Raw genomic sequence first — 72,089 nt, 5'->3', positions numbered from 1 at the left:
TAAAGACCCGATTTGCAACTTGGGTATGGTCATTTATTTGATCTACAAATTTATTGTTCAGATCTAAATTTTTATCATTCTCTACATTATTTTTGAATTGTGTATTTTTCATAATTTTTCTGCCCTATAGGCCCCTGTAGAGAATTTTTTTTTGCAAGATCCCATAGAGAATATTCCCTATGAATTTAGAATATTCAATTTATTATCAGGCGAACAAATCCAGCCAAGCTGTACCAAATTTGACAGATAGAGTGGTAACCGACATTTAAATCTTGGACTGACATATACATTCTGGGCAAATCCAAATCTGGCATACACTCCCATAATTCAACAGACTTTTTCTAAGACCTAGTGGCCTTTGTTGTCTAAGCGTTGTGGCTTGACATCTTTAAAAAATACACGGTGTTGATTACCTGTGAATGTGGGACTATTTTCACAATTTTCTGGCATGGAAAATCTAAGCACCCACAAAACTTATCTCTAGTAGTGTTTGAAATCTAGTGCAAACATTCAACATCTAGCACAAAAATATTTTTTAGCCACTATGATAGTTCCCATTGAGAACCTAGCTCTGTGACATGCATCATCCTATAGCCCCACCACACAATGATGATAGATAGACCCACACCATGTGACTCTGCCATAGTGAACACACGTCATTAGCCACCAACCTGTTAGATAGACTGCCAAATCGATGTCCATGTTAACATGGTCCCATCTGCATAGTCAGTGATCTATGCAGTAGCCACATAGGAAAACACGTAGGCTAAAGACACATCAGATTCTTTGTACCATCCATACAAGACACGTCAGTGCTGTCACCATCTAGGGGCTAAAAATTTCTTATGTCATCAAATTTATGAGCCTAAATTTGACAACCATCTAACCGTCATCTAGGGGTAAAATAGAACTACTGTGATAGCCATATGACCATCAAATTTAATCCTATCTTTTTCTGATCCAACCCCTCTTTAGATTGATTTTTGATTTTGTAGTTCAAATTTGGGAGGTCTTATCTCAATCATCTAGACTCCAAATCAAGTGTGATTTTTCTTATTTTGGGTAAAATTTCCTAAAATTTTTAGTGGTACAACTTTTTTTGGTTTTGGTGCATGGGTTTTTCAGAAATTGCATCTTTTGGCAACTGTACCTATCTAATCCTGCATTTTGCAACTTCAAATGCTCCGTATAAGCTCATCTAGACGCAAAAATAGGTTCTATTTTTTTGAAAGTGAATTATTTTTTATCTACTTTCTAGATCTATAATTCGATTATAGGGTGTGTGGACAAAAGTGTCACTTTCAGAATTAGGTCCTTTTTTGCATTGTAATACTTTGATATATCTTCAGAATTGTTGTATATTTGAGATACATTGTAATGTTCTAGTTTTGAACTCCATAAGGAGGTTGTAAAAAGCCAAAATTAGAAGTCCACTAATGCCAACACTGACAAGTAGCCATTTTAAATGTACTACATATAAAGTGCCAAAAGCATCTTTTTTGGGGTTTTTTTTTTGATTGAGTGAAATTATTTCTGCATCATGGGAAATTTTAAGTTTTCAAAATTAACTCCACATAACTATGCTACATGGTCCGTTAAAATGTGGTGTCATTTAATGCATAAAGCAGTTTGTCAATATATAGATGGTACCCTTCCTAAACCAACAGGTGATCAAGTATCTTCTAGTGAAATCACTGATTGAAAAGCATAGGATAGGAAAGCTATAGGTGATATTTGTTTGGGGGTTGAAGACAAGATCATATATTAAATTTAGAACTCTCATACATCCAAAGAAGCTTGGGATACCCGCCAAAACCTATATGGTAAAGTGTCTGAGGAAGATGTTTTCAAAATTGAAGATGAGCTTGTCTCCTTAGATCCTAAGGCATTTAATTCCATACAGGATCTTATCATAAGAATGAATTAAGAATGAAGCTTGATTATTGTGGAAGTCTTATTAAAGATGATAGGTTAATGTATCTCATTCATAATAAGTTTCCATATAAGTACTCCACATTTATTTCTACTTATAACACCTCAAAGACTACATTAGGGTCTGCCTATCAGAAAGTATCTTTTGATCATTATGCTGGACTATTGGATAAAGAAGAAGAGAATTTGAAATGAATGGGGATTCTCAATTTTCCAAAGTCTAAGGGATTGGTAGTGAATAATGAGGGTTCTCAAATTTCAGCTGGTCAATCTTCAAATAAAGGAAAGGGAAAGAATAAGAAGTGGAAGAATAAATCAGAGGATGCAGAAAAGATAACACCATAATCAAATCAACAAGGCAAGTCTTCCTTGAATTCAAACATGAAGGGGGGCAATAATAAGGAAAAGAAAAAGTTTTCTTATTGCAAGAAAATGGGTCATGAAGAACATGAGAATTATCATAAGAAGATTGATGAGTTAATGAACATCATGAAGAAGCACAATGTTTCACTACCTAATGCTTACAAGGAGAAATGATCCTCTTCATTAGATTCAAAGGGAAAAGGAGAAGCACCCACAAAAAATTCAAGTTCTTCAACAAAATGGATTCTTGACTTAGGTGCCTCATATCATATGGGTTCTTCAAAAGGAGATTTTTCTTCATTGAAGTAGTCTAAGGTACCACACATGTTTGTGGGTGATGATACAAAAATCGAAGTTGAAGGGAAAGAAAATGTGGAGATGGAAAATGAAGATTTAAGTGATGTTCTCTATGTTCCTCACCTAAGTTCTAATCTCCTATCAATTTACCAAATCACTCACCTTGGAGATGGCCATAAAGTTGACTTCCTTCCTAACTCAGTAATGGTGCACACTCTAAAAGATGATTCTTTGGTTGCAGTGGGGAAAGATAATCGTGAAAAAAGGTTGTATTATTTCTCCCACTTTGTGACCAAGTTTCCTTCACAAGCCTTGTTGACTCAATCTCATCCACAAACCAAATTATGGCATGAGTAGTATGGTCATCTTGCCTTCTGCTATCTTCAACAACTTTTCTCAAAAAAAAAAAGGGTCAAAGGTCTACCTCCAATCAAATTTTTTAAGGGTGGATTTTCATCATATTCAGTGGATATCCATCTAGAGGAGAAGTTATATAAAGCGAAGCTTTTAAGAGCACCAGTTGTTCTTTAGTTGGTTCACATGGTACTAGCAGGTCCTTTTGTAGTGACATTAGTCAAACATGATTGCTACATACTTACTTTCATTGATGACTTTTCACGCTGCACTTGGGTCTACTTTTATCATCACAAGAATGAAGTGTTGGATAAGTTTTTAGCCTTGAAGACTCATGTTGAAAACAAATTGAGGGTAACCATAAAAGTTCTTTGAATGGAAAATGAAACTAGATATGTGAACAAAATACTTAAAGACTTTTGCAAACTTGATGTATTGATCTTCAAAATCCACCAACATTTAGTCCACACATGATAGATGTTGCAGCACTAAGGATTCAAACTCTTAAGTCTATGGAAAGTTGCATGATACAAGCCAAGTCTCTCGATCCATCACTTGAAGTTGAAGTAATCAGTAGTTCCAATCACCTACTGCATAGGTCTCCTCATAATGCCTTAGATGGAAATACTCCTTTTGAGGCATGGTGATGCAGAAAACTAGTTGTGACACACTTTAGAGTCTTCGGTTGTCTAGCATGAGCAAACATATCTTCTAGGGGATGCAATGCACCACCATTAAGGCCTTTTACCTTCATTGGATATGAAGATAGTGTTAAGGCATATAGACTTATGGATCCTAAGACACATGAGATTTTTATGGAGAAGGATGTACAATTTGAGAAAAGTTCACCAAGCTTATCCTCTAATCCTCTTTGCACATCATACATTGTGAAAACTAATAGTGACACTAGCGATAGTGCTTCAAAACAATTAGATATGTGGGGTTCTATCGACAGTTATAGTGAGAGGTCATGACATCAACACATTCCACATGCATAAATTTCCATAGTGATAGGTCCAACACAATAGGGTACACCTAGTCTTCTAGCTCCAACATTAGAGGATGACTACATAGCGTATATTTTAGGTTTGTTTGTGGAGTCATAAATAGTGGATTTGGGGGACATCATTGATGATATATATCTTCTCTTTGATGGAGAAGATCCTTCTTCAGTTGTTGTGAGGGTTCACTCTAACCCTCATGTCCATTCTCTACATGATCAATCTTCTCAAGTTGGTGTGATTGTGGATTCTTATGTACATTAGGTGCACAAGGTCTCTTTATCATTTGAGGAGACAATACATTCTTTGGGATAGGTGTTGGATACAATCGATTAATTGTGTGTTGTCTTTGATGTTACAAAAATGTCATATCAGTCGACAGATAATGCTTACCAAGCTCACTTGGTTAGTGAAGATAGTTTTCCTTATCTACCGAGCATTCACAAGTTTACTCTGAACAAATGACAATGTCTACCGAGCTCACTTGGGCGTCGAAGGAATTCAGACAAAAAAGAGTGTTAACTAAGCTCACTCAATTAATGAAGGGAAAGTTGGACAAAGTTAGTATTCACTGAGTTCACTCAGTTGCCAAAGGATTTTTGCAAGTTCACAATGTTAACCGATCTTTTTTTGGTTAACATAGAGAATTGTTCCAAAGTTAGTTTCTATCGAGTAGGGTCAGCTTTCAAAGGATCTTTTTTGTTTTGGCATATGAAGCTGAATTACTTTACGTATTGATTCTAGATGACTACGGTGATGAATATTGGTTATTTTAATTTGAATTTGGGCTGACTTGACAATCTAGAAGGTATAAATAAAAGGTCAAGTTCAAATTTCTAGTGTGTGTGCAAGTGTGTTGATTAAATTGAAAAGGAAAGAGGGAGCAATCTTGAAGGATAAGTAGGTATCCTTATGGGGTAGAAAAGTAATATTTGATCAAGAAGGATCAAGTTTTAGCAGAAAAGAGATCTGGATTCAGCAATTCAGTTGCATCACAATTAGGTCATTTCATTGTTACTCTCTAACCATTATAGCAGTGATCTAAAATCTCTTAACAAAGTTGGTTTAACAACCAATTGTAAATCCTCTAACAAGGTGGCAATTGCATTGAATAATTTTAAGACATCTTGCAAGGCCACTCCTAGTAGGGTGATTAAATCCTCTTATAGGGTCACACCTAACAATGTGTTTTGTAACCTTCAACAGGGTTGGCTCCTAACAAGGTTCACTTTAGAAGAGTGAAAAACAATAACTAGTTACATTGGTGGTTTTTCCTAAATTGGGTTTCCACATTAAATCTTAGTGTCTCATGTGTTCATGTTATTTCTCTTACACTTGCAAGTAACTAAGGATAACATCTTAAGATTCACAAAAGTAATTCACACTCTACATTTGCCTAGTTAAAGAATTTTTTGTGTGTTTACCAAGTAATAGCAGTAATCAATTTTCTCAATCTAAAATTTATTGTTAACATCCAAGGGATCTAGGATTTATTTTAGTGGTAACTGATTCACACCCCCACCCCTGCCCCCCACCACCCCACTCCCTCCACTCTCAGTTACTCCTTCTATATTTCCAACAATTGGTATCAGAGCTTTTGGTGCTTGTAGGAAAGGTTTCAAGGACCTAAGCTAAAGATCAAGATGTCTTACAAGAGAGAAATTCCAAAGCTAAATAGAGACAACTTTTCAGCATGGTAGGGATTCATGAGACTTCATTTGGCTACCATTAGTGATTCAGGCTACAAATACCTAGATGAAGAATACGAAACTCTTACTAGTACATTATCTATTGAAGATCTTCATCTGCTTTCAATTATGATGATTTTGATGAGATCAAATATCGTAAAATTTCTTTTGATATGTGGAACAAGCTAAAGGACATCTATGGTGGTGATGACAATGTAAGGAGTTCCAAAGCAAAAAGCCTTAGAGGACAGTTTGATCAGATGAGAATGAGAGAATATGAAAATGTTGTCAAATATGTGGAAAGAATCAAAGCTAGTGTCAGTGCAATTAGAGCTTTTGGAGGAGAAATCAAGGAAGAAACTATTGTAAGTAAAGTTCTTAGAACATTTCTTCATACCTATGCAATTAGAGTATTTGCTATTCAAGAAAAGAGGTGTGATCCAAATCATAAATTAAGTTTGGATGCCTTAGTAGGAAGATTGATAGCTTTTGAGCTAGACAACTTTGAAAATTATGTTCTAGCTTCCAAAATTGTTGAGTCTACATTTGAAGCTAAACTTTCACTCAAAGAGAAAGATAAGAAAATAAAAGACATTTACATAGAAAGTGAAGAGGGAACAAAGGAAAGTTCTGATAGTGATCTTCAAGTTGTTGAAGCTTTACTTGCAAAGAAATATTCTAGAGGTAGAGGAAAATACAAAGGTAAAGTTCCTTTAATCTACTTTTCATGTGAAGAAATTGGTCATATTGTTGCCAGGTGCCTAATCAGAGAAAGAAAGGATTAGAAGAAGAGCCATAAGTACAAAGGAAAGGAGGAGTCAAAAAGTCACAAATCCTTCAAAGAAAAAGGTAAGAAGACTTGTTTTACGGCTAAAGATTCTAATAATAGTGAAGATGAAATATTGTACATTGCTATAAAAGATGAATCTAATGAAGAAGAAGATAAGATGGCACTTATCTCCCATGTTAGTAAAAATGACACATGGATCATAGATAGTGGATGTTCACATCATATGACTAGAGATAAAACAAAATTTGAACACTTTGAACACTATGATGTAGGTAGCATAAGGTTTAGAAACAATGAACCTTGTTGCATAAAAGGGAAAGGCCAAGTCTCATTAACCAATGAACTTGTATGTGACAATGCCTATTTGGTTGAAGGACTGAAACAAAACCTACTAAGTGTGGCATAACTAATCAACATTGGATTCAAGGTAGAATTCATGCATGGCAAGGCAAGACTACTGGATGACAAAGGGAATTTGATTGGATTAGGCAAACAAACAAGAAGTAACCTATTTTATCTTGATCTTGGTGATTGCTCATGTTTTATTGCTCAAATAGAAGAAAGTTGGTTATGGTATAGAAGACTATGTCATGTAAATTTTGATAATATGGTCAAGATAAGAAAATCTATAAAAGTAAGAGGTATCCCTAGTTTGAACAAACCAGATGTTGGATTATGCAAAAATTGTCAGATTGGCAAAATGAGAAAGACTAGTTTTAAGAGCAAAAACTATCAATCTGAAGATATCTTGGAAATTGTGCATACTAATTTGGGTGGACCCATTGGAATAGAAATTTATAAGTGGAGAACATTTCTTTATTCTTTTTGTTGATGACTTCTCTAGAATGATGACTATGATGTATCTTAGAGAAAATTTAGAAGCATTTGAGAAATTCAAATGATATTTAGCAAGAGTAGAAAAAGAAACAAGGAATATATTAAAATTCTTAAGATCAGACAGAGGTGGTGAATTCATCTGAAATGAATTCAATAATTTCTACATTGAAAGAGGAATCAAAAGGCATGTATCAGCCCCTAGTACACCTAAGTAGAATAGAATAGTTGAAAGAAGAAATAGATCCATCATGGATTGTGCAAGGACTCTAATGATTGAAAATAATGTTGCTATCAAATACTGGAAGGAAGCCATCAAAATTGCAATTCATACTTTGAACAGAGTACAGTTGAAGAAGGACTAACATAAAACTCCCTATGAATTATGATATGGCCATAAACCTAATGTAAGTTACCTAAAAGTATCTAGTAGTAAATGTTATATCTTGAAAGAGTCTAGAAAAGGCAAGTTTGATGTCAAAGGTGATGAAGGTATATTCTTAGGATATTCTTGTAGAAGTAAGGCATACAAATGTTTGAATTTGTCTACTCATAAATTAATAGAAAATTCACATGTGAGAATTAATGAGTTTGCAGAAAAGACAGAAGAAGAAAGAAAAGGGAACCAGAAGATTACAAAAGATTGTTTTACTTCGAATTTGATACATTGCTAGGCACATCTAACAATAAGGAAACTTCACCTCCTAAGTCTTCCTCAACTACCAAGTTGCAAGAAGTAAAAACTAAGTTATAGTGACCCAAGTCATATTTTGAAGCTATCGAGATAATGCCTACAAAGTTTGAATAACCCAAGCTTGAAGTTGAAATTCAAAATGAAGACAGTGCAATTCATTCAAAAGATAGAGAATGTGTATTAGCCAAGTACGTCAGAAGGCATCACGCACCTGATCAGATTATTGGAGTTAAATCAAAAGGTACTTTGACAAGAAGTAAATTAAAAGGTACATGTTTACATGATGTTTTTGAGCCTATAAGTGTTAAGGATGCTATAGAAAATGAAAGTTGGATTAAGAAAATGAATGAAGAAATAAAACAAATAGAAAAGAACAAAACTTGCACTCTTTTTCCTAGGCCTAAAGATAAAAATGTCATTGGAAAAAAATGGGTATTTAGAAATAAGTCGAATGAAGATGGACAAGTATCAAGAAATAAAGCTAGATTAGTGTGTAAAGGCTATTCTCAAGAAGAATCAATTGATTATGTTGAGAATTTTCTCCTATTAAAATATTAGAAGGTGTTAGAACCCTACTTGCATATGCTACTCATAGAGGATTCAAAGTATATCAAATGGATGTTAAATCTACATTTCTAAATGGAATTCTTGACAAAGTCTACATTGAATAGCCAAAAGGTTTTGTTGATCCTAACAAAAGGGACATGGTCTATAAATTACACATAGCTTTGTATGGTCTAAAACAAGCTCCTAGAGCCTGGTATGAAAGACTACATAACTACTTGATATAGATTGGTTTTTAAAGAAAAAATGATAACAATAATCTATACATCAAGGAGGGACAAGATAACAAAATTGTGTTGGCAGAGATATTTGTGGATGACACTCTATTTACAAGAAATGATTATTTGTGCTAAAATTCTTTGTTGGATTGTAGATACAATAGAACAAAAATGATATCTATATCACCTAATCCAGAACCTTTAGATTCTGAAGATATTTTGCTTACAGAAAGCTCCAGTGAAGATGAAGCTCCAAATGACAAGCAAGTCTGCTAAATTAGTTAGAATCCAAAGCCCAAAGAATATTTTTCTCTAACTTCTTCTTCTTCTGATTCTGATATCTCTTTTGCTTGTTTTATGTTTCACAAATCACCTTATTTTCTAGGACGAGGTCAATCCCTCACTCAACATAATCCACATTGGTTAGATCTCACACCTGAATAGCAATTGGAGCACCTGACAATAAAAGCTTCATAGTTGGAATCAAGAAAAGCTCAATTTTTGACTCCTCATCAGCATCAAAAAGTGTTAGCCGACTTGGTAAAATTAGAAGAAGACCATTAGAAACTCTTAGAAGAATATCTAGAACTTTATGCCATGGCATGTTTTGCCGATGATCAGACTGAAGAACAAGAAGTTATTCATCCAACACATGAGTATGTGCCACATCCTTTAGCTGAAAAGGTTTTTGCTAAAAATTCTAGAAAAGAGTGGTTATCAAATCATCTTTCTTTTTTGTATACGGTAAAAATTGATGTGTTAAGAGAAATTTCTTCTATCCAAAAAGAATTGCAAGAGTATACTACTAGCACTAGTTCTCTCAGTGCTTTGGATAAACTTTTAGTAGAAATTGAATAAGTTCTAGAAGCATCGTCCACACCCGAACCTGAACTAGAAATGCAACCATCTGAGAATCAAGCCTTTGCTTACTTAAAAGGAATTTCCAATCCTTGCCTAGCATTCTTGCTTACTATTAAATTACCTGGTATCAAGCCCTACACTCTATGTGCTTTGCTTGATTCTGGTGCAGATTGTAACCTTGCTCGCGTTCAATGTTTTCCATCAGATTGCTGGTTACCAACCACTACCACTATCCACTCTATTTCACATTCCAACAATCCTATTCATTTCCAAGCCACCGTACCTATCCAATTCAAGTCTCACCAGTATATGGCTACGTTTCTCCAATTTCCAGTTGACCAATACGATTGTATCATTGGGAGCCATACTTTGAAACAATGGAGTCCCTATACTATTGGTTTTCCTAGCACTATGCTTACCTTTCAATTTGGTACTATTCCCCAAATCAATGAAAGTCTTGCATATTCACCTAAACTGGCCTTTCCTACTCCTCCTAAGCCTCTTTTTGTTGGTTCCTGTGTCTAGTTTGCCAACCAGTCTCTTTCCACCCGAGGAGAGTTAGAATAGATTCAATAGGATTTTGCTACCACTGTCCTCACCAAAGATCTGCATAAATATTAGTGCAATTTTAAATGCTCTTTGCCTCTGAAAAGAGATGAGAATGGAAAAGAACTTTTCCCTAAAAGTTGAGCCAATTATATTGTCTTGTCCCATAGTGAACAAGAATTATGTGAGAAAGAAATTGCTGATTTATTGCAAAAATCTATTATCAGACCTAGCACTAGTCCATTATCCTACCATGTTATGTATATCCTGAATAAAGATGAAAATGGAAATGAGATAGCTAAAAAACGTCTGGTAGTTGACTATAGACCCTTGAATGCATGTCTTGAGAGTAATCAACATCCTTTGCCTAACAAGGATTATATTTGGCAAAGAATTCAAGGATGCAATGTGTTCAGCAAATTTGATTTGACTAAGGGATTCTGGCAAATTAAGCTCAATGAAAAGGATAAGTATAAATCTGCGTTCTCTGTGCCATAAGGACTATTTGAATGGAACATTCTTCCATTTGGAATCAAAACAACACCTTCTATTCTCTAAGGATTCATGGATCAAATCTATGCACCATATGCAAAATTTATCCAGCCATATATAGATGATATCCTCATTTTTAGCCAAGATCATAAATCACATATGGAGCATTTAAAGAAATTCCTTTCCATTTGTCAAACTCATGGTCTATGTTTGAATCCTACAAAGCTTAGTTGGTGCATTGAAAGCTTGATATTTATTGGTACACGAATAGAGCCTATTGGTAAGCTTTATCCTCAAAATCATTTGTTGAAAGCAATTCAAAATTTTGAGGTTAAAGATAAGAAGAGTTTATAGAGATTTTTAGGCATGGTTAATTATATTGCTGGCTATTTTCAGAATATTGCAGCAGCCAGAAAAAAATTAAATAAATTGCTTTGAAAGAATGCACCACCCTGGACAGCCAAGCATGATGAAGAAATTCAAAAAATTAAGCAACAATGTCAATAGCTACCACCTCTTCGTATCCCAGAAAAAGGTAAGAAAATTGTGCAGATAAATGCTAGTGAAAATGCTTGGGGAGCTGTACTCCTCGAACTTGTCTTAGTCAATGGTAAGATGAAAGAAGAAATTGTCAAATTTGAATCCAGCACTTTTAAAGGCTTTGAGTTAAATTATCATTCTACTCATAAAGAGATTTTAGCTGTTGTTAATGCTTTGAAGAAGTTTCAGTTATTCATTGGTGATCAAAAGTTTGTCTTAAGAAGTGATCTTCAAAATTTGGCTGGATTCTATAAAAAAGAATCCAAAAACAAAATTGTTTGAGCTGGTTTGCTCAGATGGGCTCAATTTCTTGATACTTTTGAATTTGAAATAGAACATGTAGAGGGTACTAATAATGTCTTGGTAGATTTTCTCAGTCAAGAAGGATGTCAAGAAAATCATGTTCATACTTTGAATCAACTTGTTGTTACAGTTGATGGTGTTCGAGTTTTGCAACCCAATCTGTGAGATACACTCACAGATAGTGAACAAGATATCTTGTCAAATTTGCATATCAAAGTCTATGCTAAACCAGGCCCATGGGAAAGATATGCTCAAGATCGTCAAGTCATACTTGAAGAAAATGCTCGAGGGAGACAGGCAGAAGCATATCAACAACAACAGTTGCAAAATGTGTGCAGTGTTTGAAAAGGACATCCAGATCAACAAATAGTTCAATAGCCTAACTTGGTGACTAAAGTTGAATGAGATCAAACACAAGTGATAGATCATATGCATCAAATGTTTCAACATCTAGCTCAAATCAATCCTGAAGATGATCGGCTACATAATGATAAGTATCGTGTTCTCCTCCATGAATTTAACCAAGTACCAGCTCAAGCACACCATGTTTATATGATTTGTGAAAGAAAAGAAGTTTATACATTCATCAGTAATGTGCCCTAGGAAAACAATCGATTCTCTATGACACAAAAGATCTATCAAGAACAGAGAGATCTTCATTTTGCTGCATCCAAGAAATTACTTACAGAATCTATCATTCAAAAAGAGCCATGTCACCCTTCTGATGATGGAATTCAAATATATTTGGCTCATATGGCTACCAGTGCCACACTATTTGAATGCCTGGTTCATATCCTAAGTAGTACTCATATTCCCAATCAACAAAGATGGCTAACCTCAGTAGATCCTTTTGAAATGTATTTTCAAGGTTTGTATCCTCACTCTCATGCCTTGATGCCCACTGAGGTAAATTGTGGTTATTTGCATAAATTGGATTTTTATTCATATATCTCTTACCCAATAAACTAGTTTATTCTTGATCACTTTGGTCCAAGCCCTATGCAGCGTGACACTATTGAACTATGCAATCTTCATCATTTTGGCACTCAACACAAACCCCTCTAGATGTTTACCAAATTTACTACTCTTCCTCACATAGCAGGCATTGGTACTAGTCAACCTATAGTTTATGTTCGCCTTGATTGTAGCATCTTGTGGAAGGAGGAATCTATTGAAGACCATTTAGAATGTCTATGGCGAGAAAATCATCCATCTCCTTCCAGCTCAAAAGAAGGATATGATTTTGAAGTTAAGATATTAACCTAATCAGTGGGGATGCCACTAATCTGAGTCACTTAATCCTCAGAGAATAAAGATTAAGCATGGACCCTACCATGGTATAAAGGAGGTCAAGTTACACCTCTAAAGTAACTACGAGTTATCCTTCTCTTGTCAAAAAGATGTAATCTCTTTTGTAAAGTTACTTTGAAAGATTCCTTTGTGATAAGGGTTCGAGAAGTCTAGACATGTGTCCATTTTCTATGGAAGGATTCCAATTATTGTAAACTCCCTTGTATTGTAAAAGTCAGTGCTCATCCTATACAAGAGCATCCATTTTTCCATTAGGGAGGAGGAGGTTCTGAGTTCAAGTCAAGTCTAGTCAAAGTCTAGAAAGCTTTGCGTGTTTAGAAAAACATTTTAGAAGGACATAGAGAGTATGGTCTCTTTCGAAAGGAAGATATGAAATCAGACCGTCTTCACTAAAATATGTGTTTGTAATGTGTGTAGTACATAATAAAAGATCCTGTATATTTGGTACTCAAGAAGTTTGGTATCAAAGATTCTAAACTAGTTGGTACCCCTATGTGTACTGGAGTCAAGCTTACTAAAGATGATGACTCTAAAGAAGTAGATTAGGCCTTATACAGATCAATGATTAGAAAATTATAGTATGTAGTTTACACAAGACCTAATATTGCCTTAGTAATTGGGATAGTGGCAAGATTCTTAGCTAAACCCAAAGAAAATCACATGATGGCAATCAAAAGAATCTTGAGATATCTGAAAGGTACTGAAGACTATGGCTTATGGTACAAAATTAGAAGAAATCTATAGTGATGCTGATTGGGAAAAATCTTGATGGAAAAAAAAGCACAAGTGGTGGAGGTTTCTTTCTTGGTAAAAGATTGGTATCTTGGACAACCAAGAAGAAAAACTGCACATCCCAATCTATAGTAGAAGCAAAGTATGTAGTAGCACTAGTGAATTGTTCTAACATTGTTTAGTTCAAACAATTGCTGGAAGGAATGAAAGTTCAAATCAAAGAGCCAGTAGTCATGTATTGTGATAATACTACTGCAATTAACATATCAAAGAATCTAGTGATGCATTCCAAAACAAAGCACATTGCTATAAAATATCACTGTGCAAGACAAAGAAATTAGATTGGAATATGTCCATAGATTAGAACAAATTATAGACATATTCACCAAGCCATTACCTAAGGATGCATTCTTGTATCTAAGAGGTAAGCTAGGGGTTATTCCCCTATCTGAAGCTCATTAAATAAATTTTAGTGATGCATCAACAAGAACCAAGTCAAAGATCAATCAGTTGATGTAGCATAATCAAGAGAATATTGCATATGAATCAGTACTCAAGGTACAATTATACAAATTTTTTATGTGTTGTCAAAGAGGGAGAAGTTAACTGTCATATCTTTATCTTTCTAAAATTTTGTAGAGGGAGAAATTTGAAAAGAAGTTATGCAAAGGAAGAATTTAGCCTAAAGAAGAAGTTCTCGTGTAAAATCAAAGAGGGAGAAACAGTTTGTCATAGGAAGTCTTGTTCTCAAAAATAAAAATAAACAAAAATCATTTTGATTTGACATGTTGTGTTTTCATCAATGCCATAGAGGAAGATTGTTGGATACAATTGATTAATTGTTTGTTTTCTTTGATGTTACAAAAATGTCATATCAATTGATGGATAGTGCTTACCAAGCTCATTCGGTTAGTGAAGATAGTTTTCCTTGTCTACCGAGCATTCATAGGTTTACTCTGAACAGATGATAGTGTCTACCAAGCTCACTTGATAATCAAAGGAATTTAGGTAGAAAAGAGTGTTAATCGAGCTCACTCAGTTAATGAAGGGAAAGTTGGATAGAGTTAGTATTCACTAAGTTCACTTGGTTGCCAAAGGATTTCTGCAAGTTTGCAGTGTTAACCGAGCTTTTTTTGGTTAACACAGAGAATCATTCCAAAGTTAGTTTCTACCAAGTAGGGTCAGCTTTCTAAGGATTTTTCTTATTTTGGCATATGAAGTTGAATTACTTTATTTATTGATTCTAATTGACTATGGTGATGAATATTGGTTATTTTAATTTGAATTTTGGCTAACTTGACAATCTGGAAGGTATAAATAAAAGGTCAAGTTGAGATTTCTAGTGTGTGTGCAAGTGTGTTGATTGAATTAAAAGGAAAGAGAGGGAGCAATCTTGAAGGATAAGTAGGTATCCTTATGAAATTATAGGGTAGGGCATGAAGGTGAGCCTAGAGTTTTTAAGGCACTCATTTGAATGCGCTACTATTTTAGGCAAGGTTACGGGAGTAGAAAACTAATATTTGATTAGGAAGGATCAAGTTTGAGCAGAAAAGAGATCTGGATTTAGCAATTTAGTTGCATCACAATCAAGTCATTTCATTGTTACTCTCTAACCATTGTAGTAGTGATCTAAAATCTCTTAAAAGAGTTGGTTTAATAGCCAGTTATAAATCCTCAACAAGCTAGCAATTCAATTGAATTGTGTTAAGACCTCTTGCAACGCCACTCCTAGTAGGGTGTTTAAATCCCCTAATAGGGTCACACCTAATAGTGTGTTTTTAAACCTTTAATAGCGTTGGCTCCTAACAGAGCTCACTTTAGAAGAATGAAAATTAGTAACTAGTTACATTGGTGGTCTTTCCATAATTGTCTTTTCATGTTAAATCCTAGTGTCTCACGTGTTCATGTTATTTATCTTATGCTTGCAAGTAACTAAGGATAACATCTTAAGATTCACAAAAGTAATTCACACTCTACATTTACCAAGTTATAGCATTTTCTGTGTGTTTACTAAGTAACAACAATAATTAGTTTTCTTAGTCTAAAATTTATTGTTAACATCTAAGGGATCTAGGATTTATTTTAGTGGTAACTAATTCACCCCCTTGACCCCACTCTTAGTTGCTCCTTCTATATTTCCAACAATATGTTCTACATTCATCCTTGATAGGGACAATTAAGCAGGTTTCATAGACATCATTGATCATTAGGATTCTTTCTAGACACATGGGAAGCATCTCACTTGTACCTTTGCGATTGTTTCTTCCAAAGGGGAGGAACAATATTCAACATTCCTAGATAAGCTTCTACATCGAAGCAGCTATCACTGATTGACACTCTTCATTTGGGGGGGGGGGAGACTACCTTCTCTCTCTTCTTCTTCTCTCTTGTTGAAGGGACCTTTTCTTCTTTTGGGATAATGTTGTTCTCACATTTCTCTATTGTATATACTTGATGTATGTTGTAATGGGGGGGTCTTGATTACTTCATCCATCTGTGCATCTAGTTTTTTCATCTCTCTTTTTGGGGGAGGGTCTTTCCCATGAGCTTTTCCCTCTTTCTTTGCTTTATGAGAGATTTCATTTCATTATGTACATGGCTACATAGCATGGCCTAGTAGTTGGGACCCATCATGCATTTCATTCTAGTTTTTGTGAGCTTAAGTGTGTTCCCCTAAGTTACACTTAAGGGTGGTGTTGGTGTAAATAAGCACTTACTATTTACACTTTACTTAAGTTTACTTAGGTTAATGCATTATTCTATTTTATTATTTATTTATGTGAAACACTTAGGAGTTTGCATACTCTTGTGAGTTTTCATGATGACAACACTAGAGTAAGCAACTTTAATTCAAAACATGGTGTCTACAACACTAGAGTTTGCAAAATTAACTAAGTTTTCATGTAGACAACATAGCTATTTTCACTCCCATTTTAGCACATGTTGTAGAAGACATTATTTTGCATGCTACACCTTTGTAGGCTTATCCTCTCATCATCACACTTACTCTTGTGCTTAATGGAGGATAACCCGTAAGTAGTGGACATGTGCTTGGTTGTATGACTTATCATGTTGTTGATTCTTATGCATTCTAGAAGCATTCCAAAGACCTTTGAATATAGGCACTCCTAGTGTACTTATATCTAACTTGAATTAATATTATATCGTCATTCTGATCATACTCTGTTTGGTCTACTATTGTGCTTGTGCTTGAGTTGCTTGGTCTTGGGTGAATTTTTCCCTAAGGCAAATTCTTATAGATATATCTCCTATACTCAATCTTGCTGATTTATATAAGTATCACAAGTCAAATGATGAAGTTGTTGTATCAAAAGATTATCCTAAGAAGATAATTGAAGAAGTTGAACATATATTGGATCAAAGAGTTGGAAAAAGCACAAGAGGAAAATATTCCTATGAATATTTTGTGAAGTGGAAGAAAAAACCTATTGAAGATGCTTCATGGATTTCTCAATCAGAGTTGGATTCAACTCAAGTTGTGACATCTCAATGATTCAAGAGAACAATTTCTTTCAACCCCAATTGTTTGATGCAGGAGCATCCCAAGTTGCCTCTTTATCCTACTCATCTTTTTTCATTCTACATGTTGGAGTTGAGTTCCAATGGTTTCCAATTTTCTATTTTTTCCAATCTATTCAGTGGATGTTGAGTTACTGTAGCTCCTAGTGGATGCCAAGTTATTGTCGCTCCTAGAAGATGATGAGTTACTATAGCTTTGAGTGGATGTCAAGTTATTGTAAATAGTGGATGTTGAGTTACTATAGCAATCTAGTGTTGATTGAGTATTCCTTATGTTCCAAGTGAACATGTTGGTGTTGAGTGTTCCTTTATGTGTTGAGCAATGCCAAGTGTTAGCATTATCTTGGTCCTTCTTTGACTGATTTGTCTATGTCTGGTTCTAGTTTTTGCTGACCTTATGCATATTTAATTTCAATATTGGTATTTAATATTTTTTGAGAGCTAACTTGTGGCTTGGTTATGTATTTAATGTAAGGGTTTAATTAGTTAGTGTTTGCAATAGGCCGACTTATGGTCATGCATGCATTTAAAAAGGTTCTTGGGTAGAGTCTTAAAGGGGGAAATAGTAGCAGAGATAGAAGATAGATCAAGGAGGTCAAAGTAGAGTTGAAATGAAAAGTTTTTTTATTGAGGATTAATGTATGTTGGCCATAACCTAGATGGCCTTACAATTAGGCATTTATTTTGACAATTTTACGAATCTATAAATAATTGTGTTCTCTTATCTCCTTTGGTGGTTATTGTTTGTGTTGTTTTCTGTTGTGTTTACTTTTGCAAGTGACTTCGATAGCTTGGTGTGCCTCTGACCCTAGTTATTTTTCTTGTCTCCCTACATCACCTTTCTCCAAGACTACAAGGGGCATCCATATGTCATAAAGAATATTGGAGATCAACCACCATGGTTCCATTGTTCCTTTGATAATTTCCACAATAAATTTTGAGTCACCTTCAATGCATAAATGCTTCCATCCTAAATTGATAGCTAACTTTAGGCCCAAGTACAAGGAAACAGCTTTAACCATGTTACTAGACATGTGTCCAAAGTTCCCTACATAAGACATTAGTAGACAAACAAAAATATTTATGATCACACTCCCACTCATGTCACACCCACATCTCACAACACCATGAAGATTCAATTTTAGCATGGGAGGGGTAGGGACTCCATTTAGTGTTCCTCATAATCAAGGATTTGGAGCTGTCATATATCTTAAAAGCTTCTAGGATATTTGAAGCTAAAGAAATCATCTGGTCACTAATGGACATTGGGTTAGGGGCAATTTCCATTTACAACAATCTAAGTTTTCCTCTAAGAGCTTAACTATGATATCAACCACCACATCAACTAGGCACTCTCCTCCCTGAAGATCTAGTTGTTTTGTTCCTTCCAAATTCCCATCAAATCTAGGATTGGACATGTTGACACAAAACTCTTCACCCTTACTTGAAGTATTCTTGATGTCAGTTACCTTACAATTAGAATCCATCAAAACTACTACTTGGGAGGAAAAGGGAGAAGGATTACATAAAAATAAATCTTGAAAGGGAAAGGGTGTTGATGCACTAGATTGAAACTTGGTTACTATCTCTTCCTATAGGTGCACTACATATAAATGAAATGTCTAACTATATATATCTTAACTCTATTATATCTTCCAATAACTTACATGTAGGCTAGACATTGATCAGATGTTCAAAGGAAATAGATTTTCACTATAGAACAACTATTGCTAAATCAAACACAACACACAAATTAGGAAAAATAGAAAAGAAATATTGATGACAAGGAAAATGAAAATGCACTAGATAGTAAAATGGAAACAAAAGGTAAGAAACAAGGGATTTCATTAATAGAAGACAAAGGAACACAATTACAAAGCATAAAATGCTACAAAATGGAAACAGAGAAGAACCTAGAAAATATTTATCAACTTTCTTTTTAAAGAGTTTAAGCATAACTCAAATGAAACTTGAAGTTAAAACTCCAACCATGGTGGAGTTAGATTATGAAGGAGCAATAAATTAAAAATCAAAAATAAATTTGATACTAAAATGCAACTTTCCCATTTGAAGTGATAGGAAAGAGACAAAATACTATATCCGTTCAAAACTTGTTTGTGTGGCTGATGAGTATTGTGTTATCTATGATGCCACCCTAGTCATTGTGTCTTGTTGGGTGACCTATTTCACCTTAGGATTGTAGTTTTGTTTGGATTGGGCTTGTTTGAAAAATTCTTGATTTGTAAAGGGTTTCGGGCTCGCTTCAAAGCCTATTTATCTTATCAAAAACAAATGGAAGGATAAATTCAAAAGATTTGACCCTTAAAAGCAATAAATAGGAGTGGACATACATTGGCATCATGGAACAAGGTGCAAAAATCAATAAATAAATTCCCTTAAATATTTGCATTGGATGCAAGAGATCAAATTACATCGCTATCAAAAAAAGTGATAAGGGATAACTTGTAATGTTAACCCACCCATGTACAACTATAGAGTTGACCTATGTGGAAAAGATAAGATCTTCCCCAAAAGTAGTGGACTGATGATGTAGATCTTTCCATTTGATATGGATGACCCAGATGCTACAAAAATCTCCCAATGAATGATTAAAATACAACCGTTGATGAAGAAACTTTAAGATCTGACAGTTGGCACATTTCTCAATGAACCATGGAAGAAGCATTAAAAAAAATTCATCGTTTGGAAATCTTCCAAAAGTGACCTTCTACAAAATAGTGCAATGACATAACATGAATCTTAGTCAAGCTTCCTCCAAAAATGAGCCAATAACTGAGATACTTGGTAAAAGAGAAACACAAACAACACAAAATGTTAGCTATAAATCTAACATGTTAACCCTCTGAAAAGAATCCATCCCATTAAACATTTTTCATATCAATTATTTGTGATGAGCTTAATGGGGGGAAAGTTAGCCAAAATTTTTGGTGACCTTGATGGGATGTTGGCCTACTAAGAAAAGATTAGTGGCCTCAAGAAATCGATTTGGCATGGAGTCACTAGCATAGAATGACACATTAGCCCACCTATAACTCTACAATAATCTGCAACCAACAAAAAAAAAAAAAAGCTCTAGGAAGCTCTAGGAGAAGAAAACAAATATGCACATATACTTCTTGGAAAGCTAAAAAAAACCTACTCTACTATGTACAAGTATTTACAAATAAAACAAATAAAACAAATCCATTGACTAGCTTGTTGAAATAGCCTCCCTTCCTAACAAGTTAATTTCTAGTTCCATGCATGTGGGAAGTCAAATAGATAATCAAGTATGACAAACATTCTACTGCATAGAAATCCTTCCCAATGCTAAGAACAAAGAAGCTCTCTATCATTGGGGCATTTTCTTCTTGAGAAAGACTTACTTGCACCTTCTTGTGATCTTATTCCTCATGCTTTGAAATAAGCATGACCAAGGCAACTTACATTGTCATAGAGCTAGATGCCTTATGGGACATGACTTTGGGTCTAATAAATTAGTTTTGATTGTGTTGTGCTCTACAATGCTTGTATCCTCTAGGACAATAGGGGTTGGATTTGATGGCATGGCTAGTAACATGTGTGCGTCCTCATGTTGCAAAAGGGGAGGACTTCTCTATTTGAAACTAGCATTTTTATTTTTCCTTTAGAGGCTCTTGCACTTCAATTGCTTGTAATTAGGCAAGCTTGATCCTTGTCTCCTCTTGTGCTATAGAAAACTTGTAAGAATGTTTAGAATAACTATGAAGGGGAGGGGTGAATCAAATATCCTTAGTTCTAGATGTATAAAATCCAACTTTTAACAAATCCAACAAACTTAATCAAACTCATGAAAAATATATCAAATAAAATTGTTCATCCCTATTCAACTTATTCATTGCATTTTTCTCTTTCTTTAGTATGTGCCAACTAGCAGAATAATATCATAGTTAATAATAAACTTCAAAGTTAAAAATAGTATGTAGGATAAACACACTACAAATATCCACACAAATGTTTGACACTAGAATTTAACATGGAAACCTAATTTAGGAAAAACCACCAAGTAACATGCTACCATTTTTCACTCTTTTGAAGTGAGCTTTGTTTCCTGTTAAAGATTACAAAAGACATTGTTAGGTGTGACCCTATTAAATTAATTAATTCTCGTATTAGGATTGGCCTTGTTAGAGGACTTTAGAACATTCCCTTAGAATGTCACCTTGTTAAAGGATTTACAAATGATTGTTATGCCAACCTTGATCAAAAGGATTTTACTATTGCCATTATGATTAAATTAAAGTAAAATCTAGGTTTGATTTGATAACCTAAAAATCACTTTGCAAATTTAGATCTCCATTAAACTCAAGTTCATTGATTGGACTCCATCTCTCAACAAATCAGATCTACTTGGAAACTCTTCAAGAAATCTCTCACATAAAAAACTTTGCACTTCTCTTTTTCAAGTATGTCCTCCACTTGTCTCCACAAATTCTAATCCAACAACCAACATAAAACATCTCATGTGCCTCCTTAAATAGGTAGCTTAGATCATTTACCTCTCAAAAATTACCATAGATCTTAGGATTATGATTAGATTCAAAAAATTCAATGGATCTAGCCACCTTCTATTCTTCTTCTTCCTTCTTGAACCTTCTAGAAATATTTCAGCAAATCTTAGCCGTTGATCGCTCAACTAATATTTTTCATGCATTAAATAATCTAGCAAATCAATATTTATCATCAAAATGTTTTGATTATTTCAAAAATTCAACTATGTCAGCTTCAAATATTGATTCATTCTCAAACTGTTAGTTTGCCAACACTTGGTCATAACTCCATTCTATTGTTCAGTCATCACTAGATCACTTGGTAATCACTAAACTATCTTTCTTAGTTTACATTGTAAAACTCAATTGTTATTGTCACTTGAAATTCTCTGTTACTCAACATTCTCTGTCACTCGACCAATATTTACATTAGACCAATGTTGTTGTACTCAACAATGCTTAAGTTCCTTAATATTCTACTTCAGATAATCGATTGCTTCAATCAAATATTTTTTCTTCTCAACTAATCTTTCTTTCCTTGCTTATTGTAATGAATAAACAACACATTATATTGTCAAGTACTAACTCATCAAGCACCCATTTTAATTCCATTACACTTTCACATCTCAAATCAACCTTTCACTAGGTCATCTCATGATTTCTTCTTTTCAAATCGTTTTCATCAATCAAATGATATTGCAATCTACACTATTAGAAAATGTCTTACTAGTAAGGTTTGACATCAATGACAACATAAAAATTGTTCCACATTTGTACTTCCAAAAATATCCCTCTTTGGTATTGATGGAAACACCTTCAAAATTGAACATCTTCTAAGTTACCATACAATCTAGAAAGTAACCAACATGTCAAGTGTTTCACTTTTTAGTTCCCTATGTGTTGAAGTAGGTAGATCTTCATTAATGTCCTTGGTTTCATTATGATTCACATCCATCATCTCAAGTATGCTCTCTCTAGATATCAGTTGCATGTTCTCATTATTTTGTGGATTACTTCTTCTTGCTTCATTTATCATACAATAAATCTCCTTCTACATCATTTCTCTCATCAACTATCCATGATAACTTCCACATCTACTTGTCCCCCTTTCTCATAACCTACTTGCCCTCTTTTACAATAATGCCAAAGATATTCCAATCACCATATCAAGTTCAGTGTTAGACACCTCTATTTATATGAAAATATTATCTATTTGTGATATATAGTATTACTTGCTCTCTCATCATGTAACAACTTTTGTTTTATCTCTTTTCACTACTTCACATCACTCCACACTTTTAGGGAGATCCTAAAGTGTGGTCCTTTGCATCAATATGTAATATATTTTGATAAATTTTTTTTGATGCAATACTAAATCTCTTCTCAATTTGTTTCACATAGGGGAATGACCCCTAATTTGCCTCTTAAGTACACATGTGCTTATTTAGTTAGCATCTTAGTGAATATGTTGGCTATCTTCTCCTTTTTGTTCACATATTCAATTCTCACTTTTTTTAATCTTGCATTAACTCACTTAAGTAATGATACTTGATCTCAATATGCTTTAACTTTGTATGCAACACATGATTCTTTGAAAATTTTATAACACTTACCTTATCTCAATACATCACTATAGGTTCATTAATCTCTTTCTTCATAGCTTTCACAATTGTTTAATCCATACAATGTTAAAAAAATTCACTGATGCAACAACATATTCATCTTATGTTATATATTGTGAAATATAGTTTTTCTTCATGCTTGTCCATTAAATCAACCTCTTTCCTAGAAATAAAGTGCCTTCACTAGTGCTTTTATGTCATCAATATTTCTTGCCCAAGGAGCATCTGTATATACTTTCAACACAAATTTTCATTCTTCTTGTACCATAAGCCATAGTTTTATGTGCATTTGAGATATCTCATTATTCTTTTCATTGCTCCTTAGGATTAGTAGAAAATATTGCAACTATTCCAACTATTAATTCAATGTCAAGTCTACTATGAACAACATATTGCAATTTTCCAATCATTGATATATATAATGTCTACTTTACCTTTGTAGAATCATCATTCTTTGAATTTATGTCCAATGACCATAGATGTTCCAAATGATCTTGAATCTTCCATACCAAATTTTTTTGGTATCTCCTTGATATATTTTAATTGTGTAATGTATATTCCTCCTTTATTTTGATATACTTGTAAACCGACAAATAGTTTAATCTCTCCAAACATTGAAATCTCTAGCTCTTTCTTCATTTCATTTGAAAAAGATTTACACAATGAATCTTGTCCTCAAAATATGATATCATCAATAAAAATTTCAGCCAACAATATCTTGTTCCCAAATTCACTCTTCAAGTACATAGTTGTTATCATTAGTTCTTGTAAAAGCAATCTTTACCAAATAATATGTAACCTTTCATACCATGATTTATGAGCTTGCTTCAAACCATAAATACCTTTGTTTAACTTACATACCATTTTTTCTTACTAGGCTCAACAAATTCTTTAGGTTGTTCAATATAGACTTCACACTCATTTGATAAACTTTAAAATCTTTGTAAGTTGCATATGCAAGAAAAGTTCTTGCAACTAGAGAAAATGTCTTTCCATAGTCAATACCTTATTCTTGTGCATATCCCATACAAACTAATATTTCCTTGTTCCTTGTGACTTCACCATTTTTATTCACCTTTTTTTTGAATACCCACTTTGTTCCAATCATATTGTTGTTTTTTGGTCTAGGTACTAGTGTCCATGTCTTGTTCTTTTCAATCTAATCAATTTACTCATTTATAACTCTTATCTAGTCTTCATTCTTAAGTGCATCCTTAATTTTTTTGGATTCAAAATCACACAAAAAATATATATCATTATTAAATCTATTTCTTATCATAACCCCTAAATCTTTATCTTCAATGATTTGATCTGGTGTATGATGTCTTCTTACATACTTTGCTAGAATTTTTTTAGATATGCTTACTTCTTGTGGTAGTTGAGTTGGTTTAGTAAGTTAAACCTCTTCATGTCCCTGTTGTTGTATCTTTGGTTGTATCATAAGTTCATCTATCTAATGGTTGGTAGTCTCTACCTATTGCTCGACTTCAACATTCTAACACTCAATAGGTTGTTGTTGTTCAACAACACTCCTCTATTGAGACTTGGAAATGTCCTAAATATGCATCACTTCAACTGGTCTCTTAGGTTAAGGAATAGTACCCGGTTCTCCTTCATAGACAATTTTTCTTTTGTAATCTTCAAGTTAGTTCTAGCATTCCTCTTCATTATTTTCTACAAATTCACCAACTCTACATTTTCACTTTCAACAATCTTGTTAGTGTTAGAATTCAAACAATTATATGCCTTACTCTTTGTAAAATATCCTAGGAATATGCCTTAATTATTTTTTGCATCAAGTTTACCTTTCCAAGTATCTTTCAGAATATAACATTTTCTTCCAAAAACTTGGAAGTAATTCACATTAGGTGTATGACTATACCAAAGCTCAAAAGGTGTTTTATCAGTACCTTTCTTGACTTGTACTCAATTGAAGGTATAAACAACAATAGTTACATCTTCTATCCATAATTTAACTGAGATATTCTTTTCATCATACAATCCATGATAGAACTATTCCTTCTTTCAACTATACCATTCTATGGTGGAGTTTTAGGTGCAGACATATGTCTTAGGATACCTCTATCATTGTAGAGTATTTTGAATTCTTTAGATATAAATTACCATCATCTTTCACATCTCAAGCATTTTAACCTTTTACCTATTTATTTTTCAACTCAAGCCAAATATCACTTAAATACTTGAAAATCATCACATTTTTCTTTAAGAAACATCATAGTCTCATCCTAGTAAGAAACATCATAGTCTCATCCTAGACTAGTCATCAACAAATAAGATAAAGTAATTATTGTAGATACCTAAATCTAATCAATCTGATCACATAAATTTGTAATCAAATTTAGTCATCTTCTAAAGCATATTTTAGTTAAATTATTTAGCATTATCCCCTAACTAATTAATTAATTATAGCCAAATTAATAAATTAATAGATAATTAACAGTCTAATTTATTAATAAAATCCCCCTTCCTCTATTAAATCAAATGAATGTAAAACCCATTTAAATTAATCTCCAAACCCCTCTTTATTTAATTGATTATAACCCTCCACCCCCAAACTAACCCTTCAATACAATAGTTACCCAAACTCAACTCATGCATCAAATATCCCTCTTTTAATTAAATAATTCATTTATTTAATTAAATCTTATGCACCAATAATTATCCTTTTTAATTAAATAATTCATCTATTTAGTTAAGATCACTCACCAACCTTTTCTCTAACAAATCCATCCACCTACCACATCCTCCAATTAACTGATCCAGCTCACCCACATTAACTGAAATACATCACCTCCTATTCCATGTCTAAAACCCTCTCTAGATCACTTGCACAAATTAAGGAAAGATTTATTCCCTCTAACTCAAGCACAAGTCCACTCCCATGCCACATCTCCCTCATCCATCTCTAAACATAGAAGTCCATCTCCTCCATTTATCTCAGTCAACAGAAGCCTATCTGACACCTCACTCAATTAACTTCCATCAAGAATTCACATCTCCTTCTCACCCAATTGCTCATAAATTTAACCCCTCTCCTCTCAAAAATCATCCACCTTCATATTCAAACTTATAATACTATTTTAAGATCCTAAGAAATATCAAAATACCATTACAATGGAAAAATCCACTCATTCCTCCATTATTGAATCTTTCATCCATCTCTCATACATTGAAGCTTGAGGCAACACTCAACCATAGATCTCCATCCTTTGGACACATCTGCTCATTGATACAAACTTGGAGTGTTCTCTTTTGGTTTGCATCCTCTTATTTGCTTTTATTGTCTAATCTATATGTTGATATATGATTAGTTTGTGAATTTCTTTCAATTGACTAATGTTCTTTGCACATTAGCTTTCATAGAATACATTTTGGCACGCCTAGTGAGACCCTGCAAATGGGTCATTCATTCATCTATTTCAATCTATTTTTCTTACATGCTAACTATTTGATGTTTGTTCTTGTTTGAGTGTGTTGCAAGGTGGTTTTGTTGATTGTGCAGGTTAGGAAAAAAATTTGGAAGGAAAACCATGCTTGGGATATTTGAATATGCTCTCAAAAATCTCTTAGCATTTTGGAAGAACTTTTTCTACCCCATTTTATGTAGTTTTTTATAGCACATTTGTCCAATTCTAAAGTGCATTTGTTGAAACTGAAACTTTCCTCTTTATGTATGTGCCAGAGGGTCTGAGCATCATTTTAGCACATTTGTTAAGTGTTTTGGTGTTTTTACATTTTGTTTTAGTGCATCCATATATACTTTAGTGCTTTTACACAATCTTTTAGGGCATTTGTATCATGCAATAGCGCATTTAAGTAAGACATTTTTGCAGTGCCTAGTGAAGTATTTTTAGGACTTTTATAGATTATTTTAGCATTTTTGCATGTTTTGTAGAGCATCTAATGTCTTCTATAGCACATTTACAGAACTAGAAAGTCTTAAGGATCTGACTATGGATTTCATCTTTGTGTAGGTGAAGGAGCCTAGGAAGTTGTTATTTTGCTAATTGTTGCTTATAGGTTCTCATTGAGAGTCATTTTATTTTGAATTAACTTGCTCGCTTGATCACGTCTTGATATAATCACATTATCGATTTTGGTTTAATAATCCAATAAACAAAATCTTGAATGCAAATGGGTAAAAAATCTTATCAAAATCACCACATTTTGATTTGGGTGCTAAAATTGACATAGGATCACAATTACAACTCCATCTTGAATGCTTAATGGATTAACATAGATTTTTTTAGAATGAATGCTTATGAATCAAACATAATCTTGAATTCTTAAGAGGAAAAGAACAATGCTATGAAATCATACTTCAATTTTGACCTAAAACAATGTCATCAAATCCACACATTTCAATTTGGGGATTATAAATAAATCACAAAGCCTTGAATGCTTTAAAGAAAATCTCTCTTATTCCCATCCTTTTCAAAGTCTTCACATGTGATTTATTATGTTGACTTGAGTTCTTATGTTGATGATATGTTGTCAAGTTGGAAAGAACAATACATGCTAATCACAAGTATCTTCAATCATAGGTAGAAAATCTAATATATTCAAGGTTGGAATGCATAAAGTGCCTTATGTGTCTTAAGATATGTTTTTCAACACATCTTTGAGCTATCTTTCATTTTTAGTAAAATAGAACATTTAAATGCATGATTTATGTACCAAAGTTGTTACCAAGATTATTTACAACCATCTAGGAGTGCTTCTAGCAATTTTATCATCCTTTGGAAAGAATTTCCTCTTTGGATAGAAACTCAAACTAGTAAACCCCTTCAGTTGATATATAAATGAGAAGAAAGGTAAATATTTCTCTCCATCTAGACAGGTTTGGGTAATGCATTTCTAATGGCAAGTTGAGGTGTGAAAACTTTCCCATGATTTTAGCATGGTCAAAATTGACTCTTAAGTGATTCATGTGCATAACAATCATTTGACCTACCTCTATGGATCTTACTATGAACCAATTAGTAGCCACCCTTATATCCTTGGTGTTTTACTAATGGTGCAAGAGAATATAAGTCTTCTATAAAGTTACTTGACATTTGTGCTCTCCCTAGTAGAGGCATAAGGCTACTTGGACTTCATCCCCAAGAGTCATTGTCCTCCCAAAAGGGAGACTTCTATTTATCATACTTTAAAGGATCATTGATGTGTAATTTTTTCAATCAAATCTTGTATCAACTCACCTCTTAGATTGAGAGGGAGATGTCACACTAAATCTAGAAAACATCAAGATGAGTTCTTCTTAGCAAGCCTAATGAGTAACACATTTAAACCAAATTGACCATAGGGATAAAGTGTGCTTCAATTATCCACATTGTAAAATGAACTTGTGAAAAACATTTGTAAAAATATAGACATTTGTTACCATCAAATCCTTTTGCTAAAGAGATCACTTGTTTGTCTCTCTTAGAGTTGCTTTGTCCTTTGAGAGATTGTTTTCTCAAAACATGTCCTATATATTATCAAAAAAGTCTTATTCTTGTTTGCATGATTTTGTGAAGTGAACTCTTAGAGGGGGCAAGGGGAGTGAATTAGTACTTAAAACTTCAACCTTAAAATCATTCACCACACATCCATCTCACAATCTATGCATGTAAATTGAAATACCAAATTAAGCATATACATCCATAGTATAAAAGTAAATAAACATTCAAAACATGCATGGCACAAGATATTTGGTTACCCAAAAACCCTCCAAGGAGAAGGTAAAATTGGACTAGGGATGACACCCACAAATCTTTACTACTGTAGTAATAAAGTGTATCCAATGAAGTTTACAATATTTGATCATGAAATATAATCTACCTTGTGAAAGGCCTGCCTTGTTAAGAGCTTACAAGATTGTTAGATCTTACCCTATTAAAGGATTTCAATACCCTCTTAGAAGTGTGCCTAGTAAAAGGACTTTAGCTTACAATGAAGTAAGCACCATATTAAAGGATTTACAATAGCCTATTAAAACTATTCTATTAAGAGAGTTAACTGATTCACCTATTAGAATGTCTCAACAATGATCCTTTAGTTAGAACTCTATTGCTAGATAACAAATTACCTCTTTTCTAATCTATACTCTATCCTCACTGATCAAATTTTCCTCTATTGTCTTCTAATTCCTTTCCTATGTTCTTTTCTAACTAATTCTACAATGTATCTCGATTTACAATTCCTTAGCCACCATGAATGCTCTATTTGTGCATGCAAAACTTCTCTCTTTTTCTCCTTCTAGACACATAAATTTTTTAGGGTTTTTCCTCTTTAAGAAAACCTAGGTGACTTAGGGTTAGGTATGAATTAATGATTGTGATTCACCCATATTGCTGCTTAATCCTTCCCTTTTTCTCATTGGCTACATGAACTGCATAGGGATTCATAATAAATATTCTTCCTTATCATCTAAGATCACAAAACAATCCTCAAGTTGGCTCCAAAATGGTTTACATAATAGTTTATGTCATTACAAATAACTATGTCAAAACTATATTACTTGACACTTAAAGTCCCTAATGCTCAACATCATCTGCAACTTCAATGTTGTAACTAAACCTCTAAATGACTTGGCATCCATCGATCACTTGACATTTGAATGAATCAACACTTACTATCTTCTCAACACTTGAGTGACTCGACACTTACTTGACATCTACTATATATTTCTCGCTCGACATATACTATCAAACAACTTATGCTTGGCATGTATTACTTGTTCGACATGAATGAAGTAAATGACTTAAGTATATTTTCACTAATATGTCAAAACCAATCTTATATTAACAACCCCTCAAATAATACTCCAGATGGTAGAGGAGTTATTGATATCTAGATAACTTAGGAGAATGGAAAAGATACTAATAAAGTTGTAGAATGAACAACTAAGAAATGATCTAAAGAGAGAAAAAGAATTTTTTGAAAGTTTCAAAAAACCTAGTGAAGCCACCAAGTATTTTGAGCAATTTATGAGAGCTACTAGATCCAATAGTGATACTACTGGATTAGGTTGCACTAGTACTGAAGAAGGAGAATCATCTAGAAGTGGTGAACAAAGGAATGCCAATGGTAAGAACTCCAAACCTACTTGTCATAATTGTGGTATGATAAGTCATACTACCAATTTTTGTAGGAGAAAGAGTGAAAATCAAAATCCTAAGAATAAGTTCATGGATTGCTACCACAAATGCAACAAACAAGGACATTAGGCACATGAATGCAAAACCAAGATCATAATCACATAAATATTTGAAGGTTACTGCTATTACTATCAGAAGTATGGATATAGAGAATACACATGCAAATCCAAGCCCAAATAGTCATCAAACAAGAAGACAAAGGTAAAGAACAATGTAAACTCTTATACTTGGGATTATAATACTAGGTATAGTTGTCACTATTGTCAAGAGTATGGAGAAGTTGCTGAAAATTTCATATGAAAACATTTCAAAAGTGACTACAAAAGATGGTTGAGTCAAACTACATGTTTTAGTTGCTTAAAGATTGGTGACATATGTAGGAATTGTGCAACAAGGTCAAAGACACCCAACAGTGAATTCAACAAAGGAAAAGGAAAGCTAAATATTGAGAATGACAGAGATGAGATGAATAAGACATGGAAGAGAAAGAAAGATTGCAACACATCAAGTTCAGATGGGATCACTTCACCCAATGGGTCAAGTGATTACACCACCTCCATTTAAGAAATCAAGACATATGGTGCGACTAATATTTCAAAGTTTAATTATACATTAGTTCCAAGGATTTAGTTCTAAAAAGATTATATTTGCATAAAGAAAGATGCAAAGTATTGTTTAGAATATGAAAGAAATCTTTAAGTTTTGTCAGTTTTCATGTTACTATTGAGTATGGAAAGTTTCATTATGATTACTATGTGAAATATAGTTAATTCTGATCTATCATAAGTGATAGTGTTGACCAAGCTCATAGTGGTTTCTGAGCTGAAAGAAAACTACATGGAAGTTGAGTGTGTTGAAATTTCTATTCAAGTTGAGCTTATAGTTGTGCAAGCATTGAGCATTAATTACAAAGTTCTAAGGTCTATATGATCAATTTTTGACTCATTTAGTATCATTCAAAATTGGAGAGAGAAAAAAGAGCTAAAGGAAAATTGAAGAGATCATTACAAGTGTTTGCAGGGTGAATTCAACCATCGTTTGACACCATTCATCAAATTTATAAAGATATTTATCATGCGCTAAGCTACACTATTTGAATTTATGAAAACCCTAGGTATTAAATATAGTGTCTAGTTCTTGTACTACTAAGATCGTAGAGGAAAAGGAATTATTAAATGTTCAATTAATCAAAAATGAGATTAGATAACCAAATTTCAAGGCAATTCTTGACATTGCTTACAAACAAGACCCATCTGGTGCATTAACCATGAGACCACAACAAGTCACAATGATTCAAGATGTAAGATGTTGTTACTCATGCAAGGTGAGTAGCATAGATGATATGGAAATAAAGACCTATATGGAAAACTATGTGAGAACAGAGTATTGAAGGAGGAATACAAAATTGTAGAGAGAAAAGGGTTAACTCGTGTCCTAGAATTTCCAAACATTTTTAGACATAATGGATTAAGAGCATTTTGAGCATAATTCATGACAATTCTATATGGTTAGAAGATAGACCTATCAAGATTACTAAGAAGATTGTGAAGATGGTAATACGGTATCCAACCCTAGACAGACCCAAAACCATGAGAAGTGAAGCAAAATAGGTGATAGAGAAAAACATAGGGGCATTATGGAACAAGAGAGGAATTCTAATTGATACCAAAATTGATCCCATAATTGCTTTTTCTATAAGAATTATTTTACAAAAAATATTTCAATCAAGAAGGTTGAACAATGTATCTTGTATTGTTGTTGATGTAGGATACAAGATAGTGAAGAAGGATCATATTTATGACCTTGCTGAGCTACAGTTGCAACAATTATCAGAAAACTTGGGAGCCATAAGGAAAACCAAGAGTACACAATGCAAGTTTTGATCTATACTTGTATGTATATTTTTCCATTTGCATAAAATATTTCCTTCCATTGGTAAAATTGTGTGGAAGAAAAACAAGTCTATTGTAGTATAAATAGGTGAATTCCTTGAGAAAATGGGAGAGAATTCAGAGTCTATTATGACTAGTTACTTTGAGGACTTTAAAAAGTCTATGAAACAAAGACATAGCATTCCAATGTCACTAGTTGAGAAACATTTTCATGATGTTTTCTTTCTAGTTGATATTGATTTCACATATGTATAGGTTGCAGTTCCAAGGGTAAGATGGTTAAGTCTTCTAGGATATGAGATTAATGTGGATGAGGCATATGTATCAATTATAGGTTTTCTTACAGAAGAAGTAGATATTAAGGTTATTGCCTTTGGTAATTATGATGTTGCAAAATAAAAGATAACTATGGACTTGAAGGAAATATTAGTAATAAGAAAGGAGAAAAAAATTCTTAGGAAACTTAAAGAAAAATTTGATGAAGGAGCAGAGGAAGATGAAGAAGAGGAAGACAATGAAGATGATGAAGAGGAAGATGTTCCTACTCAAGCACCATTGGCCCTAACCCAAGGTCAAGGAGAAGATCAAGGTGAAGAAGAATTTGAGCTTGAAGAAGGTGTCAAGGGAGAAGAAGCTAGTGAAGCAGCTATAGCCACATAGAAGAAGAAGAGGAAAGATAAATCTCTAGCAGTTAGCAAACAAAGAAGGTTGTAAAAACTAAGCCTATAGTTCTAACTACCAGAACCAACACTAGAGCTATTACTAAGAAAGCTCAAGAAGTGGCAAAGCTAAAAGAAATGAAGGTAAGGAAAACTATACAAGATGATGATTCTGAAAAGAGACCAAGGAGAAAGTATATTGCTCCATCCAAATCAAATGAGGAGAGGAAAAAAAATCTGATGATAATAGCCAATTCAAGTGGTAGGTAATAGTCCTTCTTTTGATTTAAATAATCTATGTGAAAATATAAAGAATAATGCAGATTTGAGTGAATTTTCACCTATTGAATCTAATAATCTTGGAAAGTTAGATATGGATAAGGTAGGAGATTTGGTATGTTCCATGATACTAAAATTCAAGATGAGTCCAATTGCAATTGCCAACTCTCTACCGAAGAATTTATGATAGAGTTGAACAAAGATGGAAATATAGTCTCACAAAAAAGAGAAATATAAGAGAAACTACAGTTGCAAGAGTGATGCCAGATTTAGATAATCTGAAATGACAAAGGCCATCAAGAACTATGTAGGAAGATTTTCTCCAAAGTATCGAGCATTCCATATCTTGTAGAATAAAATTAAAGATGCTATTCAGTAGAGTACCCAAATATGGAAGGTAATTTATGGGCTAAAACCACCTAACACAATTGAGTAGATACCTATTGAGATAGGTGATGAAAAAGGTGAACAAGAAGTAACTAAGGCTACTACAGTTGATAGTAAGAAAGATGCACATGTGTTAGGTACTAAGACAAATTTAGATACATAGGAAACAACTGAAGATGAGCAACAAACATAAAAAATTATACCAAATATACAGATTCTGAGTGCTAGTCCACAACATGTGAGAAAAGCATAAACTGAAACTATAAAGATCAATGATTTTTCTAACAATGTGACTTAGAACATCAATCCCCTAATAGAGGAAGACATGCAAAAAATATTGCTAGACACCACCACCAAGGTACAATTATGTAGTCATCCAATATTGGTGAGTGTAGATGAATTGAAGAAGGTAGAGAAGATATCCATAGAGGTGAAAACATAAGACATATCAAAAACCCCTCAATTTACTATGGTACAACCTGTATTACCCTTTGTAGTGTATCAAAGAAAAGAGACATCCATAAAAAACATAAGAAAATTGGTACACACTATGTCAGTATTAAAGATTTCCATTGTCGCATAGATTGGAACAGAAGTTCAAGATGCAATTAAAAGGCAAGAAGATGTGAGGACTAAAGTGTTAGAATTGACGACAAATCCTTAGTAATACAAACATTGGTTACTTTGCCAAATATTGCTACTCCTCTAAATCAATCACTTCATAGGCCAAGTGTAGAAGCTACACCACTACAATCATCAAGGCCTAGTCCTAGTACATCCAAGGTAGATGAGGCTACATCATTTGGTGATGTCAACTTGGATAAAGTGATTGTTTTTCCAAAGTTTTTTTGTAAGCATGAATGCTAATGATATTCATATAGGCGAGTATTATAGATATATTAGTATGATGATATGTTACATTCATGACTATGTTTGTCATTGATGCCAACATAGTAGTTTTATGTGATATCTAACAAAACCATAGTGGAAAGATCAAATTGGTATGAATGACTAGTTGAGTATTCTCATTATCCAAGGTTATGGGAGATACGTCTAAGTATCTAATATATGTAGTTAACATGGGATGAAGAAATGTTAAGTCTAGAAGACGTTATGTAAGTTTTGGTGATGTCTATTATGAGATAGAGTTTACAGAGGTATGTTCTAGTAAACTTGTTATATCTCTTAGCAGAATTGTTATTCTAAGAATTGAGGTTGAGGATATGAAGAAGACATGTTGGTGATGACATGGCTAAGTTCACTCATCATAATGACACATGTATGGAAAGTTATTCAAGTTGCAAGGTGGAAGATTAATGTTATTGCTAAGTGTAACATATTCTTTATGTGGTCCTATAATAATTAATTGAGAATGTCTAATAGCTGACTCAAGGAACTATTTTATGGACTCAATATAAAGGAAGGCCATTTTCCTTTATCATAAGATGTAATGTGAATTGATGCGAAGTGATTATAAGTAATAGAGAGAGAAAAATGAAAAGTTGAGTAGAGCAAAGCAAAATTGAAGGAAACTTCATTGTTGATGTTCTATTGTGTGATCTAAGTTTTGATATTTGGATCTAAGGTTCATGATCTGGTCTACAAGGTTTGATAGTGATTGGTTCGGTTGAGAAAATAGAGGAAAGAGGAACTTAATAGTAAATTACTTGTTTAGGCAGTGAGCTCTTCTTTTAATTGAAATTGCATGTTAGGGAAGTAGGCTCTACTTGCATACATTGTACTATAACTCGTAATAGGGTTGGCATAACTCCTAATAGGGTTAGCACAACTCCTAATAGGGTTGGAATCTCCTAGCAGGGATTTAAAGTCTGCTAACTAGGGCTCATATGTACTAAATGTTGTAATAAACTCATAATAGGGTCCATCCTCTAACAAGGAATATTTATATTAGTACATCATCTTGTGGGCATCATTCCCACCAAGGTTTTCCTCTAATAAAGGGTATTTACAGTTAACATATTTGGTGTGATTGTCTATGTTGTAGTACCTCTCATATTTGCAATCTGTACCTTGTCTATTTTGATTTGAGAGATACTCGATACACTTATTATATGTACTTTGAAATGACCTGAGGGTCAAATTTTATACTTTGATTTAGTATCATAGATGCTTTACTACTATACTATTTAGTTTATCATATTTACATGTTGATTCCATTTTGAGATGACAATAGATCTATGATGATATTTGATTATTTGGTAATTGGATACATGTTTTCTAATTATGTTATGTGATGAGTTTTATGCTTTGGTGATTTATGTCATTATTTTCTTATTATTCTTTATGCAAACATGAGTGATGTAAATGGACTAATTAGGTATTTAATGCATAATTGCTTTGGTTATGATATTATATACAATTGCACTTGATCGTGTGTGTTAGTGTGTAGGATTTATATCCATGGTAGTGGTACATGGAGTTAGCAATTTAGCTATTCACATTCTTCGAATGTCATCCCTATATGGTTGATGTATCATTATTGCAATTGTTTATATTAAAACCTTTTAGTGATTATTAAATCCAAACTCATCTACATTATGTGATTAGACCAATGAATGTGTCTGTGCATTTAGAGGTTCACATTATCATAAAATTTGTTTAGTGATTTCTATTATTTTGGGTTTTTATGCTTTAAATCTTCTCAAATTTAATTTCTAGTAGCTTTTCCTTAGGTGAATTCTCATTATGAGGAATAACAAGTTTTCATTTGGGTTGATTCGGAGTCTAGCTAGTCTAACTGGCTCTTTGCCCTAATTGACTATTCACTCAAAAAGTGAATAAGTATTGAAAAGGGGATTTTATTATTCACTTCTCACTTTTTGAAAATACAAATTTGAGAGATTTTCTAAGAATCCTCTTCTAGAGGATCATTTTTATGTTCATTTCGAGAGCTGTGAGTGTGGGATCTTCGTGAGGTTAGTCTTGTTGGATCTGGCTGAGGTAGACCTTGCTTTGTCGTGATTTCTAGTAGCTTCGGTGGAAATTTTATTTTATTGTGCAGGTTTTAGTTTCTACCCCTTTTGTTGTCAAGTAGGGATTTCCCATTTTCTTGTTTCAATTCCATTTTAGGTTCTATTTTAGATAGTTGTTTGTCTGCAAGCTAAGAACTAGTGTTCCTCTCCATTTCTATTTGTTGGTTCTACCTAGTTGGTCGAGTATGCATTTTTCTTAGTTTTTTGGATGGGGGTTTGGGGTTTCACACTATTATGCTCGTCATTTTTTAATACAATGTCCAAACCCAAATATTATTTTATTTTTAGGGGTTTCATACCCAAAGACAAAATGGGTTTTAATTTCAAAGTTTTCTAGTTTTTGGGGTTTTTACCCCATTTTGCGTGTCACCTTGTTTTCTTGAGTTTTCTTGGCATGAGTTTGGTCATGGACCTAGATTATCTATTGGGATGTCAATCAAACCTTTGTTGCACTTTTTTGTTGCATTGGAATGTGTGCCACATCTATCCTCCCAATTCTATTTTTGGTTGAGTGACTTTATGCCTTGTGTTCTCATCCAGTCCTTGTGTTATGATCTTTGTGATGTGTGCCACACACAAGTACATGCACATACATTTTTTTGAGTGACTTGCAAGTCTCAATCTCCCATGGTACTTCTAGAAGCTATAATCATTAGGGTTGGGTTGGGAATTTGCATGCCTATGGGCACTCATCATTAGATGAGCATGGGTAGGGTAAGGTAGCATATGGAGGGGGATTCTATCTCACAACTTGGTGTCATGATGCCATAGGGTTGGTAGAGAATGTTTTAACTAAATAATAACTAAAGAAAACATTAGGTGGTAACAAAATTTAATATAATAGAACAAAGCTTTAGTATGAAAGCCTTCCATTGGGAAGTTGAATCTACATAGATTCGAGCTTGGGCTTGTTGATGAGAAGTGACTCTCCATGATGTCTACAACTACTTAGTAGCCCATTGAGTTTCTGACTAGGACCTATAGTTTTTCATTGTCTATGTCTTGGTTTTGTTCATCATACTATCTAGCATGTGTGTTAGCCATGGATGGTTGCTTTGTGTCTATGTTTTTGGTTGGACCATTATCTTCGTCAACATGGAAGGAGTGGACCTATGGGTGCCGCATGGTTGGGAGGCATAGCTACCCATACCACTACTAGAGATAGTCTATTATCCTAGTGCACCCATTACTAGAGGCTTTCACTTGGTGCTTTGAGTTCCAAAGTATGCTTTCTTGTGATTTATGATTTCATTAGGATGCTCGTATTGTTAGAAATAATAGTCCACCAAGATACTAAGGGAGGGGGGGTGAATTAGTTATCTAAGAATTAAAACATTTATCAAACTTAACCATTCAAATAAACAACAACCATACAAGATGCATATAGATAATTACACTAGATATATTGACTAGGGAAACCCTTGATCAGAGGAAAAACCCCAGTGGGAATGATGCCCACAAGATGATGAACTAATATATATATTCCTTATTAGAAGATGGACCCTATTAGGAGTCTATTACAACATTTAGTACAATGAGTCTATGTTAGGAGACTTTGAATCCTTGTTAGGAGATTCCAACCCTATTAGGAGTTGTGGTACACTGTATGCAAGAAGAGCCCACTACCCAAATGTACAATTTCAACTACAAGAAGAGCTCACTACTCAAACAAATAGTTTTTCGTTATTTTATTCTTTCCTTGATCTTTTCTTCTATCTTTTCAACTGAATCAATCACTATCAGACCTTGTAGACTAGGTCATGAACCTCAGATCCAAATACTTAACCTCAGATTTGTTGATCTTAGATTGGGTTTGATAAGTGAGTATCAACACACTTAAGCCATTTACTTAGTTCATGTCCAGCTAGTAATACATGCTGAGAACAACATGTAAATATTAGAACATGTGAATTTATAATGAGTGCCAAGCCACTCATGTAATGAGAAAATAGACCACGTCGAGTGATTCAGGAGCTGAGTAAACAATGGATGCCAAGCAATATAGGTGCCAAGTCATAGTATAAAGATCAGTGCTTGCCGAGTATCAGAGACTTCATATGTCAAGTGACACAATTTTGACATATTTATTTGTAATGGCACAAACAACTATGTAAACCATTTTTGAGCTGACTTAAAGGTAAATTTTGATATTTTGGAGATAAGGAAAAATCTCTAATTGGATTGCCTATGCAATTACATGCAACCAATTAGAAAAAGGGAATGATTAAATCTAAGAGAGTTGAAGGAGCATAGAGGATAGTTTTGCATGTGCAAATAGAGCATTCAAGGTGACTTAGAAGTTATGAAGAAAGAGTGAATTATAGAATCAGTTAGAGAAGAACAGAAGATAGAGAAAAGGATATAACATTGAGACATGATCAAGAAGGATTAAGAAGACATTATTTAGAGGTGATCTGTTATTAGGCAAGCAAGTGCTAACCACAAGAACTATGCTAAGACATTTTAACAGGTGATTTCAATCAAATCTCTTAATAAAGTAGTCCTTACAAGTTATATAAAATCCTTTTATAGGGTGCTTAATTAGTTGTAAGTTGAAGTCCTCTAACAAGGTGAGACCTCACAGTCTTTGTAAACTTTTAATAGGGTAGACCTTTCATAGGGTAGATCATGTTTCATGGTCAAAATATTGTAACCTTCATTGGATACACTTTATTATTGTAGTAGTGAATATTTGTGGGTGTCATCCCCACCCCAATTTTAAGTTCTCACTTGGAGGGTTTCTAGATAATCATATCTGGTGTTATGTGTGTGAATTCTTACATACTTACATGATTCAGATGTATATGCTTTACGTGTTATTTTAGTTTACTCATTGAATGCATGTGATATATAGGTTGTGAAAATTTTATGGGTCCAAGTCTAAACTACAAATTCAACCCCCCCCGACCACACACACACAGAAGTTTGCCTTTCCCATTGTAATTCCAACAATTGGTATCAAAGATTTGTTCTAGAAGCTTTGTAGCTTTGAGGAAAGATCTTGAAATGAAATTCTACAAGTTGGGAAAGACCATTGAGAACCAGGAGATTGAAATACATCTCATACTGCATCAACTAAATGAAATAAGAGAGCAACTAAAGAAATCCTTGAAGAGAAGGAAAGAGATTTCTATTGTAGTAGTTGTAGATCTAATGGAAAAGAATGGAGTTCAAGCTAAGGAAATCAAAAATCTCAAGTTAGAGAAAGAATGACAAGCTATACTACTATGTGAGGTAACTCAACAAAATAAGAAATCTATGGAAGACAAAGCCATGATTGAAGAAGACAAAAGAATTCTGGCAAATAGACTAGAAGAAAAGTCATCAAAGCTAACTAAGATTTCCAACATACAATTGGATACTCTAAGTCAAATGATGAATGAAAACTATGAACTGAATGTCAAGGACATTGAGATAACTACATTGAAGTTGTAGAATGAACAATTGAAAAGTGACCTAAAGAGAGAAAAAGAATTGCTAAAAGTTTCAACAAACCAAATGAAGACATCAAATACTTTGAGCAACTATTGAGATCCCCTAAATCCAAGAATGATATAATAGGACTAGGTTACACAAGCACTAAAGAAGGAGAATCATGCAAAAGTGTAGAAGAAAGGAACACCAAAGGTAAGAACTCCAAACCTACTTATCATAATTGTGGTAAGAAAGGACATACTACTAATGTGTGTAGGAGTAAGACTAAAAATCAAAATATCAAGCCTAGGAGCATGTTCATCATCATAAGTGCAACAAGCAAGGTCATCAAGCACATGAATGCAGAACCAAGACCATGCATACACAAATATTTGAAGGATACTTCTACAACTATTAGAATTATGGACACGAAGCTTTTGAATGCAGATCCAAACCCATGTGGTCATCAAACAAGAAAATAAAGGTAAAAAAAATGGCAACTCTTATAATTGGGGTTATAATACAAGATATAGCTATCATTATTGTCAAGAATATGGACATGTTCCTAAGAATTGTATTAGGACACATTTCAAAGGTAACTACCAAAGATAGTTAAGTAAAATTACATGTTTTAGCTATTTGAAGACTAGTCCAATCAGTAGGGATTGTCCAACTAGCTAAAAGACACCAAGTTGTGAGTTTGATAAAGGAAAAGGCAAGGCAAATGTTGAACACATCAGAGATGAGATGAACAAGACATGGAAGAGAAAGGATGTTTATAGCACATCAAATGGAGAAGGGATCACTTCACCCAATGGGTCAGGTGATCACACCCCATCAAACTAGGCAAACAAGAGGTATGTTGGACTGATATTTAAAGGCTATATCATAAACCAGTTCCAAAAGGAGATAGTACTGAAAAAACCAAATTATCATGAATAAAGATGCAAGATGTTGATAGAAATTCAAGACAAATCTTAAAGTTTTTCATGTTGTTGCAGAGCATGATAAGATTCCTATATGTGCCAAGTGGAATGCTAGAAGATGTCGAGATAGAAGTCTGGGTAGTTGGTACCAAACTTGTAGTGGTTGCTGAGTGATAGAAATATCAATGGATGCTGAGTGAGCCCACAATTGGTTAATGCTAAGTTTATAGCTATGTAAGCACTTAGCATTAAATGCAAGGTTTTCAAAGGGTATATGATTGATTTTAACTCATTCTTCATCATTTCAAATTCAAGAAAGAGTGAGGATAGTAGAAGGCAATCTGGAAAACCATTCAAAGTGTCTACAAAAGATTTTAGTAGTGATCTCACACCAATTCATCAAATTTCCTAAGGTATTTATCAAGAACTGAGCTATGAGGTTTAAATTTTCATAAACCCTAGTTTGACACAATGGCATTGAGTTTAAAAAATTTTAAAGGGAAGGAAGTTTTAAACTTTTAGTTAGTTAGTAATGATGTTAAGCAACTTGTGTTTAAAGCCATTCTTGACATCGCATAAAAATAAGACCCTTTTGGCACATTATCTATGATCCCACCAAATGTAATAATGGTACAAGATGTGATAAAATGTTATTATTGTAACATAGGAAGCATTGGAGACATGTAAATTAGAGGTGCATACAACATATTATGTGAAAATGGTGTTTTGAAAGAGGAATATGAAATTGTTGAGAAAAAGGGTTTAACATGAGCCCTAGATTTTCCAAATGTATTTAAGATAGAGTGGATATGAAAAGTGTTGAGCCAAATTCATGATGGTTCCTTTTGGCTGGAGAGTGGACCTATCAAAATCACCAAGAGAATAATCCATAGGGTTAGTGGCTACCTAACCCTAGATCAACCCAAGATGCTAAGAAGTGATTCCAAAGAAATGATTAAAAAGAATATTGGAGCTATCTAGAACAAAAGAGGTATGACTATAGATACAATCACAGATCTTCTTGTTAACTTTGTTGTAAAGGTAATTTCACATAGGTTCTATCAATCTAGTAGATTGAATAGTGTACCATGTATAGCTATGGATGTTGGTTACAATATTGTTAAGAAATATTATACATATGATCTAGTAGAACTACAATTGCAACAATTAATGGACAACCTTGGAACTATCAGGAAAACCAAGAGTGCACAATGCAAGTTTGGTTCTCTATTAATTTGTATAAATACCTAGAGAATAGTAGGGGCCTACAAAGGATCTACCTAGTAGTGTAGGGGGGCTATTTTTTCCATTTTGGGCATTTTTATGTGCCATTTTCTACCCTATATTTCAGATACAGTAAATATGGGTATATGGTACAAGTATGATAAGTTTGATTGGGGTCCCCTTTTTGGGGGGTAAAAAAATATGTTGGTACAAGGCATATTTTATCCCAATTTGACCATTTGGCTAGTGGGAGAGAGGGCGTGGGGTAAAGCCACATGTTACCCAATGTTCAGGTAGTTTGGCTGATAGTAGGCCAAGAAATTTTGAATGGAGATGTGGGTGGAGGCTTTTGAGGAATATAAATCACCTCTAAGTTCTTCCAAATTTGGTGAGAATTCAAAATAACTAGTGAATTGCAACTTTACTACACCGTAATCAATGCATTGATCTTTGGAGTGTTAATACCTTTTGTTGTTCTTTTATGTACAAAAGACATTGCTCTCATTTAGTACTATGGGATAGAAGATAAAAAAATTAGTTGCAGTATAGTTAGGTGAATACATTGAATAGCTAGGAGAGAATTTTGAATACTTAATGATTAGTTACTTTGAAGATTTCAAAGAGTGAATGAAGTAGAGACTCAGAATACTAGTTTCCTTAGTGGATAAACATTATAATGATATATATTTTCTTGTTGATGTTAACTACACATTTGTACAAGCTTCCACACCAAGGGTAAGATGATTGAGACCCTAATGGTATGAGGTAAATGTAGAGGAAGCTTTTGTAGCAATAACAACTCTACTAGCATAAGAAGTAGATAAGACTACGAGAGTTTTTGGAAACTATGAGATGGTAAAGTCCAAGATTACCATGGAACTAAAAACTACATTAGTTATTAAGAAGAAGGAAAGTCTAGTAAATGAGTTAAAAGAGAAATTTGGAGAGGATGTGGAGGAGGAAGAAGAAGAAGAGGAAGAAGAAACTCAAGATAGAGAACCTCTATCATTAATACAAGGCATGGGAGAAGATAAAGAAGAGGAGGAGACTAAAGGTGTCGAGGAAGAAGAATCCAAGGAAGCACCTACTCCTACTAAACAAAAGAAAAGGAAGGCCAAGGCACAACCTGTGGAAAGAAAAAAGAAACTTGTCAAAAAAAGTTAGACAAAGTCCACTACACCTACAACAAGAGCTAGCACATGTGCTACAACACAAAAGGCTAAAGAAAAGACAAAGAAAATAGATCAAAGAGGTCAAGAGAAGAAAAAATAGAGAAGGAAATATGTGACATAGCCAAATTTTGATGAAGAGAAAATAGAATCAGATGACAACAACCAGTTTAAGGTGGTGAGTCACAATCCTCTCTTAGATCTTGAAAATTTATGTGAAAATGTTAAGAACAATGCAGATCTTTCAAGTTTTAGTCATGTTATTTTTGACAAATTGGGTAAAGATGAGAAAAACCAACTAGAAGAGGCCTTATACTCTAATGGCAAAAGCCAAGACAACACCCCTAGAATTTTCCAACTCAATACCTAAAAGTTTATATGACATTGTTGAGAAAAAATGGCATTATTGTCTAAATTTGAAAAGACAAATTAGGGAGACCACACTAGCCCAAGTAATGCCTGAGTTAACTAAGGGACAAATTGCTAAAGTAGTGAAGAAATATGTAGTTAGGTTCACACCTAAATATAAAGCCTTTAGCATTCTACAAAACAATATTGAGGATGTTGTTAAGAAATCAACTTTGATATGGAAACTCATTTATAGGTTAACCATAGTCAAGAAACGAGAAGTTGAACTTGTAGAGGTTAAAGATGATGAAAAATAAGATGATAACAAATATAACATAGTTGGAAGAGAGATAGAAATGAAAGAAGGTGACAAGTAAATAGCTGAGCCTAAGCAACATGAAGAACAAAGTGTGCATGACAGACAATTATTGAGTGTCAGTCCTTCCCATGACACAACTAAGACAACTAAAACAATAAATATCAAGGATATCTATGATCTTTCAACTCAGAACATCAACCCTCTTACTAAAAAAGACTTGAAGAAAACACTAGATCAATCTACATTGTAGGCCCAACTTTGTAGCAATCTAGTTTTGGTAAGTGTAGATGAACTACAAAAGGCAGTAACTGACATTACAAGGGAAAAGGTGAACCCACAAGAACCACCTTCCATCATCCCTTTAGTTACTAATGTACAACCTTTGATCCAAATACCTAAAGTTACATCTACCAAGGTTGATACAATTGTCAAAGTTGTTACTATTGAGAAGAAAGCAAAAGAGAAAGACATCACTGCAAGACAAAAGGAAATAGGCTAGATAGACTTATCTGCACCTACGACACAAGGACAAGGTGCAAGTTAGCTCATAGTAGTAGATCAAGGTAAACCTAAAGAGAGTGAGCTAACACCTAAGGTGAATTAAAAAGTGTCCATTCAAGCACTAGTATCTTTACCAACATCTAGTACTTCTTCTACACACACTCTTAAGAAGCTGAGCACAAAAGCTATACCATTGCAAATCTTAGGTCCAAGCCCAAGCTCATCAAAATTTGAAAAGGTAATACACTATGGAGATATTACTCTTGATAAAGAAATTCTTATTCCAAAATATTATTATGATACTATGACACTAGAACAAATAGGCATACTACAACAAGCCTTAGGAAGGAAAAAGCACCAAGAAATTCTTAGGAGAGAACATAAGTAGAAGCAAGCACTTCAAAATATTAAGGACATCTTTCTAGATTCTTTTAGTCTTCCAACTCTTGAAGAGGCCAAGCCACTAATAGAACAACTGATAGATATAGTGGAAAATTTAAGTAATGAAGACCTTGATACAAATGCCAAACTTTTAGAATGGTCAGAAAAGAAGTTTCAAAGCAAGGTAAATGAGAGAATATCTGGTGAAATAACACTACAATTTGCATTGGCAACTAAGGCTAAGCATGTGAAGAAGGTAATTGAGAAAATATTCTCATTGTACACAAAACTATGCAATCCAACACTCTTCACTCAAGAGACTAGGAGTCACATTCTAGGTCTGGGAAGCCAAATATTTGCATCAAGTGCAAGACTACCAAAAAATATAGCTCAGAGTGAGAAGCATTTTAGAATACTGCTTCAAACATAGAGTCCATTAGCTTTATTAATAATATATGAGGCTAACATAAGAGCCAAACTAACAAGTATACAAGCTACCCTCACCTCACATATGGAGATATTGCACAAGGAGCTAGGCTATGCTAAAACTTTACTAAAGAAAAACCCCAATCTTTCTACTTTAGATGGTCTTGTCCACCTTGGTGCTGAGCGTGCAATCCAAATTAAGTCATTGGATGTTGTATGTGATAACTGGGATATATCCCTCAAGATCATATTGGATGTCCATAAATGTTTTCTGGACAAACACACAATCAGTGTATAGCCCATTTGATATAAGTGTCAAAATGAGGAGGAAATATGATATGGGGGAGATTACAAAATGAGGGAGAAAAATAAGATAGAGGGAGTATAAGAAAATAAGGAGAATAAGAAACGAAAACATTTTTGAGGTAGACAGAACAAAATGGAGAGATATAAGAAAAAAAAAAGCATGAAAGAGTATTAGTGCATTAAAGTCAAACTGTATCAGTAGAGACACATTTACTCAAAGGGGGCAAAAAATTTGGTTACAACAAAGACACATCAACTTAGAGGGAGTTATAAAATTTTGAGGTATCTAAGTTATTGCAAAATTGTGAAATTTTGAAGTTTTGTATATAAGATGAGTCATGGATATGTTATACTTGAGAAATTATGGATGATAATGTATATTCAAGTGTTTTTGATACTCAAGTCAAAGGGGGAGATTGTTGATCTTAGATTGGTTTTGACAAGTGAGTCTTAAGAAACTTAATCCATTTACTTAGTTCATGTTGAGCTAGTAATACATGCCAAACACAAAATGTAAATATTAGACCATGTCGAATTATAATGAGTGTCGAGCCACTCATCAGCCGAGTCACTCAAGTGTCAAGCAGATAGGCCATACTGAGTGATTCAGGAGCCAAGCAAATAGTGGATACCAAGAAATGAAGGTACTGAGTCATAGTACAAAGATTAGTGCATGTCGAGTATTAAAGACTTCATATGCTGAGTGAAACAATTTTAACATATTTGTTTGTAATGATAGAAACAACTATGTAAACCATTTTTGAGCTGACTTAAAGGTAAATTTTGATATTTTGGATATAAGGATGAATCTCTAATTGGATTCACTATGAAATTACATGAAACCAATTACAAAAAGGGAAGGATTAAGTGGAAAAATGGACGAATCTTGATCATAGATCCATACCTAACCCTAAGCCACTAAAGTTTTCTTAAGGAGGATGAAACCCTAAACTATCTAAGAGAGTTGAAGGAGCATAGAGCATTCAAGGTAACTTAGAAATTATGAAGAAAAAGTGAATTGTAGAATTAGTTAGAGTAGAATAGAGGATAGAGAAAAGGATACATCATTGAGACATCTGATCAAGAAGGATCAAGAAGACATTGTTTAGAGGTGATCTATTATCAAGCAAGCAAGTTCTAACCATAGGATCTATGCTGAGATATTTTAATAGGTGATTTTAGTTAAATCTTTTAATAGAGTAGTCCTAATAGGTTGTAATGAATCCTTTGATAGGGTGGTTAGTTTGTTATAAGTTGAATTTCTATAAGAAGGAACACTTCTAACAGGGTGTTGAAATCCTCTAACAAGGTGAGACCTAACAATCTTTGCGAGCCTTTAACAGGGCAATCCTTTCATAGGGTAGATCATGTTTCATGGTCAAAACATTGTAACCTTCATTGGATACACTTTATTACTATTATAGTGAAGATCTGTGGGTGTCATCCCCACCCCAGTTTTACCTTCTCACTTGGTGGGCTTTTGGGTAATCATATCTGCTATTATGTGTGTGAATGGTTACATGCTTACATGATTTAGATGTATATGCTTTACATGTTATTTCGGTTTACTCATTGAATTCAGGTGATAGATATGTGGCGAAAGTTTTATTGGTCCAAGTTTAAAGTACTCATTCACCCCCCTTCTCATAAGTTTACCTTTCCTATTGTAATTCCAACAAGATCACTCAACAAAACCTTGGCAAAGAAGTTTCCTTCACTTTTGCACTACTCTACTGAACTTCACATTCCACACTCTTTGTTACTATCAGAACATTCACAACTCACATATATCCATACCATGATAAAGGAAAATATCCTTCCTTTATACCAAGTCCATAAAAAAATTCCTTGAGTCTGTTGTTAGTCCTTCTTAATTAGTTATTATAGGACCACATTAAGAACATGTTACACTTAGCGATAACACAAATCTTTTGCCTTTCAACTTGAATAACTTTTTGCACATGCAATATTATGATGAGAAATCTTAGCCACATCATCCACAACATATCTTCTCTACATCCTCAACTTCAATCCTCAAGACATCAACTCTGTTGAGAGATATACCATGTTTACTAGAACATGCCTTTGTAAATTGTATCTCTGAACATACATCACTAAAAATTACATAGCTTCTTCTAGACTTATCCTTTCTACTTCTGATGTTAAATGCATATGCTAGTTACTCATAAGTACCTCTCATAACCTTAGGTGGTTATCATGCTCAACTAGCCATCCATACCAACTTGATGTTTTCATTGTTCTTCTGTCAGATACCACAAAAGACATCAAACATGCTATGTTGACATCAATGACCAACTTAGTCATGAATGTAACATATCATCATTGAACCAATCTTCTAACAATCCCTCTTTGGAATTGATGGCAACATAGATGAAAAAAATCTAGTTCCAAGCATTGACTTCAATGTGCTCAATACCAAACTATTATTCTACATATTGTGCTTATGCCAAACATCTTCCTTAGCATACTACCAAAATTTTCTTCTTAGCATAATGTTTTCCTGCAATACTTCTCCTCATTTAGTATAATTTTTTTTATGCCAAATTTCTTTTCCATTGACATCAATTTCAAAGGTTTCTATAGCCAATATCTCTGCATCAAACTCTGCAACAACTAATACTTATTCAGGTTGAGTGTCAAAAGATATTGTTCACAACAATATCAATCAAGAGTCTTAGATGATTCTATCCATCAAAAATTCTCCCCCATATAGGAAGCATCAACATCCAGTCTAGAAAAACAATGGTGTTTTGTTACCTTGGACTTAAGCATTCTTGCATCTCCTACTCTTTGATGTAGGAAGGGGCATAACCCCAAGCATACCTCACAAATACTCAAAAGTCTCTTTGGGAAGAGGCTTAGCAAATATATTTGCAATCTTGTCTTTTGTGCTTAGATACTCCAATCTAATTTCCTTTTTTTTAGCTTTTTCTCTCAACATATGATGCTTAATAGAAATGTGCTTAGTCTTCAAATGCAACACTGGATTCTTAAACATATTTACTATACTTGCGTTGTCACAATGTATAACAATAGGTTCATTGATTTCTATCCTTATATCCTTTAGCATATACTTCATCCAAATAACTTGATTGCAATTATTTTCTAATGAAACATACCTTTCTTCTACTATACTTTGAGATGTACAGTCCTAATTCTTACCTTACCAAGAAACCAATCTTCCTCCAAGAAAGAAGGGTCCTCCATTGGTGCTCTTTCTGCCATCCATAATCCCTACCCAATCTGCATTAGTATAAGCACTTAGAGTAAAATCATTAGATCTGTCATACCATAATCAAAATTTTAAAGTTCCTTTTAGATATCTAAATATCCTTTTCAATGCTGCATAGTGTGCTTCTTTGGGATTATCCTAGAATCTTGCAACAATTCCAACTACATTTGCTATAGCTAGCCTTGTGTGAGTTAGATATTGCATTCCTGTAATCATAGATATGTACTTCTTCTACTCAATAGTAGATATCTCATCCTTTGTAGATAACTTGTGTCTAGTTACCATAGGTATTCCAATAGCTTTACATGTTTTCAAACCAAACCTTTTTAGTAAATTCTTTAAGTACTTAATCTAAGAAATAAAGATTCCTTCTTTATTCTGTACTATCTACAATCTTAGGAAATATTTCATTTCTCCTATCATACACATTTCAAATTCTTTCTTTTTCTTCTCCAAACTTTGTGCTTTCTTCATCATTACCTCCAAATATAATGTCATCAACAAATATTACCAAAATCATCAAACCATCATCAGTTTCTTTCCAATATAGATTGATATCTGCCATACCTTTTCTATATCCAAGCTTTCTCAAATGCTTGTCTAACCTTGCATACTAGGTTTTGGGTGCTTGCTTCAATCCATACAATGCTTTCCTCAACCTACATACTATGTACTTGTCATCTATCAAAGGATACCCTTTAGGTTGCTCAATGAATACCTCTTCTTCAAGTTCTCCATTTAAAAATGTTGGGTTGACATCGATCTAATATACTTTGAATTTCTTCTGTGCTGCATAGGCTAAAAATAATCTTACTGGTTCTATTCTAGTCACTGGAGCATAAGTATCCTCATAATCTATTCCTTCTTGCTATGAGTAACCTTTACATACCAATCTTTCTTTATTTCTTACAACTTTTCCTTGCTCATTCATCTTGTTCCCAAATACCCATTTGGTTCCTATCACATTCTTATCTATTGGATTAGGGACCAATTCCCATGTTCATTCTTTTCTATCTAATCTAATTCCTCTTTCATAGCTTGTCTCCAGTAATCATCTTTGCATGCTTCATCTACATTCTTTTGTTCAACTTGAGATATCAAGCATAGTTCTTCATTCATTGTGTTTCTTGTCATCACACCTTTGTCTTTTCTTCTAATGATTTGTTCAGATGGGTGATTCTTTATCATGTTCTTTCCTAAAGTAGGAGTTGCTATCTCAACTCTTGGTTCTATTGAAGGTTCCAAGATTTGTTCCTTCCTTGGCTCTCCTTCATTCTACAAAGCAATGTTAGTCTCAAGAAATATCACATCATTCCTTGGCTTAGTAACAAAATCATTTGGATTGAAATCAACTATTCTCTCTTGTAATCTAAACTTCTCATCAATTCTCACATTTGCACTTTCCATAATATTCTTCGGTCTCTTATTATAACATCTATAAGCCTTTCTTTTCAATGAATAACCAAGAAACATACCTTCATCACTTCTAGCATCAAACTTACGAATATGAGTGACAAAATCACAATTCATAAGGTGTCTTATTTGTGTCCATTTTGATTGGCACTCTATTCATTGTGTAGAGTATTGTATTCACAGGTTCTCTCCAAGCTATCTTGGATACATCATTCTTTGCTAACATAGCTCTTGCATCTTCTGTAATAGACTTTTTCATTCTCTCTACAACACCATTCTATCCAGGGGTTCACAAAGCTGGTAGATGTTATTTAATTCCATTTTCTTCACAAAACATGTTAAACTCATTTGAAATAAATTATCCTCCTCTATCTGATCTTAAACATTTAATCTTCATACCAAATTCATTCTCAACTCTATTCCTTAAGATCTTAAACTTGTCAAATGCCTTTGATTTCTCTTTAAGAAATGCAACCCACATGATTCTAGAACAATCATCAACTAGAATCATAAAATACATTTCACCATAGAATTCTCTAATCTTTGTAGGACTATTGAGATCTATGTGTACAATCTCCAACTTTTTTGCATTGGTAAGATTCTTATTGGGAAGATAATTTTTTTTATGCTTTGCCAAAATAGACTCTTTCCAAATTATTATAGTAGGCTTTGCAATCTTTGGAAAATCTCTAACAATGAACATTCTACTTATCCTCACAATACTATCAAAGTTCATATGATAGAATCTCTTATGCCACAACTAACTGTCATCTACCTTTGCAACCAAACATATCATTTCAGTAGGATTCAATTGAAATACATTACCTCTGATTTGGTTCATGTTCCAATTGTCTTTCATTCTTTATCTCTGATCATGCATGCCTTTTCTATGGGTTGCAACTGATAACCTTTGTCTACTAGTTGTCTAACACTCAAAATATTGCACTTTAAACCATCAACAAAGTATACATCCTCAATATTAGTTTTACCATCAATTGTTATAGATCCAATACCTTTTACTTGGCATGCTACATTTTTCCAACTCTAACAATTCCTCCATCCTAACTTTTCAAGTCAAAAAACTTGCTCATGTCACCAGTCATATGATGCAAACAACCACTATCAATTATCCAATTAAATTTCTTCTCAACCTATGATACCAAAGCTACCTACTCTGGAATTTCTTCTCTAATTGCCACAAATCCAATTTCATCATCACTAGCACTTAATGCTTGTTCATGAGAATTATAATCTTCATTTGCATAAAAAAAAATCTTTATATTTTATAGGGTTATGATTTCCTTTATACTTTTTTTTTCATTTTATGACACTTAGATGCATAATGACCATATTTATCACAAGTCCAATATTTAAAGGTTTCTTACCTCCTCTTTCTCTTCTTACTAGAAGGGCTACTACTTCATCAATCTTTTTTCTTCTTCGATTCTGTTGCTGCTAGAAAAATCTCCTCTAGCACTTGTGCTCCTTGATAATTTAGGTTGAATACTTAAGGCACTGAAAGCTATCTCTATTCTAGTCAATTCTTGAGACTATCTAAGATCATTCTCAACTACTTCAAGTCTTCCAAAAAAGTCACCTTTGTGAAATCTTTGGTACATGGTATCATTACTATATCATTTTCACTACTAACTTGAATGGTGGCATTAGAGTCTTCAATATCTTCCATATAAATAAATCATCTTTGGTTCCTCCTTGAGCTTTAATACCTACAACAATTTTTGATATCTTGCCTATATATGTTCTTATAGATTCATCTTTCATTATCTTAGCATCTTGAAATGTACAAATCAAGTTTTTTAGCCTCAACTTATTAGAGTGTGAACAACAACTTCAAAACTATTTTCAAAAGCTTTCCAAATTAAATGTGAAGTAGCAAGTGATTTTACCTAATTGTGCTCAATTTCAGGAAGTGCAGTTAATAGTGCTTCTCTAGCTCTCATGTCACACATAAAAGATCTCTTTTTGCCTCAGTGCAAGTTTCCAAATCCTTTTCTTCAATGCTTTTCTTCACTAATTTTGTCATGATCCAATATCCTAGAACCATAAACAAAAAATGTATCTTCATCTTTTGTTTCCATCTATCATAGTTGGTTCCATCAATCTTTAGACTATCTTTCCTAAACATGTTCACCATGGATCTCCCAAAGTTGTTAAAATTTTCTTCAAGGGCCTAATGTTCTGATACCAATTGTTAGAAATAAAAATCCATGAAGATAACTGAGAATGGGGAAGGGGGAGGTGAATCAATTATCTAAGAATTAAAACATTTATCAAAATTAACCATTCAAAGTAATCATCAACTATATAATATGCACATAGATAATTACACTAGATATGTTGACTAGGGAAACCTTGATCAGAGAGAAAACCCTGGTGGGAATGATGGCCACAAGATGATGTACTAATATAAATATTCCTTGTTAGAGGATAGACCTGGTAGGAGTCTATTACAACATTCAATATAATGAGTCCCTATTAGGAGACTTTGAATCCCTCTTAGGAGATTCCAAACCTATTAGGAGTTGTGGTACAATGTATGCAAGAAGAGCCCACTGCCCAAATATGAAATTTCAACTACAAGAAGAGCTCACTACACAAACAAATAGTTTAATATTATTTTCTTTCTTCCTTGTTATTTTCTTCTATCTTTTCAACCAAACCAATTGCTGTCAGACCTCGTAGACAAGGTTACAAACCTCAGATCCAAATACCAAACCTGCAATACGTCGACAATTAAGTTTCCTTCACTTTCACACTGCTCTACTCAACTTTGCATTCCGCACTCTTTGCTACTTTTAGAACATTCAGAATTTACATATATCCATACCATGATAAAGAAAAATATCCTTCCTTTATAACTAGTCCATAAAACAATTCCTTGAGTTAGCTATTAGCTGTTCTCAATTAGTTATTATAGGACCACATTAAGAACACCTTACACTTAGCAATAGCACAAATCTTCTACCTTTCAACTTAAATAACTTTTTGTACACATAATATTATGATGAGCAAGCTTTTCCATGTCATCCTCAACATGTCTTCTCTATGTCCAAAACCTTGATCCTTAAGATATCAACTCTACTAAGAGATATAACAAGTTTACCTGAACATGCCTCTATAAATTGTATCTCTGAATAGACATCACAAAACTTGCATAGCTTCTTCTAGACTTATCCTTTCTACTTCTAACATTAACTGCATATGCTAGATACTCAAAAGAACCTCCCATGACCTTAGGTGGTTATCATACTTAACTATCCATCCATACTAACTTGATCTTTTTATTGTTCTTTTGTCAAATACCATAGAAGACATCAAACATGGTATGCTGACATCAATGACAAACTCCATTATGAATGTAAGATATCATCATCAAACCAATCTTCTAGCATGTATATCATATTTAGATGATGTTGGATTTTACAAATTTTCTTATTATGATCTTCAGCATATGATAGATTATGTTATCCATATTTGTCAGATTATCTTATGCTTTATTTCTAGCATGTTTGATTTCCTTATGCTAATGTTGTAATATGTTTTAGTAGTGATGTCCTTCTTATGATTGTAGCAATGCTTTTTTTAGTAGCTTGGGATGTTATGCATGTGGGATGGCTAGGGTCCATAATGGTCTTATGATGCTATTATGGTTGGGAGGAACCACCTACTTACTTTGGTTGTATTATACATTTTGATGTTATTTTAGTTATTGTGATGTTGGTTTTGTAGACTATGATTTTCCCTTCTCTATTTTCCCTTCAATGACTATTAGATGGTTGGATTAGGTTTTCATCTTTCAGCATTGTATTTGAGTGTTTATGCCTCAAATTGTGGATTTGGTACTCCCCGGTGTGGAGGTTCTGAACTCTATTTCACTCTCAAGTTTGTCCTTGTGTTCTTGGGTGACCATGTGTTAGCATGGGGCAATGTAATTATGTTTCACATGCCCAATATAGTTTTTTCATGTATTCCTTGATTGTGTTGCATGCCTCTTAGAGAAATATCATGTGATACTTTCTATTATCACACCCCAATTCAAGAAGTTTTGTATGATACTTGTAAAGTATTACATGCCCTTGAGAGAAGTGTTTCCTAATATGTGAAAGTGTTGTACTCCTTGAGAAATGTTGTACAATACTAGAAAATATCACCTAGTGCTGATTTAAAGTATCACTTAGTTTTTGTAAAAACTTATTTGAGTGAATATAAAGCACTTTCTTGGAAGTGTTTAGGGTACTATGTTAGGTTTTCTTCAATTTTTTAGTTTCATATTTTGAATTTGGAATGTTTTGATTCAAATTTAGTTTTGTATCTTCCATTGTCAATCATTTTGGTCAATAGTGGTGTTTGGAGATCCATTGGTTTCAGGATGTTTGGTTAGTCTTCTATTGAAATATTTGTTGATCCTCATATGTTGTATGCCATGTGCACTGGTACTTATTTTTAAAAAAAATTATCTTGGCTTATATTTATCTTTGTTTCCAAGGATCTCTGGGTGGGGCATTACATCTAGTATCAGAACCCCTATTGAAACTTTGGGATCTCTATGTTATGCTTCCACTATTGGTTTGTTTTCTATTATGTATTGTTATATTATGTTTGATTATTTTATATCTCAATGGTTCATGGTTTTGAATCTTATGCTTATGATCCTTATGTCTAACCTTATCTTGTTGCTTCCATAGTGATGCCTCCTACACATAGATCTGGTCGAGGTGGTAACTGATAGGTTGTTCAAGAGGAAGAACACCATGAGGACTAATGGCAAGATGGTGGGGGAGAATAGGGTAATGCTAATAAAAATGTTATGGGAGCATAGATGCTAATGCTTCAGGAAATTCTTTCTTGATTGGTACCTTACGTGGAGGAGCACCAACAGGACCATAACTAGGAGAAGGGATCCCATCATGGGGATTCCCATCATTTAGAGCATAGAGAGGAGGAACATAAGTGGGAATATTCTGAAACACCAACTAGTGGTAGGAGGTACTGATGGAGAGGTCATGGCTAGGATGATGATGACTTCACTCAAATTGAAATGATACAAGAACTTTAGAGGTCCAAACCACTGGTGTTTGATGGCCAGGGAGCAAGACCCAAGGTTGAGACCTGGTTGCTTGATATGGGGTGTTGTTTCTCCTTACTACCACATGGAAACAATGTAAAGGCCCATTTTATGATCACATAGCTAAGGGAACATGGTTCCATTTGGTGGGATTCAGAGAGTGATAGGCTCCAAATCAGTGTCATAAATCTCACCTAGGAGATCTTTGAGGAGAGGTTTAGAGAGAAATTTCTATCACCACAATACCATGAGGCTCACAATGATGAATTCCATGAGCTTAAATAGGGTTTATGATAGTTGATCAGTATGAGAAAAAGTTCCTTGGTTTGAAATAGTACTCAAGTTAGAGGCATTATGAGGCACTCACCACTCAACATTTTGTCAGGGGCCTCAAGGACTCCATCATCGGATATGTCTGTGCTCATCAACTAAGGACACTTTCTCTTACTATTGAGAATGTGAGGATCATAGAGAGAAATGTGGCTAGGGGTTTTAGTGGTAATTATGGTCCTTAGAACCAAAGTGCTCAAAATTTAGGGCAAGATTCATAGTTTACATAGTCCTTAGGGAAGGGCCAAGCCCAATCTAAACCTTCGTAGAGTGGTAAACATCATAGTCATCAACAAGGATATTGGACCAAGGTGGATAGTATTCTAGTACCATAGGAAAGAAAGGAGATAACTAGAACCAAGGACATAAATCTTACTAGGATCGTCCTCCTCAGAGTGCTCAACAAAATTCTAGCAAGGGTAGTTCACCTTATCTTAGTGCTACTCATGGTGGTTATGGAATAGGTTCCAACTTTGGACAAAACTGTTATTTGTGTGGCTAAAAATCTTTTGAGTGCTCCATCAAACCATCTTCAGGACTTGTTAAGGGTGCAATGAGATCTGAGCCTATTGTAGGAGATGTGGGTAGGACTCACCAAGTCTTTGTAGTGGTTGACAACCATCAAGCCAATCATTAGGGAATAGTAGTCAAGGCTACATGTATGTTGCATGGTATTTTATCTTCTATTTTATTTGACTTAGGTGCTTATGATTCTTTCATATCACCATCTCTTATTTAGTGATGTGGGCTTGTGGCAGTGCATCAGGTTGATAGGTGGCAGGTTCAGTTAGCCATAGGTTCCAAAGTGACTATTGACTCATTTGTTGGGAGTTGTGTTTTGAATTTGGGAACCTTCACCACCATAGTCGATCTATGCATTCTACCTTTGGGATTGTATGACATTGTATTGGGCATGGATTGGTTATTGACCCATCAAGTGAATATTGATTGTCATCATAAGATGGCAAAGTGTGTTGATGACATAGGTGGGTAGGTGGAACTTTTTCGAGTCTCAAGACCACTCTCACTTTGGATAATCTTAGCTAATCAACTGAAGAAAAGTGTATAAAAGGGTTGTCAGTATTTTCTTAATACTATCAGTGATCTTGAGGAAGTCAAGAGCCATAAGGTGACACTTGATGATCACACACTCCTTTGTGAGTATGCAAATATGTTTCCTGATGAGATTCTAGGTATGCCATTGTAGCATGACATTGATTTTCAGATTGATCTTGTACTAGGAGTAGAGCTGATTTGATGAGCTCCTTAATGCATGCCTACTATGGAGTTGAGTGATCTTACATTGTAGTTGGAGGAATTGTTGGCCAAGGGCCATATTGGTCCTAGTGTATCCCTATGTGGTACACTAGTCATCTTCATAAAGAAGAAGGATGGTTCATTGCATTTGTGCATTGACTATTGGCAGTTGAATAAGGTGATAGTGAAGAATCATTACCTTTTGCCAAGGATAGATGATTTGTTCAATTAGATGAATGGAGGACAAGTGTTCTCAAAGATTGATATTAAGTTAGAATACCATCAGCTTCTTATCCAAGAGGCTAATATTCATTGAACAGATTTTTGTACACGGTATGGGCATTATGAGTTCACAGTTGTACCCTTTGGGTTAACCAATGCAACATCAATATTTATTAGTTTGATGAATGGTGTATTTCACACTTACCTCAATTAGTTTTTTATTGTATTCTTGGATGACATATTGGTCTGTTTAAAGACTATTAAGGAGCATGAAGGCCATTTACATTAGGTATTGCAGTGCTTGAGAGACCATTGGTTGTATGGAAACTTGATTAAATGTGGGTTTTTCTAGTTAGAGGTAAAGTATTTGGGGCATATCATCACTAGTGATGGAATTGTAGTGGATCTAGAGAAGATTCATGCTATCATGGATTGGTTGATACCTACAAATGTCTTAGAAGTTTATAGTTTCATGGGATTGGTGGGTTACTACCATCACTTTATGAAGGATTTCTCACGAGTAGCTCATCCCATCACTTCTCTTCAATAAAAAGGGAAGAAGTATGTTTGGTTGGACTAGTGAAAAGCAACATTTAATGCTCTTAAGGATTTTTTGATCAGTGCACCACTCCCTGCAGTGCCCAATCTTGTAGGTAATTTTATGGTTTGCACAGATGCTTTGTTGGAAGTCGTGAGTGCATGTGTTGATGCAGGATGGTTGAGTGCTTGTGTATGAGTCCAGGAAACTCAAGGACCATGAGTTTAACTAACCCACTCATGATTTATAACTTGCGGCCATATTGCATGCCCTTGTCTATTGGAGGCATTTTCTTTTGGGACATAGGTTTGAGTTGCATAGCAATCATAGGAGCTTGTAGTATATCTTTACTCAGACAAACCTAAATGCACAATAACATCATTGGATTGAGTACCTATGTGAGTATGACTTTGATGTTCATTACATTAAAGGGAAGGATAATTTCATCATGGATGCCTTGAGTAGGAGGCGGCATGAGGTATTAGTGACATCATTGGCAGTGGATTTATGAGGCTATATCTTGGAGGCTTTGCCTAGTATCACTTGGTATTAGGAGGTGAGGGCAGAGATTGAGTCTAGATGTACCCTCAAGGGATATTTTTAGGTTCTGTGCTTGAGTCCAATGGGTACTACAACATTTGGGGTGTATCTATGTACCTGTGTCAAGGGTTCTTCATATCTTTGTTTTGTTAGAAGCACATCTTGCACCATATTATGCACATCCCAGTGTTAAGAAGATGCATGTTGATGTCAAATAGTTGTACTTTTGTGCAGTGATGAGGCATGATGTTTCTAATTTTGTTGCTAGATGTCTTGAGTGTCAGAGAGTGAAGGCAAAGCATCAGCATTTGATAGGTCTTTCACAACTACATACCATTCTAGAGTGGAAATGGAATAAAATATCCATTGATTTTATCATAGGGTTGCCTATGTCACCATGAAGACATGATTTTATCATGGTGATAGTGGACAAATTCTCCAAGGTAGCACATTTTTCACCTATGAGAGCATCCTACACAACTTCTTTTGTAGTGCATGTTTTCTTGGAGGATTTTTTTTTGTTTTTGCATGGGATCCCTTGTCAGATCATTTTGGATAGAGACCCAGTGTTTACTTCTACACCATGGATATTTTTCTAGCATGTGTTAGGTACACAACTCAATTTGAGTTTGGTGTATCATGTAGAGATTGATGGTCAAATTGAGAGATTGAATCAAGTTTTGGAGGATATGCTTCACATGTATGTTATGATAGGTAGGTGAAGTGGGAGGACTATTTGTACCTTGTTGAGTTTGTATACAACAAGGATTATCATAGTTCTCTTGGCATGTCACCTTTTCAGGCCTTATATGGTAGACCATGTCATAACCCTTTGATTTGGGATCTCTTAGAGGACCATGTTCTTTTGGGTCTAGAGATGCTTCAGGATATGGAGTAGTAGGTTGTTTGCATTAGGGAGTATTTGGCTACTACTCAGGATAGGTAGAAGAAGTATGCAAATTCCCATAGGTCAAATTAGCACTGTTCTATTGGTGACAAGGTGTTTTTGTGAGTGCGTCCAAGGAAGAGTCCCATCCATTATGGGAAAAGCTCTAAGTTTGCACCATGTTTTGCCAGACTATTTGAGATCCTCAAGAGGATTGGTCCTATTGCTTATCAACTACCATTTCCACCTCACCTATTGTGCATGCATGATGTCTTTCATGTTTATGTTTTGAGACATTATATTCTAGATGTGACCCATGTTCTTGACTGGAATGCTTTACAAGTAGTGGATAGGTGGCTTGCATTGGAGATCATTGTATACTACAACATTGGAGGCTAACCTTGTGATGTTAGGAAGCTATGAGACCTCTATGACTTGTGAGGATGCTACACAACTGAGGGGACTATCTTTCTGTTGGCTTCCAAGAGTAAGCCTATGCTAGTGGGGGAGGATGTTGTGCCTCTTATGTTTGCGATCTATACCTTTTCTATTTTGATTTGAGAGATACTTGATACTCTTTTTATATATACTTTGAGATAACCTAAGGGTTGAATGTTATATTTTGATTTAGTACCATAGATGCTTTACTACTATCTATTTATTTCATCATATTTTCATGTTGATGTCATTTTGAGATGACAGTAGATCTATGATGGTATTTGATTATCTAGTATTTGGATACATGATTCTAATTATGTTATGTGATGGGTTTTATGCTATGGTGATTTATGTCATTTTTGTCTCTTTATGCTTTATGCAAATGTGAGTGATGGAGTTGGATTAATTGGGTATTTAATGCATTATTGCCTTGGCTATGATATTATATGCAATTGCACTAATCATGTGTTTTAGTATCTAGGATTTATATCCTTGGCAATGGCACATGGAGTTAGTCTATTCATATTTTACCAATGTCATCCTTGTATGGTCAAAATATCCTTATTTTAATTGTTTAAATTAAAACCTTTTGATAATTATTAAATCCGAACTCATTTGCATTATGTGATTAGACTAGTAAGCATGTCTATTCATTTAGAGGTTTGCATTGTCATGGAATTTGTTTAGTGATTTCTATTATTTTAGGTTTTCAGGCTTTAAATCTTCTCAAATTTAATTTCTTCTAACTTCACCTTAGGTGAATTCTCATTACAAGAAATAACCTATTTTTGTTTGGGTTGATTCAGAGTCTAGCTAGTCTAACTAGCTATTTTCCCTAATTGATTATTCACTTGAAAAGTGAATGAGTATTAAAAAAGGGATTTTATTATTCACTTCTCACTTTTTGAAAATACAAATTTGAGTGCTTTTCTAAGAATCCTCTTCTAAATGATCACATTTCTATTCATTCAAAGAGTTGTCAGCATGGGATCCTCATGAGGTTAGTCTTGTCAGATCTAGCTTGAGTAGACCTTGCTTTGTTGTGATTTTTGGCAGCTTCATCGAACATTTTATTTTATTCTACGGGTTCAAATTTCTGCCCCTTTTGTTGTCAGGTAGGGCTTTCCTATTTTCTTGTTTCAGTTCCATTTTAGGTTCTATTTTTGTTAGTTATTTTCCTTGAGGTTGAGAAGTAGTGTTCTCCTCCATTTCTGTTTGGTTGTTCTACCCAGTTGGTCAAGTATGAACATTTTCCCAATTTTTGAGATAGGGGTTTGGGGTTATGCACTGTTATGCCAGCCATTTTTGCATACAGTGTCCGAACCCAAATATTATTGGACTTTTAGGGGGCTTTTTTCCCAAAGACCAAATGGGTTTTAATTTCAAAATTTTCTAATTTTGGGGTTTTTTACCTCATTTTGCATGTGACCCTATTTTCTTGGGTTTTTTTAGCATGAGTTTGGTCATGGACCTGGATTATCCATTTGGATGTCAGTCAAACCTTTGTTGCACCTTTTTGTTGCATTAGGATGCATGTCACATCTATCCTCTTGATTATATTTTTGGTGGAGTGATTTTATGCCTTGTGTTCTCATTGAGTCCTTATGTTATGATCTTTGTGATGGTGGTGCGCCATACACAAGTATGTATATGTGATGAGGAGAGGGCATTGAATAATCTTCAAATCTATTTATCTCATTATCTTTTTATATAAAACCATTTCCATTACCATTCCTTCAGACTGTCATGACATAAAATAAATCATTTACATTTCTTGCAAATAACAATAGAGAGAAACCAATTCATGTTCACTATTATAACCTTCCTGACAGAAATCAAAAGCCGACAGAAGGAAACATAAAGACTTAATACAAATACATTTCATTTAATGTCATAGTCAACAAAACATCAATGGCTCTTTGGTTAAAACTAGAGAGTCCAATTTCCTTTCAGAACCTATTCCTTATTCCTCTAACCACTCTAAAAATCTCTCCCCATTATTACAATAATGTCTTTCTTTTAAAGACAACTTGAAACAGTTACAACTGTTTACCATCCTGTGTCCCTTCCAATCCATATTCAAATTTTCATTACAAATTTCATATGATCCCGATTACAATAACATAATAAATAGACCATTTCACATTATGGTTCCAATAAATTAATAAATAAATCATTTGAGTATGCAAAAGAAGCATGGACCCAATGATAAAGACAAGGAAGCAAAAGATTTGATTGCAAAACTCTCCATTGCACATTTCCATGGGACATTGAAATCTTTTAAGCTTGGGAGTATGATGCGGGAGCATCTTAACCCTTCATACATTATGATGAATTTCATAATATTGTAATATTTAAATTATTTAGATTTTCCTATAACCATGTTGAATAAATGGTTAAAATTTTTAATTTTACATTGTGATGTATTAAAAACTAGAAAAAAATACATTTGCATTGTAATGGGAGTGCTTAAAGAAGCATTGCAAAATGTACAAGGGTTAAAAGAATGTGTTGGGTTGGTTTAAAAGGTGGTTGGGAAGTTTTAAACCACTACAACCACTTTAAAAGGATTGTATTGGTCGTTCCAAATAGAGAGGGGTGAATGAGAAGAAGAATAGATCATTTTGAAACAATTGGGTTTTCAAGAACTTGTCATTTTGATTGGTTTTAACTATTTTAGTGCTGGTTCCAAGTATTGTACAGCCATGTAAAGCCTAGAAACCTTGTATTTTTTGCACATTTGAAGATTATAATGAATAATATTCTTTCTCTTTTTTGTTTGGAATAATTTTGTTAAGTTTTGAAAAAGTTATGCTAGTTTTGATAAAAGTGGTCATTTGAAGATTTGAGGATGCCCAGATACAGTCAGATTTATATGTTTGGTACAGGAATATTTGGATGAAATAGAAATTATAGTTGTATTCATTGGAAATATATATTAACTATCTTTTATTTCCAATTTTTTTGAGTTATTTTGATTCAGATATGTGTCTGTTATGTTCATTTTAATGAAGACTGGTTCTTAAGGATCTTTTTTGAAGTTATAGGTAATGATTGGTGCTTGTAGTACGATTTAAGAATTGGAAAAATTAATGTCTTATATATTCAGAACTTAGACTCATATAGCATTGATTAAAAATTGGTTTTATTTTATTTGGAGTCATTTTGAGAAAGTTATTAGATGCCCAAGGAAGGGTTACTGGTTTTATTTCTGATTTATGACAATGAAAATGGGTCTACATGCAGAGACTATATCATGTAGTGGATTGATTATTTTTGGCTCGTCTTTGGATATGTATTAGTATTCCTAAGTTGGAAAAAATTATCCAAAGGGTTTTGAAGGAAAATTTTATGATTGAAAGTTATGATTAATGTACTCGGGTATAGCAGTCAGACCATGTGAATGGTAAAGTATTGTAAACCAGTGTTGGAAAGAGTTTTGTTTCGCCTCATGAGATGTATTTAAAATGAAATTTATCTCATGGATATGAAGGAATAATCATTTATTCCAAAATTTTGTTATCTCCATTGATGTTGTTTACATCAATATGTACATTTGTTAAGAGACTTGCTAGTCCCGATCTTCTGTGGTACTTCTAAAAGCTGTGATCATTGGGGTTGGGTTGGAAATTTGCATGCCTATGGGCACTCATCATTGGATGAGCATGGGTAGGGTAGGGTAGCATATGGAGGGGGCTTCTATCTCACAACCTAGTTTCATGATGCCATAGGGTTGGTAGAGGAAGTTTCAACTAAGCAATAACTAAAGAAAACACTAGCTGGTAATAAAATTTAAGATAATAAAATAATGCTTCAGTTTGAGAGCCTTCCTTTGGGAAGTTGAGTCCACATAGATCCATGCTTGAGCTTGTTGATTCCAAGAAAATCTCCATGATGTCAACCCATACTTAGTAGCACATTCAGTGTCTGACTAGGACCTGTAGTTTTGCATTGTCTATATCTTGGTTTTAGTCATCATACTATCTGGCATGTGTGTTAGCCATGGATGGTTTCTTTGTGTATGTTTTTGTGGTTGGATCATTATCTCCATCAACATGGTGGGAATGGACCTATAGGTACCATGTGGTTGGGAGGTGTAGGTACCATACCACTACTAGGGTCGATGTATATAGACAATCTATTGTCCTTGTACACTCGTTGTTGGATGATTTCACTTGGTACTTCAAGTTTTGGAGTATTCTTTCTTGTGATTTATGCTTTCATTGGGATTTTTGTATATCATATTTAGATGATGTTAGATTTGATACATTTCCTTATTATGATGTTTAGCATATGATACATGATGTTATCTGTATTTGTAAGATTATCTTATGCTTTACCTAACACGTTAGATTTCCTTATGCTTATGTTGTAGAAAATTTTAGTAGTGACATCATTCTCATGATAGTACTGACAATCTATTCAGTAGGTTGGGATGTTAGGTGTGGGGAATGGCTAGCACCCATAATGATCTTATGATGGTATTATGGTTGGGAGGAACCACACACTTACTTTGGTTGTACTATACATTGTGATGTTATTTCAATTATTGTGATGTTGGTTTTGTACACTATGATTTTTCCTTCTATATTTTACCTTCACTAACTATTAGATGGTTAGATTGGGTTTCTATCTTTCAGCATTGTGTTCGAGTGTTTACACCTTGAATTATGGATTTGGTACTCCCCGGTGTGGAGGTTTTGAACTCTGTTTCAATCTCTAGTCTATCCTTAAGAGTTTTTACTTGTGTTCTTGGGTGACCATGTGTCAACATGGGGTGATACAATAATGTGTCACATGCCCAATATAGTTTTGTCATGCATTCCTTGATTGTGTCACATGCCTCTTAGAGAAATATCATGTGATACTCTCCAATATCACACCCCCATTGAAGAAGTGTCGTATGATACTTATAAAGTATCTTATGCCCTTAAGAGAAGTATCTCCCAATCCCTAAAAGTGTCACCCCCCTTCTTTAGAAATGTCATATGATACTGGAAAGTATCGCCTAGTGCTGATTTAAAGTATCACCTAATTTTTGTCAAAACCTATCTGGGTGGACAATGGGCACTTTTCGGTAAGACCCAAAATTTCTAGGAAGTGTTTAGGGTACCCTCTTAGGTGTTATTCAATCATTTGGTGTTGTATTTTTAATTAGAAGTTTTTTTATTCAAATTTAGTTTTGTGTCTTCCATTGTTAGTCATTTTGGTCAGTAGTTATTTTTGGAGATCCATTGGTGTTAGGATGTTTGGTTAGTCTTCCATTGTGATCTTTGTGATCCTCATATGTTTTATGCTATGTGAAATCATACTTGTTTTTAAAAAATATATATGTTGGCCTATATTTATCCTTGTTTCCAAGAATCTCCAAGCCAGGCATTACAATGTGCATCTTTGTATGGTTATTGTTTACTTTGGTTGAATGGTTAAGTTTATTTAAGGGATATAAATGTTTTAATCATTGGATAACTGATTCAAACCCCCCATCCTTGAGTTATCTTGGTGGATTATTGTTTCTAACAATTGGTATCAGAGCTTTAGGTCCTTGAAGATAAAGTTTAACAACTTTAGGAGATCCATGGTGAACATGTTCAGGAAAGATAGTCCAAAGTTTGATGGAACAAATTATGATAGTTGGAAATAAAAGATGAAGAATCATCTGTTGTGTATGGGTTTGGGATATTGGATCTTTACAAAATCTAAGAAGATGATCATTGCTAAGAAATATTTGGAAAATTGCACCGAGGATGAAAGAGATCTTTTCATGTGTGACATGAGAGCTAGAGAAACACTATTGTTTGCAATTGCTAACATTGAGTAAAATCAGGTAAATTTACTTGTTACTTCTCATATGATTTGGAATCTTTCAAAAATAATTTTTAAGGTGATGAAAATTCTAAGAAATTGAGGCTGCAATGTTGGATTTATGCATTTCAAGATGCTAAGATGATGGAAGATGAATCTATAAGAACTTTATAGGCAGAATATCAAAAATTACTGCAGGTATTAGATCTCAAGGAGGAACCAAAGAAGATGATGAGGTTATATGGAAAATATTGAAGAGCTTAAAATCACCATTCAAGCCAGTAGTTCAAATGATATAGTTGTTGATCTCTTGTACCAAAGATTTCACCATGGAAAGATTTCTTGGAAGACTTGAAGCAGTTAAGAATGAGCTTTAGGTAGTCTCAAGAATTGACTAGAACATAAACAACTTTTAGTGAGTTGAATATTTGACCTAGTTTATCAAGGAGCACAAGAAGTAGAGGAGATTATGCTATCAACAACAGAGCTAATGAGGATAGATAGATCAAACAGGGAATAGCCCTTCTAGTAGGTAAGAAAATCTTTAAATGTTGTACATGTAATGAATATGGTTATTATGCATCTAAGTGTCATAAAAGAGAGAAAAAGTATAGAGGTAATTTCAAACCTAGAAGAGATAGAGAATGTCTGTATGCTAATGAAGAAGATGACTTTGATGAACAAGTAGCAAGTGCTAGTGATGATGAAATTGGATTTGTAGCTATTAAAGAAGAAAGTCGAAAGAAAATGGCTTTGGTATCACAGGTTGAAAAGAAATCTAATTGGATAATTGGCAGTGGTTGTTCACATCATATGACTAGTGATATGAACATGTTTTCTAATTTCAAAAGTCATGATGGAGGCATTGCTAGAGTTGGAAACAATGCATCATGCCACATTAAAGGTTATCAGTTGCAGTTCATAGAGAATACATGCATGATAAAAAACAAAGATGGAGAGGTAATTGGAATAGGAACTAGATCTAGAGGTAATGTATTTTAGTTGCTAACACAATTTTCAAGGAGTGTGTATTGATAAAGCATAACAAAACTTCTTTTCGTAGTAAGAAATTTACTATTATAGCAAAATTGAAGATTGTACACATAGATCTCAAAAATCCTATGAAGACTAAAGGATTCTATGGTGAAAGATATTTCACTATTTTGGTTGATGATTTTTCTAGAATGATGTGGGTTGCATTTCTTCAAAAGAAATCTGAGGCATTTGATAAGTTCAAGATATTTAAGAATAGAGTTGAGAATGAATTAGGCATGAGGATTAAGTGTTTAAGATTAGATAAAGGAGAATTTACTTCAAATGAGTTTAACATCTTTTGTGAAGCTAATGGAATCAAAAGATAGTTATCAACTCCAAGAACCCTTGAATAGAATGGTATAGCAGAGATAAGAAACATATCAGTAATAGAAGCAACAAGATCTATGTTAGCTAAGAATGATGTATCTAAGATATTTTGGAGAGAGGATGTGAATACAATAGTCTACACTATGAACAGAGTGCAAGTTAGAAAACACACAAACAAGACCCTTTATTAATTGTGGTTTGGTCACTCACCTACAGTTAAGTATTTTAGAATTTTTAGTAGTAAATGTTATATCAAAAGAGATGATGATATTGGTAAGTTTGATTCTAGAATTGATGAAGGTATTTTTCTTGGTTATTCATTGAAAAGAAAGGCTTATAGATATTATAATCTAAGAACAAAGACCATTATGGAAAGTGCTAATGTGAAAGTTGATGAGAAATTAAGGATACAAGAAACAATAATTGATTGCAATTCAGATGATAAGAATATTGTTACTAAACCAAGGAATGATGATGTATTATTTGAGACTAATAATGATTTACAAAATGAAGGATACAAGGCAGGAACAAAGATCATAACCTTCAGCCAAGCTAAGAGTTGAGATAGAAACTCCTACTTTGGGTAAGAATATGAAAAATAATCATCCACCTAAATAGATCATTGGAAGAAAAGATAAAGGTGCATTGACAAGAAGAAGAGTCAATGAAGAACTATGTTTGATATCTCAAGTTGAACCTAAGAATTCATATGAAGCATGTAAAGATGACTATTAGAAACAAGCTATTAGAGAGTAATTGGATCAAATAGAAAAGAATGAGACATGGGAATTGGTTTCCAGACTAGCATAAAAGAATGTGATAGGAATTAAATGGATATTTAGAAACAAGATGAATGAGCAAGGAGAAGTTGTAAGGAACAAAGTAAGACTAGTATGTAAAGGCTACTCATAGCAAGAAGGAATAGACTATGATGAGACATATGCTCTTGTGGCTAGAATAGAAGTAGTAAGGTTATTTTTAGCATATGCAACATATAAAAAATTTAAAGTATATCAGATGGATGTCAAGTAAACATTTTTGAATGGAGAACTTGAAGAAGAGGTGTACATAGAACAACCTAAAGGTTGTCCTTTGACAGATGAAAGGGACATAGTATGTAGATTAAAGAAAGAATTGCATGGCTTGAAGCAAGCACCCAAAATCTGGTAAGGTTGGACAAGCATTTGACAAAGCTTGGATATAGAAAAGGTATGACAGATAGTAATCTCTATTGGAAAAAAATTGATGACAGATTGATGATTTTGGTAATATTTTTTGATTGTATAATATTTGGAGGAAAAAATGATGAAAGTAATAAGTTTGCAAAAGAAATAAAGAAAAAATTTGAAATGAGCACGATAGGAGAGATGCAATTTTTTCTAGGATTACAAATTGTGTAGGATAAAGAAGGAATCTTCATTTCTTAGACTCAGTATTTGATCAAAGGATTGCAATATCTAACTCACACAATGCTAGATATAGAAAATGCAGTTGGAATTATTGCAAGATTTTAAGCTAATCCTAGAGAAGCACATTATGTAACAATTAAAAGGATGTTTAGATACCTAAAAAGAACACCAAAGTTTAGATTGTGGTATGATAAGTCTAATGATTTCACTCTAAGTGCTTATACTAATGTTGATTGGGCAGATAGTATGGATGACAAGAAAAGCACCAATGGTGGAGCCTTCTTTTTTGGAGGAAGATTAGTGTCTTGGCTAAGCAAGAAGCAAGATTGTACCTCACAAAGTACAACGTGAGAAAAATATGTTGTAGTAGTAAACAATTGCAATCAAGTTGTTTGGATGAAGCAGATGTTGAAGGATATAAGGATAGAATACAACCAACCTATTGTTATAAATTGTGACAACACAAGCATAGTAAATATCTCTAAGAATCTAGTGTTGCATTCAAAGACTAAGCACATTTCTATCAAGTATCACATATTGAGAGATAACTTTGTAGAAAAGGAAATTAGAATTGAGTATGTGAACACTAAGGAGCAGATTGTAGATATCTTCACTAAACCTCTTTCCAAAGAGACTTTGGAGTATTTGTGAGGTATGGTAGGAGTTATACCCCTTCCTACAATAGAGTAGATGATGCAAGAATGCATTAGTCTAGTGTAACAAAGCACTATTTTTTTCTAGACTAAATGCTAATGCTTCCTATATGGGGGAGTATCTGTGATGGACAGAGTTATCTAGAACTCTTGCTATATGTTGTTTTGAACAGTGTCTTTGGACACTTGAGCTAGGTAAGAATTAGTTGTTGTAGATATTGTTGATTACAGATTCCTTTGAAATTTATGTCAATGGGGAAGAAATACTACATGAAAAAAATCATGAGAGAAAAGAAAACAAATCATGGAAGGGATGTTTAGCATAAAAATAGGTTTAGTATTGCATGATAGAATGATTGATGAAGAGGACTTGAAAAGAAAGATTAATAGTCTTTTGTTGGTATTTTTGGAACTAGATGTTTTTAAAATATGTTACCATCAATGCCAAGGGGGATAATATTGGAATCATGAATGTTGATGATATTCCTATAGGGGAGTATTGTAGATATGTTACTATGATGATATGATACATTCATGACTATGTTTGTCATTGATGTCAATTTAGTAGTTTTCTATGGTATCTGACATAAGAATAGTGGAAAGATCAAATTGATATGGATGACTAGTTGAGTATTCTCATTATTTGAGGTTATGGGAGATCCATCTAAGTATATAATATATGTAGTTAATGTCAAAAAAAGAAATGTTAAGTCTAGAAGAAGTTATGTAAGTTTTGGTGATGTATGTTTTGAGATAAAGTTTACAGAGGTATATTCTGGTAAACTTGTTATATCTCTTACCAAAATTATTATTCTAAGAATGAAGGATGAGAATATGAAGAAGACATGTTGGAAATGACATGGCTAGGTTCATTCATCATAATTCCATGTGTATGGAAATTTATTCAACTTGCAAGAAAGAATATTTATGTTATCGCTAAGTGTAATGTGTTCTTAATGTGGTCCTATAAGAATTAATTGAGAATGTCTAACAACCCACTTAGGAAATTTTTTTTATGGACTTGATATAAAGGAAGGAAATTTCCTTTATCATAAGATGTAATTTGAATTGATGTGAAGTGATTATAAACACTAGAGAGTGGAACGTGAATTTGAGTAGAGCAGAGCGGAAGTGAAAGAAACTTCATTGTCAAGGTTGTATTGTGTGATCTGAGGTTTGATATTTGGATCCAAGGTTTGTGAAATGGTCTACAAGGTCTAATAGTGATTTGTTTGATTGAAAAAATAGACGAAAGAGGAACTTAACAATAAACTACTTGTTTGGGTAGTGAGTTCTTGTAATTGAAATTGCATGTTGGGGTAGTGGGCTCTTCTTGCATACATTGTACTACAACTCCTAATAGGGATTCAAATTCTCCTAATAGGGACTCATATGTACTAAATGTTGTAATAAACTCCTAATAGGGTTCATACTCTAACAAGGAATATTTATATTAGTACATAATCTTGTGGGCATCATTCCCATTGAGGTTTTCCCTCTGATCAAGGGTTACCCTACATAACATATCTAGTGTAAATGTCTATGTGCATCATTGTATTTTTTTTGTTTACTTTTTTTGAATGGTTGAATTTATTTAAGGAAGAGAAATGTTTTAATCATTGGATAACTAATTCACACCCCCACCTTGCAACAATCACTATTGAAAAAATGAGTATACTATAGGATGCACTTTCAAAGAAAAAGCATCAAGAAATGCTTAGAAGGGAGCATAGGTAGAAGAAATAATTGCAAGACATCAAGGATATCTTTCTTGATGCATTTAGCCTGCCACCACCTACAAAAAATAAACCTATCATGGAGTAGTTGGTAAACATTGTAGAACAGATCAATGATGCAAACCTAGATTCCAGTGTAAAATTACTTGAATGGTCTGAGAGAAAATTTCAAGGAAAGGTCAATGAAAAGATGTCAAGTTCTATTGCACTTAGTTAGGTTGTGTTAGCAACCATGACTGACAATGTAAATAAAGTCTTAGAGAGTATTCTCTCACTTTACACCAAGTGATGTGATACAAGTCTATTCACATAAGAAGTGCAATTCCATATTGACAATTTGGAGGGAGATATGAAGCTAATAGGTACAACTCTACCTCATTCTCTAGCTCAGAGTCAGAAGCACTTTAGAATTTGATGAATTCCCAAGGTCAGTTAGTAGCTCAGTATGCTCATGATGTAAGTATTCTAGCTACACTAATCATCATCCAATCCATGTTGACCCCACACATGAAAATACTTCACAAGAAGATAGCCTTTGCAAAGAAATTAAGGTAGAAAGGTCCCCATATTTCTACCCTTGAAGGCTTAGTTCATCTTGCTAATGATTTAGCCATCCAAATCAAATCATTGGAGGTAGCTTGTGATAACTAGGATGCAGCTCTAAAGATAATACTAGAGGTCTATAAAACTTTCTTGGAAGAAAACATTATAAGTGTATAACCCATGAGATAAGTGTCAAAAGGGGGAGAATTCATGATAAGGAGAGATAAGTTGGATTCTCAAATAGAGACAGAGTCGACAAGTTAGCATATGCAGAATCTACTCAAAAAAAATATTTAGTTTTTCAGTTTAGAATGGAACAATCAACTCAAGGGGAGTTATTAAAATTGGAGGTATGACTGATGAACCATAAGCTTTGCAAAATTTTAAAGTTTTGAATTTTTTAATGTAAATATCTAAGTTATGCTTAAAAGGCTAAGGTTATTCATGCATGACCAGGTATTTTCCACTCATGCCAAAGGGGGAGATTGTTAACCTTAGATTGGTTTTGACATATGAGTGACAATATACTTAAGTTGTTTACTTCGTTCATGCAGAACAACTAATATATGCTAAGCATAAGTTGTTAGATAGTATATGCCGAGCAAGAGATATATAGCAAAAGATGAGTAAGTAGTAAGTGCTAAGTCACTCAAGTGTCAAGTAGATAGTAAGTGTTAAGTCATTTAGATGATGAGTAATCAATAGATGCTAAGTTATAACATTGAAGTTATAGTTGATGCTTAGTATTAGGGAATTCAAGTGTTGAGTAATATAGTTTTGACATAGTTGTTTGTAATGACACAAACTACTATGTAAACCATTTTGGAGCCAACTTGAGGATTATTTTTCTATCTTAGATGATAACAATAAATATTTATTGTGAATCCCTATGTAGTTCATGTTGCCAATGAGAAAAAAGGAAGGATTAAGTAGCAATATGGGTGAATCACAATCATTGATTCATACCTAACCCTAAGTCACCTAGGTCTTCTTAAGGAGGAAAAATGCTAAACTTTTTAT

Source organism: Cupressus sempervirens, chromosome 9 (assembly GCF_028749045.1).
Source record: "Cupressus sempervirens isolate cs-2001-9-10 chromosome 9, ASM2874904v1, whole genome shotgun sequence".
Lineage (NCBI taxonomy): Eukaryota > Viridiplantae > Streptophyta > Pinopsida > Cupressales > Cupressaceae > Cupressus > Cupressus sempervirens.
Note: the sequence above shows the minus strand (reverse complement) of the source record.